We start from the raw sequence: 63,289 nt of genomic DNA, 5'->3' as shown, positions 1-63,289 counted from the left end.
TCTCCCTCTCCCTCTCCCCTCTCTTCTCTGTCACACACACATACACTTCTGAAACTTGACTTGTCCCTACCCTGTAGTATATCTGAGGATTGTTCGAAAGATTTGCTAAAAATAGATTATCAGTGAGTGCCCACCTTGAATTTGATTCTGTAGATTGCAATAGGGTCATACCACTCACTGACATAGCACATTTCTAGGTGGTGGTTACATCAATCTCCCAGGGAGGACCCTTTCAGTTACTGTTCTGTAGTCAGCAGACAGCAGCTCCACACACAGAAGAGCTCACACTGAACATGTGTGAATACTAAAAGCCAGCAATCATCTGTAGTAGCTGCTGGAGAAATGGCAGGAAAGAGTTTGTTTTGTGTCCCTCGGGTTTGCTGGCCAGGATGCTGCAGCAGACGTACCCTCCCACCCCCACCCCCGTGTCCAGATCCTAAGTACAGGGCGAGCACCTTAGGCACAGGGTAGGCAGCTGTGGTTCCAAGTGTGGGAATTCCAGTGGGCAGATGAAACTGGGAGATGCTAGACTGTATTTACCCTACGCTGCGATCAGGTACTGGACTGAGAGAAGCTCAGGGAGTAGGAAAAAGCAGCCTAAGATGTGGTAGGCTGAGGGTGGGATTCCCTGACTCCTGGATATCTAGTTGCTACTGGAAACCATGAAGAAGAGTCAGGAATAGAGGGTCGCACCTGTGATGAGGAGCCTGGGACCGGGGGTTCCCAAACTCGTGGATATCTAAATGCCATTGGGTCACAGAGAATTGAGAACAGAGTTGGGCCTGCAGGGCTGTGGTCTCTCAGACTCCTGGATCTCCAGATACTGCTGGACGTCTCAGAGGAGCAGAGAATAGATGATCCAGGAGCACAGAGGGGCCTTCTGGAGGAAACTTAGATAGCTACTCTGTAGACTAAGGCTTCCTCCACGCTCCCCAGGCCGATTCTTTTTTTTTTTTTTTTTTTTTGGTTTCTCGAGACAGGGCTTCTCTGTGTAGCCCTGGCTGTCCTAGAGCTCACTCTGTAGACCAGGCTGGCCTCAAACTCAGAAATCCACCTGCCTCTGCCTCCTAAGTGCTGGATTAAATGCATATGCCACCACTACCCGGCCCCCAGGCCGATTCTTGATGAAAGAGACAGACCTTGGTTCCAAACTGTTTATTGATTGTTCATCGTGGAAAATGGGTGCATACCTCCCTCAGGGTGGACCAGAGATTAAATATCTTTTCCAAGAAGGCATGTCCAAGAAGGGAAGCTTATTGGCTAAACCCTCGGGGGCCTCTAGATATCTTATAAACATAGAGAACTCTGTTCTGATCTACATTCCTATGTAGTGAGTGTGGTCATATGACAGGGTCCTGGAAGCAGGTGAAGCTCTTACCATCCTCTCAGAGGTTCCCAGGGTTTTAACCCCTTCAACCTTTCCAAGTTTCCTGACACAGTCCACTATCCCACAGGCAGCAGCCTCCAGACCAGCAGCTGTGGTGGAATACCTCTAGAGAGGGTGGACTTCGAAACACTCTAGAGAATGAACCTCTAGCAAATGTACCAGCATAACCTCTCATTCAGTGAGCTGTGCCATCTCCAAGGCCTGGTCAACCTTGGTGCAGAAGGAGGAAGGCAGAAAAGATGCCTTGGGTGCCTTCTTAGTCCTACAGAATGCAGCAGTCTATCTTGTGTCTTCTGTATAGTTCATTGTGCTTTTTACCAGCCCCAATCCTTTGTTTTTTATTTATACATAACAAATATCTACTTCTGTTTATGAAGTTATGTATATATCCTATTGTTTACATTTTATCTCCTTTAAACATAAAGGTACATTTCAAACATTTTGTGCATTTATGTATCGTATGTGCCGTTATATAATTATTGGATCTAAAAGTAATTATTCAATACTTCATATGTTATTTTCTAGGCTTCATTACTTGGCCTCCCTGCCAATTGGTTTCTGACTAACCCAACTATTGGGCACACTGTTCAACTGGTTATAGAAGATGGATTTGAGAAACTATGTGTCTTCTTTTCCTGTATGTTTCTTTTTTAAACTTGCCGGTTCTTTTTTTTTTAATTTATTTATTTTATATATATGAGTACACTGTAGCTGTCTTCAGACACACCAGGAGAGGGCATCGGATTCCATTACAGATGGTTGTGAGCCACCATGTGGTTCCTGGGAATTGAATTCAGGACCTCTGGAAGAGCAGTCAGTACTCTTAACCACTGAGCCATCTCCCCAGTCCAAACTTGCCAGTTCTTATTTCTGAGATAGCCATACACTGTTAGGATACATTGTGTGAAGGTGTGAATCCTACACTGGCAGAGAGTTAAATACTAGCCAGGTCTTGGTATTGTTATTTCTTTCTCTTTTTTTTAAGATTTATTTATTTTATGTATATGAGTACACTGTAGCTGTCTTCAGATACATCAGAAGAGGACATCAGATCCCATTACAGATGGTTGTGAGCCACCATGTGGTTGCTGGGATTTGAACTCAGGACCTCTGGAAGAGCAGTCAGTGCTCTTAACGGCTGAGCCATCTCTCCAGCCCGGTATTGTTATTTCTATGGCCCATCACTGGTCTCATATTTTGTAAATATTTGTTCCTCCTCACCTGCCTAAGACAGTCTAGAATTGTCTCTGATTGGCTTTAATAAGGATCTGACAGACAATACCTCAGCATACCTGAGCAGGAAGTGGAAGTGAAACTTCCCAGCAGAGACAGGGGACTCTGGGAGGAGAATTGAGACACAGGAGATTCATCGAGCAGACACAGAGGTGATGGTTAGGATCCTTATACTGGAAGCCAGTATTCTGCTAGCAGCCTTCAGATGAAGCCATAAAACTCTCAGCTCCATGCCTGTCTGGATGCTGCCATGCTCCCACGTTGATGATAATGAACTGAACCTCTGAACCTGTAAGCCAGCCCTAATTAAATGTTGTCCTTATAAGAATTGCCTTGGTCCTGGTGTCTGTTCACAGCAATAAAACCCTAAGACAGTGTCATTATTTATATTGCTAGGGGTCCAAGATAGTCCAGCTATAATATACCACTTACCCATAAAGAAAAAAAAATATGTTAGCTAATCAGAAATGCCCCAGTCAGAGCTGAGATGTAGATCACTGACAGAGAACTTACCTAGTTTACAGAGTCCTAGGCCTATTTATCAATAAACCAATCAGTCAATCAACATGCCATAAACTGCTGTCCTGGGATCGTGCACTTCCATACATTTTCACATCAGATGTCTGGTGAGTTTTCTCCTATATCTCAGATGCTCTCCATTTGACACTACAGCCTCTTAGGGAAAAGAGAGAGAGACCGGGTTTTTTGAGTCTAGTATTTCAGGTTACTTTTAAAATATGTCTTGCCTTTTAAACACAACCTACCATCCATTTGTTTGAAGATAATGTGGATTTTCTTAACACTTCAAAGTTACCATGAAAAAAATCATCTGCCAAGAAAGTCATTTCCAACAGTAATGCTGTCACTACATTTGTTAAAGATTCAAAGTCTGCTGAGAGTTTAGTTTATCACACAAGTATACAGACATCTACATTAAACCTGAAAATTTACAATAATACTCATTATTTGAGCATTTAACCATATCTACATGCAGTGTCAAATGCTAGTAGAAAAATATGCTGCCCAATGTGAAATCATACACATATTGGGGTGGATCAGGAGGATCAGGGGTTCAAGGACAGCCTCTCCTACATACTAAGTTTGAGATCAGCCTGGGATCAAACTCTCAAAAAGGAAAATTCAACAACAAAAAATAAAAACACACACAAGAGAATTCTGGTTTAACTGGTAGCAATGCTGGTAATCATGACATCCAGAAAACTCATGCAGGAGAATTGCCAGTTCTAGGCAAGCCTGGACTATGCGCTGATATCCTGCCTACCTCAAAAACACCACAAAAGGAAGAGTGGGAGGGAAGAAACATGCTCTAAAGCCTGGAAACAGGAAAGGCAGGTTTTTTCCTGCCCCTTCAGGGTTAGCTGACTCAGCCAAAGATTATCCAATTCTCTTTTGGCACCGGTTGACTTGGAACAGTTTAGATCTTGTAAGTGTGTCTGTTGACCCATGCAAACATCACCAGGTTTTCTCTCCTCAGTCCTGCTGGCATTTGAGGCTAGAGAAGTTCATCCATGTCTTCTACTGTACCCTAAGTTGTAACAACTAACGTGTTTCCCATTACCAAAGTCCTCTGGGGAGCAAAACCATTCCCCACTTGAAAACAGCTGGTAATGAAGCAAAATAAATTTGGGTGACAGAGACGCAAATCATTTTCTGGTAGAGACAATAACCCTTCGGTTTCTTGCTCTGTACAGGAACAGATTTCTATCAAAGCGATGTTATTCCAGTACTCTTCTTACAGACACCACAAATACTGTCTCCAGTTCTCTTTGAGACAGTCCTACAATCTTGCCAGTTTATTAATATCTTAGATGAATTTTTGGGATCTGTTTACTCTACATTCTATAAGTCATATTTTTAACTGTATGAAATGTAACGTATGTAACATATAATTATGAGACTGTGGATGGTACAATAAATATCCAAAGTCATGTTTCTGGCATGCATAGGAGATAGATTGGGAACCCAGCTTTTATGGTTCAAGTAGTGACACTTTTTTTTCCCTTCTTGAGACAGGATTTTTCTATGTAGTCCTGGATGTCCTGGAACTCAGATATCTGTCTGCCTCTGTCTTCCAAGTGTGGGGATTAAAGGTGTGCACCACTCCCACCTGATTAAGTAGTGACACTTGTAGCCACTGTCTTATGAGGTCAGGCCAATCCTTTGAGGTTTCAAAAGCCCACGCCAGGCCCAATCACTCCCTCCCTCCCTCCCTCCCTCCCTCCCTCCCTCCCTCCCTCCCTTTTTCCTTTCCTCCTTTCTTCTTTCTTCCTTTCTCCCCCCACCCCCTCTCTCCCTCTCTCTGCCTGAGGACCAAGATGTAGTTCTCAGCTACTGCTCCAGAGCTGTGCATACTGCCATGCTCTCTGCTATGATGATAATGGCCTAAGACTCTGAAACTGTAAATAAGGTCTCCAGTTAAATGCTTGCTTTCTTTCCTTGGCCATCAGGTCTCTTCACAGCAATAGAACAGTGACTAAGACACCTAGCTTCCTGAACCCATCTTTCAATTATACCAACACCATACTTAGCTGCCCGCTTTGTACAGTATTGAAAGCTCCGTAGTTAAAATCTAAGAAGAACTCCTAGAGACACTTGCAAATTTTTTTAGCTCATACAGTCTTTAAAAATATACATTTATTTAATTTATGTATATGAGTATACTATATATATACATATATACATCATATACATCATATACATATACATATACATATACATATACATATACATATACATATGTCCACAGACCAGAAGAGGGCATTGGATTCCATTACAGATGGTTGTGAGCCACCACGTGGTTGCTAGCAATTGAACTCAGGACCTCTGGAAGAGCAGCCAGTGCTCTTAAGCTCTGAGCCATCTCTCCGGCCCCCACCTTCATTTTTTTTTTTAATATTTCGTGCTCATCATCGTAATAAAACAGAAGTTACCTGAAAGAAAGTTAACATTTATATACGATCATCTCTGGTTATTATTAATGCACATGGTAAGTCAGAAGTCACTTGAAGAAGTCATGTTTATTTGGTGCAGTTGACAACCATGATTCACTTCATATTCAGATGGACTTGGAAGTTAGAAGAGTAACTAACCAACTGGAGCCATCAATAGAGATGCAGTGTACTACCTGAAAATGACCTTTTCCAATGAAATTCATAGAGGAAGTGAGAGAAATTGCATAGAACAGAGAAAGAAAGCCTGTGTTCTAATTTAACTTTGGGGCTTGGGCACACTCGTGCTGTTTATCTCTCCAAGCCTAAGGAAACTGAATTTCTCACGAAATTGAAATTATTCTGGCGTGCCTGATGCAATTGACTACGGGTTGATGTAAAGTATCCTCAGATGCCTGGCACCTGGTGAACACTCGCTATTATTAGACCCATCTTTCAATCCCAACCCTCCTGACTCCATCCTACAGACCTAAAACTGTTCCCAAGATCAAATAACATGTTATGAAATCATCTGGGAAGGTCTTAAGAGGCCCTGCAAATGCTAAAGCTGTTAAACCTTTATTAGATCTAAGCCTGTCATTGTGGCTAGAGGTGAGTCACTTAGGGTTTTTTTTTTTTTAAATTGGGGTTCTTTCCCCTTCAAAGTTTCTCTTGATACTCGTTTTAATCAGTTTCATTCTGTAAAAACTGAGTGGGTGTGGTGAGCAGTATGTTTTCTCTAGGATGTGAGATAATATGAGGCTAGTCCTAAGCCTTTGCAAGGGAGTCTCCAATCTGTGAGCTCTGTCCCTCCTACTACTCAAGGGAAGCTTAAAGCCAGTCATGCTATTCTCTCAAGCTGCCTCTGCCTTGTATTCTTAGACTGCTCACTCTGGAGAAAATAATTCAGTATATCCTGCACAAAGGGCTGTGTGGCAAAGTAGCAGGACCACCAGTGTATCAAGAGTCAGTGCCAGTCCATCACCTAGAAGACTGCACCATCTTGCCCATGGGCCTTCCAAACCTAGTCAAGCCTTCAAGCATCATCTGAAGCCAAGATTATATCTATATTTTAACATAAGGGATCCTGAAGTAGAATCAGAAACTTAGCTATTCCTAAAATCCTGGTCCCGCCCCAACTCTAAAGATGACTGTGTTTTGGTTGCTAAGCTTTGAGTAATTTACCATGCAGCAAAATAATACTACAACTTACTCTGGATTGCTGGCTAAAGCTGCTTTGAATTTCTGCCTCCCCCAGCCAAAGAAATTTTGAAGAACATCTGAATAATATTAAAATCATTTAGGATGGGTCTTGGACATCAATATAGTTGAAAAGCCGTCCTGGTGATAATGGTATGGGGCCAGTTGAAAACATCTACTTCAGTTGGGGTGGTAGATATTTACCATGTAATTATATACCACTGGCTTCAAATCAGTTAATAATCTTCCCACAATTCGTTATGAGGGGTATGGCCAGCTTACAGGGATAGACACCAAGGTAGACTTCCCCCACATTGAGAAAAACAGTGTGTTTCCCTTCCATCTCTCTGAGAAAGAGACAGCCAAGAAAGATTAATTTTCATTGCCTTACTGTTAGGTTTCATCTTGGCTTTATTGTCCTGGTTGCTTGGTATGGATGTTTCATTGGCCATGGAACAAGTACAACTACTCCCATCATGCTCTACTGCCCATCATCCTAACTGCTGATGCAGACATGCTAATCCTTTGAAGAAGCATTCAGCAGTATTTTTCAAGCGTTAGTGAAAGTTCCTTTTTGTGCTGAGGAAACAAAGATGATAGTGTCATGCTCTGCTTCTCTTTGACCCTCCTCAGTCCATATACATGGTCCAAAGATAGTGAATGCCCCAAACTGAAACTAGGCAATAAGTTGGCAGAAGGTAGAACAACTCTTTCTGCCTTTCTCTCTTGTCTGTTTCCCAAGCAGGCAAGCAGCTTTTTGTAGCAGTAACACTCTAGCAAACTATTACTGGTTTTAAATTTTATTATGAGGATCTTGACTGCCAATGAAGTCGATCTACCTAATATCCCAGGTTTCTCAGAAGCTTACACAAATCCTTTTATTTTTACCTTTGATGTCTATCATATTCCAGCTTTTATCCCCATCATTCAGTCTTTGTCCAGGTAACTATCATTTATCTCATCCCTTATCTAATCAATACCCACAGTCTCTTAACACATATTCTCCCATTGACAATCTTCTGCCAGATCAGTTCTAACTGCGAGATTTTTGCTAATATAAGTGTGTTGTGCTTCTTGCTTGATTAGAAGCCTGCCATTGCTGGCACCACGCTCTTTCCTGTACTGGCTGGAGAGGTTGTTGCTTCTGTAGTGCAGTTGGTGAAAATGGATACCTTCAGTCTAATAATGAGAAGACCTCAGATAAGCCCAAAGTACAGGCATTCCATGGAACAAACTAGTCCTCTTCTAGAGTATCATGTCCACGAAAGAAAAAGAAAGACCCAATAGTGTCCCTAAGTGGAGAACACTAAAGGGACAGGCTGACTATAGACGATGGCAGACCCGGGTTGGACTCTGGAACTGTGAAATATAATGGGAAGATAGCTTGACTGGATATAAGCTTTGTGGCTTAGGTTAGTTCTATAGTATTGGTTTCTTGTTTTGATCATTGTGCCATGATGATGCACTGTGTGTTAGCATTAGAGGGTACTGGATGAAAACTGCCACTGCATGTTGGAGGGATGTAATGTGTTTCTTCATTTTTATAAAAGATCACGGTTCAGAAATTGTTGCGTCTCAGAAGAGACTTTAGACTTTGAACTAGTGTTGGGGCTGTTAACAATTGTGGGGACGTTGGAAATTGGAATAATTCACTTTGCATCATGAGATAGTCAAGAGTTGATAGGGCTCAGGGGCAAAATGTTGTGATTTGAATGTTTAATGTTTTCTGTAAACTCGTGGATTAAAAACTTCATCCCCAGATGGTGGTGCTGTTTTGGAAGGAACCACACACAGGTGGAGCCCTGCTAGAGGAAGTAGATCACTGGAGGCGGGCCTTTACATTTTATAGCCTCGATTCCTATCTGTAAGCTAAGCCTCTGCTTACTGATCACTCAGACAATCCCATCATCTGCCTCCTTCTTCTGTTGCTGTGATGAACTGTACCTCCCTGGAGCCATAAGCCAGAACAACCCAAACATACACATTGTTAGCATTCTGTCTAAACTCTACCCACACAGTCACCTGGCAACAGCTAGGTGGCCTGACCCACTATAAAAGGGGCTGCTTGCCTCCTCCTCTCTCTTGCTCTTGCTCTTTTGATCCCTCTGTCCTCTCAGCCCTTCCCCCTCCCTTCCCCCTCTCTCCACATGTTCCTGGCTGGCCTCTACTCCTCTCCTCTCCCCTCCCCTCCCCTCCCCTGCCCTCCCCTCCCCTTCCTTCCCCTCTCTCCCTCCATCTCTCTCTGACTCTACTACCCTCTTAACTCCCCTCCCCATGCCCTGAATAAACTCTATTCTATATTATACCAGTGAGTGGCTGGTCTCTCAGGGGGAAGAGATGCCTCTACATGGGTCCACTGAGACATTCCCTTCCTCCATACCTCACCACACACCTCCACAGAACATATTCTTTCTTTCTCTTTATCTTTTTATAAACACATCACAAATGAGAGGAGGCACTGGGTGAAAAGTTAGGAAAATCCTATGCTACTTACTCTTCTCAAGTCTGGAATGATTTCAAAGTGTGGATGGAAAGAAAGTAGAGGAAATCCAGGCAGCGATGTCATGTGCCTTTAATCTCAGCACTTGGGAAGCAGAGTTGTGTGATCTCTGTGAGTTTGACCTAGTTTACAGAGTGAGTTCCAGGACAGCAAGGACTACAAAGAATGAGTGTCTCAAAAAAGAAGATAGAAAAGAAAACAATAATAACAACAAAAATTAAAAAAAAATAACAAAGGAAGGAAGGAAGGCGAAAACAAAAACAATTGCCTCAAATGCTAATTATGGGTGTTCACTTAGTGTCAAGGCAAAGGGAGAGAAGGGAGGAGAAAGAAACAGAATGAATGCCTGGCTGCTGCTGTGACAGATGAGACGTGGATTTATAATACTCCCATCAGCCCCCACTACACACATCACATCAGTATCTTGAAGCACTGAGGTCACGTTTGGCTCAGAAAACTTTCTGTTGCTCAGCCGGGAAAACAGTGATGTGTTCCATCCCGTAAGGAAACGGCTGATTTATTGCTGTCACATAAACAGCTTCATAATTTCCATCTGTGCCTCCTTCCGCAGCAGGATTCCTGATTTTCAGATGGGAACGTGGGCTCTCCTGTTCCCAAAAGTGAAGAAGAATCTGCCGCTCTAATACAGTAGCCACAGAAAGGAAATGAGAGGAAGACTCCGCCCAGTGGTACCCTGTCTGTATAGTGTATTCCTTGAGAGCAAGAGAATGACTCTGCCCGGGGCTACCCTCCCTATAGTGTATATCTCCCTGCCCATACATAATTGACACCCATATCCTATCATTCCAATTAGAAGATTAGGCATACTTGCTTTTGTTTGTTTCTTTGTTTTGAGATCACATCTCGTGGGTACATAAATGGAATATGGGTACTAGTTTCTTGTAAGACTTATAAAGACCTACTTAACTCCATATGACCATTTCCTATCCCCAGTCCCACAGTATACTCTTATTATAAGACCGAATTATGACATCTTCAGCCTAGAGCCCCCAACTAGAATGAAGAACTATTTGCAAAACCAGCTAGCTACAAGTCAAAGTGCACAGTGTTCAACCATAAGGCACATGTGAGGTGCCTGTTGCAGCTGTAGTCTTGCTCTTTGTCCTGCAGTCAGAACTAGTGGCAACTGTGTCTCTTTGTCATTCAAAAACAGAAATGCAAATACAGTATGTAACCATTTAAGGGTTTTTTTTTTTTTTGAGGGTTTGGGGACTTAATGGTAGACTGTTTGTCTAGTTAAGTACAGTGCTTGGGTTTGTCCTCAGCTCTGGTAAAAAGAGGTCGTTGTTGTTTTTCTGTTTTATCTTATTTATTTTTTGAGACACTATTTTGTTTTATGTGCCAGTTGGCCTTGAACTCACTGTCCTCTCATCTCTGCCTCCTGAAAAGCTGGGCAGTATGTACAACCATGCCTGGCTCATCAGGGTTCAGAGAGGAACAGACATCCTCTTGGGCATTGAGCTAAAGGCCATTTGTGCTATATTCTGGCAAAGGATCTGACCGAATTCCACAGGTCCTGAAAATCTGAGTGAGACAGAAGTAAAACAACAACCACAACAACAGGGTAGGCTGTCTGTCAGAGAAGATTTCAGCACAGAATAACATCTAGGGTGTAGTATGTTTACTGTAAACTGTCTTGAAAAAATAAAACACAACTCAGAATAGTTTTTTTGAGCTTTACCTGATATGTTTGCTTTCACCAGTTGGAGAATATGTGGCTTCTTGTGGTCCCTGGCTTTAGATGTGTTATGTACAGGTTTAAATACATACAGTGTGTTGACCTTGCAGATTCTTGTGTGCACATACATAGATACATATACATAGATGAACACCTGTCTATGCATATGAGTACTGGACAGTACGGTAAATGTGTGTTTGTTTTTATCAGAAACTACTAGAGCCTTTGCTGAACAGTTCTCCATATGGCCTTTTGACAGCCCTAGATCCCACCTCTCTCTCTCTTGTATTCCTTAAAACAAAACAAAACAAAACAAAACAAAACAAAACAAAACAAAACATGTGTATATATGTCAGAAGAGGGCATTGGACCCCCGGTATAACTGTGGTTACAGCCAGTTGTAAGCCACCATGTGAGTTCTGTTAACTAAACTCAAGTCTGCAGAAAGAGCAGAATGGTCTTACCTACCAAGCCATCTCTTCAGCCCTCGCCTTTGGTGTTTATGAATAATGGGACTGCTGGGAACTCACATCCTCAAGTAAACCTCTCTCTGTTCCTGTTCCCTAGAAAACAAAATAGTCTTCAATAGTTCAGCTCAGTGTGTGGCCTCAGGATATAAAACCTGGGGTGGTCTACTTCCCATGGCCCTCAGTTGTGATGAAGATGACACATACACAGATGAGATCACAGCCTCCCTGGGCAGCCTCCCTGAGCATTGGCAGGGTGTCATGAATTCCAGGCTTCCACTGACCCTCGCTGCCCATCTGTTCATAACGAATCTACTTCATGTAACTAATAGAGGCCAGTTTTCTGTCTCAGTAGATGCAGGATTTGGAACTTGTCCGTCCAACCTCTCTGCACTCCCCAGAGCAGGAGGCCTGTCACTTCACATTCTCATCATCAGCCCTTTAAATGCTTACTTAGCAGCTCTGTGGAATAACCGGAGAGACTAGGACTGTGCTTTGTGGTTATGCCTGGACATGACCTCCTGATGATAACATAGCATAACCCTTGGCCCCCATGGTTTCCTGTTTTGAGAAGATTCCCATAGGGGAAAAATATTGCAAAAAGGTTAGGTCAAGGAAGTCTTTTTTGTTGTTGTTGTTTTGTTTGTTTGTTTGTTTGTTTTTCGAGACAGGGTTTCTCTTTATAGCCCTGGCTGTCCTGGAACTCACTCTGTAGACTAGGCTGGCCTTGAACTCAGAAATCCAACTGCCTCTGCCTCCCAAGTGCTGGGATTAAAGGTGTGTGCCACGACTGCCTGGCAAAGTCAAGGAAGTCTTAAGGACAATATTTTTAAAGAATGTTTAAAAAGATATATTCTAAGAGGCTCTGAAAAGAGATGAGGAAACACGTTTACTGGGATCACAGGTCCAGCCTGTCCTACTCGATCTCATTCATTCATCCCAGTGACACTGTAAGAAAGATATTATGTCCATTCTACAAATAACTCAAGTCAAAGTAACAAGTTGTAGAATTATTGAGTGGCAACATGAAAAGGAGAACCCCTACTTTCAGTAGGCTTTTACCTCAGAAGTGTCAAAAAAAAAAAAAAAAAAACAGGAAACAATCAACACATTCACGAAAGAGGCAGAGAGAAAGGGACTAGAAGAATGTCACCCCTGTGGCTCATGTGTCCAGGGCAGGAAAATAGAGTCATCTGAATCTGTTTCTTTACTTGTTAAAGGAAATAAAGAATCGAGGCAGTAAAATAGGGGGAGACTATTTGAAAAAATGTAAATGGTAAGTGTTAGGTTACATGATAATCTACTATAAGCACAGAGTCCACAGGAGGACTGACGAATGTAGGCGTTCATCTTGGGTGGGTAGGACGGTGCTAGGAACTTGCTGTTAGGGCCCCATGCTAACCGTAGGTTTCCTTCTGTGCGAATAACTGCTGTGTTTACACTTGAACACCTTAACAACACAGATCCTTAAATGCTGTGTTGTTAACAGAGTGTAGCAATTCTTTCCATAATCTTAAAATGTTTGCTATATTCCCAAGGGTGTTAAAAACTGGGAAAGTGATTGTCGTTACCCACGACATTCTTAACTGTGTCAATCAGGCCATTCTGGCCTGGGTCATATTATGATAGTTGTATGCGTGCATATGTAGAACTAGTAATGGCTAAAATTATAAGAATTTACACATAATTTCCAAACATCGGTGTTTAAGAAAAATGGGAATATGATAGAAAATCTGGAAGAACAAATAAAGTGGGGTGGATTGTGTCTGGATATGAAGTATAGGTGGCTAGGAACAAGGATAAAGGAATTACATTTGTATTCCTTTGCTCTCTTCATTAGACGTTTGAACCACGTTAGTTTGTGAGTCTTAAATCACTGAGGGAAGGCTTTGGTGGTGGAAGTCTTTAATCCCAGCACTCAGGAGACAGAAGCAGGTGGATCTCTGAGTTTTTTGTTTGTTGTAGTTTGTTTTTTGTTTGGTTTTTCAAGACAGGATTTCTTTGTGTAGTCTTGGCTGTCCTGGAACTACCTCTGTAGACTATGCTGGCCTTGATCGTACAGAGATCTGCCTGCCTCTGCCTCCCGAGAATGCTAGAATGCTGGGATTAAAGGTGAGAGCCATTACTCTCCAGCGGGATCTCTTGAGTTTTTGGCCAGGCAGGACTACATACTGAGACTCTTCTCACAGGGCAGTGGTGGCGCATGCCTTTAATCCCAGCACTTGGGAGGCAGAGGCAGGTGGATTTCTGAGTTCGAGGCCAGGCTGGTCTACAGAGTGAGTTCCAGGACAGCCAGGGCTACACAGAGAAACCCTGTCTCGAAAAAACCAAAAAAAAAAAAAAAAAAAAAAGAGAGAGAGAGACTCTTCTACTTTCTCTTGCTGTTCCCTTCTAGCCTCAGAGCCCGCCCTACTCCAGTCAGTTCGTGGCCCCGCCCACTGACTCTCACTGGTGCCTGTTGCTCAAGTCCCTCCCCCAGTAAGGAGCTCCTCCTCTAGTTGGCCTTAGGCCACGCCCTCTAAGCGTATTTGGACGTCAGCGCGTCGTAGCGGAAGCCCGGCAGCGAATGAGCGCGGGCGGCCGCGGCCTTAGTCTCGTCGTCCGCGCGTGCGCGGGTCCCGAAACCCTGGCGGAGCGCAGCGCGAATGGAGGCCTGAGGGCGGCGGGGGCGGGGCGTGCCGCGAGCGGGGGCCTTGGCCGTGGCGGGCGCCGTCTAGAGGAGGCCCAGCCGTCCGCCACCACGCACTCGGGAGCCGTGAAGCGCAGGCGGGTCACGCCGTGGGCCGCGGCGGCGATGCAGCGACGACGGCGCGCTCCGCCCGCGTCTCAGCCGCCCCAGGACGGCGGGCGAGCCGAGGAGGTGGAGGTGCAGTTCTCCGCCGGGCGTTTGGGCTCGACCGCTCCTGCCGGGCCCCCCGCACGCGGCTCCGCCGAGGACGAGGAGCGGCTGGAGCGCGAGCACTTCTGGAAGGTCATCAACGCGTTCCGCTACTACGGGTAAGGCGCGCCCTCCGCCCGCCGCAGTCTCGGGGCCCGCCTCGTGGCTGGTTCGCGGAGCCCATGGTCACCTGCGCGCGGTCCTCTGGGACTGCTTCCCACCTCACCCAGAGCCGCCGGAACTTGCGTGCACTTTTGTAGAAAACTGAACGGTGCTGCTGAGTGCTTCTGACCGGATGGTGGAGGGTGGAAGTGATCCCGGAATTCCAAAATGTGCAGCTTGGTAAGGAAAAGAGAGCAGGCACCGGAGCCGGCTTAATGTTCTTGTAGTCTGCGAGTAAGTATGGAATTCCATTCGTGGGCTAGGCATGGTTGTAGGACCCTTCAGTATTGTCTCCATTCGTAATACAACTTCCTAACTTCAACATTTGGTCTAGATAGGTGTTCAGATAGCCTAGCTGATAGCGTCTTCCTGCACCTGGGGTTTTCGGCAAGGATAGAACATTTATTTCCGTAAGCGATACAGTCCACTATGTTCTGAACTTCTAGTTAGAACCAGAGAGACGAGCCTGACCCCTTGTGCGGATCAAACCAACCTAGATGGTACCCTGTGCTATTTGTAATACACAAATATGTATATGTGACTCTTTTGCCCAGGTCTGACCCCCATCAAGGGCAAGGAGGAGCCCTACTTTTATGGCACTGCATTTGGCAATGCTGTAAGCTCTATTTTTAAAATAAAACATAGTAGCAAAAAAGGACACTCCCATACAGGCCCATTTAGTTTTGGTCAGTGGTTATATTACTTTGTTACTGTTTTGAATTGAATAGTTATTTAGGATCTGATGGTTACTGAGAGGCAGGTATGGCAGGTGCGTGGAGCCCAAGGCCTCAACTTTCCTGGTTCTAGGCTCACACAGACTTCGATGAAATAATTTCCCAACTGAACTCAGAAGAAGAGGGTTATTTTTTGATAGTGTCACATTTTGCTATTGGAAAACATAGAATTCTGGGAAACACCTTGGCAGATAATAGGCTTAGTTAAATATGTAATTATATTAAGTTTTAATATGTTGGAGCCCAAGAGTCGATGTTTATTATTAGGTATTGGGTGGGCCACAGGCCTAGGGGAAAGGATCTTTTACCCGGTCTTGAGTGTTGCAGTATAGAAAAGACTGCTGTGTGCATTTTCTAGGTGTGACATGGTACCCAGTGCTCTCATCTCTCTCTCCCAGTTGAATGTGAGGTTGGGGCACTTTTCATTAAAACTTTTCTTTACTCATATAATGTCCACGAGAAACACTCCAAACCTCTGGATAAGTAGTGTAGCTTGTATGGCAAGCATTTTGTTGCTTTCCAGCATTTTTGATAGTCTGGCTTTGAAGTGTCTATACAGCAGTCACCACGTTTGGATAGGTTTAAACATAAATTAACTAAAAGTTAGAATTGAGCTGCACAGTTTTCACTGGCACATTTCAGGTGTTTCACCTGTTGCTAGTGTGCCATATTGAAGTGTGTGGACAGAAGTCCTTTCATCAAGCGAAAGTCTGGCAGTTCTGTTCTGGACTCCTAGCACATTTTAGAGGGCTTACTTTTACCACTACATGCTACAGTAAACAGAAGACTTAGATTAAAGGTCATAGGGAAAGAAATGTCTTTTGGCTCCTGAGAGTACCAAAGACATCCTTTAAAAGCAGGGTGCCGTCCAAGTCCCTTTCTTTTGCCAATGAATTCAGTCTTTACAGCTGTTCCCCTCCATACACATGAACTTAATATAAGCAAAGGGTCATGTTCTACAAGGAGGCCACAAATGACCGAACAGCTACTGGGCTGTAGCTTATAGTTGCTGTGATAGTAAGGTTGGTTCCAATTGTAAGAAACTATGCTTTCACCGGGTGGTGGTGGTGGTGCACGCCTTTAATCCCAGCACTTGGGAGGCAGAGGCAGGCGGATTTCTGAGTTCGAGAGTTCGAGGCTAGCCTGGTCTACAGAGTGAGTTCCAGGGCAGCCAGGACTACACAGAGAAACCCTCTCTCAAAAAACCAAAAAAAAAACAAAACAAAACAAAAAAAAAAAACCTATGCTTTCAGCTCTGGTAAAATGTCCCCCTGCCCCAACTTTTTGTTAGTTTGTTTTCTAACTTTGTGTGTGTGGTTCTGGAGTTTGCACTTAAGCATGTGCTGTACCACACTCTGCACAAACCCTTTAAGAATTTCCCAGTGTGTCTTGTTTCTGGCAGCTTTGAAGACCACTAGATCACTAACAAGTAAGGAATGTGCTTCCTTTCAGCCAGCTACCAGCCTACCATTTGTATCAGTAAATACAGCTTAACTAGCTCAACTCCCCTGCTGCCAGGATGGGACATGGCCTCTTTGAACAACAAAAGCAAAAGCATGCCTAGCATTGTTTTTTGTTCTTATTGAAGTGTGGAGATTTGAAAATGATAAAGAATGAAGTTGTACCCAGAAGAATTGCTAGTGGGGCAGGAGAGGGTCGGGAGACCTTAGGCGAAGGCAGCTTGCATCTACAGCCGTGTTCCTAGGAGGCACCTCTAGCACTTTTTAGCTATAATGGAGCTTGTGCACTGTGGGACTGAGAAAAGTCATTTGGGGATGATAACTGTCTGATGTGAGTGTCAGCTGTTTAGGAAGGGGGACACATGCTACAAAAAAATCTTAGGTACAGTGAGAAGATGATACAATAGCCATTGCCTAGGAATACTAGGGAGAAAGTTCTATAAGAAGACTGTTTGAGCTGCTCACAGGGAATTTTAAACTGTTGCCACTCTGCTGTTTACCTAACTTTACTAAGGAAACTTTAGAACTATATATAAATTGATTAAAACAAATCTTTCCAACAATAATTTTGTACTTATCCCTCCAAGCCCAATAATATTACTTTTGAAAATGTATGTCGCTTCCCCTTTTTTCTAAAATATTCCCTCAATCAGCTCTTGCCACAAATGAATCCCCCAAATTAAATCATTTATTTGTAAGGAATAAAGGCTATATTTGGTTGCTAGTGTTAAAGGGGGAAGTTCAAGGCTGTGGATCATGTTTGGTGAGGATCTTGATAATGGATAAAGTCCAGGGAGCCTTGAGGCAGTGTTGGATATCACATGGACTTGGGCCTCCTTTTGTTTTTTTTCCAAAGCCACAATCCCATCTGGTTAGGGTGCTGCCCTTCAGGTACCATTTAACTTTAATTATTTCCAGAAAGTTTTACCTTCAAATACCATGGTTGGCTTACCAGTTTATACCTCACAGTAAGGATTAAATTTTAATGTGCATTTTTGTGGCCACTTTCAAACCATAGCAAATACAGATTGTGAATGCAAAAAAGTACACTACCCAGTGCCCTGTAGTTAAATCTGGTTGCATAAAGTAGAATATTAACAATCATTTTATTCATTTTTTTGAGAGTATCCAATCTGACAAAAATTCTTCTGGTAAGGATACAGAATTATAAATGTTTCTCAGACTGGTAAATTGCACCTCAGTTGGACATAGGTGTGGCCTGGCATATATTGCTAACTATTTCCAAGAGTTCTGCTATTATGTACCACATGAGTAGCTGTTACATGAAAGCAACCCAGGCACAGAAAGACCTCATGTTGTTATGTGTGGCGTCTAAACAGTCATAAGAGCAGAATGGTAGTTAACCAACAGGTGGGAGTGGAGGGGTGAAGCCGTGTGGGTACATGCTGGTCAGAGGATCCACTGTTTGACTGAAGACGCTGACAAGTATGTGAAGTGATGAGTTAACTAACTTGCTTTGATTGTCCCTCTTTGTACACATAAAGTATCACTTTATGTCCCATAAATACATATAATCAGAATTTGTACATTCAATCATGAATGAATTTTTTTTTAAACTGCTACAAAATGGGTAATACAAAAGGTTAGAAGCAGTTCCTTCTAGAAGGGGGATTGTTATGGCTCTTCCTCTGCGTATTTTTACTTTTCTACATTTGTTTGTATTTTCACTGTGAATGTGTCAATATGTAAGAAGGAGGTATGCCTGCTGTATTTTGAATGCTATATTGGTCAGACTCTTTCCCTGTAGTAAAACCAATGTAAACAACTCAAGGGGAGGGCAAATGTATTTTGACTCACAGTTTCTTTTTTTTTTCTTCGAGACAGGGTTTCTCTGTATAGCCCGGGCTGTCCTGGAACTCACTCTGTAGACCAGGCTGGCCTCGAACTCAGAAATCCGCCTGTCTCTGCCTCCCAAGTGCTGGGATTAAAGGCGTGCGCCACCAACGCCCGGCGACTTACAGTTTCAAAGGCTTTAGTCTGCTGGGAGGAAAGATGATTGAGCAGAGTAGCTGATCTGGCAGCCAGCAAGCTGAAATAAGGCTCTGACAAGATGCCCAGAAGTGTGTGTCATCATCTGCCTACCCCCATACCCCATGACCACCTTCAGCTTCCTCCTAGAGTTTATAGAGCCTCCCTAGAAAGTACCACCAACTAGGAAACAACAACCTTTAGTACATGGAGTTTCTTTATTTTTCTTTTTTTTTAAGACAAAGAACGTCATATCTAAGCTGTATCAAGTACTGACTGTGTTTACTAAGTTTTCCATATCCAGTGAAGGTTGATGGGGAACAGAGGACTTGTGGGTCTTGTGGAGGTTTGTTCTAACCAGTCTCTGTATGTACATGCTTGGCATTTATTAAATTTTAACAAACGATATTTCCATGATCATTATATCATTACTTTTACCTTGTTTTATCAAGACACTTTGGGGTGTAAAAGGGATCACATAGTAGTAAGTAACAAGCTATGTTATAGTATTTCTGACTTGAGACTGGTCGGTCTTATTATCTCTAGTGTAAAACGACAGTGTCGGTGAAATCCCTGCCCAGGTGTCCTCTTACATCACGATCAAGGCCTCCCTCCCACAGGGCCACACATGCTTTTAGAAACAGGACTGTGGCATGTATCTATTGCAAGAGCTGCTGTACTTCATTACCCTTAAGAGAAAGTATTTACATTTTTACTTTAAAGAACTGTTTGTTTTATTTGTGTATTGTAGCGTGAAATACTAAAAAAGCAGTCCACACCACACCAACCCAACCACAGCGTATAGAGAATGTAAAGAATGATGCAGTGAATTCCTGTGAGCCCACCACCCAGTTTCCATAGTCTGTGTGCACATACCCTCATACACATATACTGACATACATGCATACTCAAATATACATACACACACTTACATGCTCACATACACATATGCACACATGTATACACACACACACACACACACACACACACACACACACACACACACACACACAGTCTCGTCCCTTTTCCCCAGAGAGGATATCCTTTCTTTGAATACTGGCTTGGTTCCTAGACAATGTGTTGTTTAATGTTATGAAGTTATATATCATGTATTCTTTATTGTGCTGTTTTTAACAAATATTTGTGTTCTTGATTTTTTTTTTTTTTTTTTGGTTTTTCGAGACAGGGTTTCTCTGTGTAGCCCTGGCTGTCCTGGAACTCACTCTGTAGACCAGGCTGGCCTCGAACTCAGAAATCCACCTGCCTCTGCCTCCCAAGTGCTGTGATTAAATGTGTGCGCCACCACTGCCCGGCGTGTTCTTGATTTTTATCTTTTAGAGTTGTAGCAGTGCTTGGTTTATTTCTCTGTATTCCCCAGTATAATTTCTTCACCATGACCACTGATGATGGATTTTCTGTTGTTTGTGGGTTTAATGTTTGTTATTTGACAGTGCTGTGGTGAAGGCAGCGTGTGTTTCTTGAGTATGTGTAGGAGTATAATTTCTAGATGATAGAACAGATAAACATTAAGCTTTACTGAAGATGAGTTATTTTGCAAAGTGTATTCATTTCTGGATTCACCATTAGTATGTAAATGTTCTAATTTTCCCATAATTCACCAACATTTGACCTAATTGGATTTATAGGTTTTTGCCAATTTGGTTTATATAAAATGACATTTGGCTTTTTAAAATGAGGTTCCTCTTTTTACTTCATAAATAAGCAATCTTCAAAGTAAGTATTCAAGTTAGAAAGCCTTTGTAATATAAATTGTAAATATTACATTTGAAACCCTATAGAACTTTTTCATTTGCTTAATATTTTTGTAGTATATAATTTATATTTTTCAAAATTCAACTTGGCTGGCTTTTAGTTCGTTTCAAAACATGCTCTATATTCTACATTTTTATTGTTTTGATTCTTGGAATTAAATCTAGGCCATTTTAACTTTTACAGCAGTATGTTACTACTTGATGATGAAGCTACACCATCGTCCAGTTTAATTTGAAAATTGAAGTTACTAAAAATAATTATAAATTAATGTTTTATGTTCTTTTATTAGTCCACAAGCCTGTTTTTATTATTATAAACCATGTTGTTGCCGATTACTCGATTACTGTGAGAAGTATTCCTCATAAAGCAAAAGCATAACCAGACTTTTTTTCTAAGATCAAAGGGTAGGAAATAAGGGGGGGGGAGTGTCCAGCATAACTACAGAATAAGTTATGTAAGCTGACAGCCTTAAAATGAGGTTGGCCTCTGGCAAGAGAATTCTTTTTGCCAATTAAAATAAAATACATTTTCTCTTTTAGCACCAGTATGCACGAACGAGTGAACAGAACAGAAAGACAGTTTCGATCACTTCCAGATAACCAGCAGAAACTGCTTCCTCAGTTTCCTCTTCACTTGGACAACATCCGGAAATGCATTGACCATAATCAGGAAATACTGCTGACCATTGTGAATGATTGCATACATATGTTTGAAAATAAAGAATATGGAGAAGATGTATGTGAAATTGGTTCTGTCTCTTTTCATTTTAGGCTTACAGTCTATATGTTCAGCTCTTGTACAGGTCATCCACTCTACTGAGAGGGTTGATGGCCTGTGAAGCTGGGAGAACACTGGTAGAGATTGTATTTATTTGTTCACTATTTTGTTTTTCCTTTTGTTTTCCTAGTTAGATAATTGTTGATACCTTCATATGGTGTTTTGGATGTACCATTATATAGAGGACTTAAATTTCTTAAAAGACTTTACTAGCTATAATAATTTCTCTGATTTCTTTCAGTATATTATATCTTTTACTTAAAAAATATTTTTTTCACTTAAATTTCTAGTGACTAGTAATAGTAGAAACTGAAAGCTCGTTGTATCCACATGGTAGTAGATTTTGACCAGTCCTAAGTGAGCCGTTCATGCTACCCGTCAATGAACTGGAAGGACTGTCTTACCGCTCTTGGAGGGTAGGGTATATGTCTCCATATACCCTAGTATATGGCTGGTCCTTAGTGCTGGTCCTTGCCCCAGTAAGGACAGCTTCACTTTGAGGCGGCTTCCTCTGTTGAGGGTAGAAGTGAACACCAAGCTTTCTTCATGTAGGACCCAAGCTGTACTTGAGTTTCTACTTAGGTGGGAGGCTAATAATTACCGTTGAACACCAATATCTTAGTATGCTCATTTTACCATGTTCAAAATTGACTCTAAGAAAATAATTCTTTTTTTCTCCTCTTTTAAACAGGCCAATGGAAAGATTATGCCAGCATCTACATTTGACATGGATAAGTTAAAATCTACACTGAAGCAGTTTGTAAGAGACTGGAGTGAAACTGGGAAAGCAGAAAGGGACGCCTGCTATAAGCCAATCATTAAAGAGATTATCAAAAATTTTCCAAAAGAGAGATGGTAAGTATGACTGCATTTTAAACTACTTTCTGTACGATATATAATCATTTAACTAGAGCATTTCACCTTGTGATTCATTTTCATGGTCGCCCTGTTGCTGTGTGTTTTTGTGTATGTGAGTGGTATATTTGTTACTGGATGCTTCAGATATGTGAGATTGGAGTTTTTATGTTCTGCCCTAGTAAATATGAGAAATTTGAAACTGTTAGAATAAGTGTTTATAGTCATCGATACTCACTGCATTATAAGTTGTTTTTAGAACAAAATGATAGTGATAGATTTTATTTTATCTCACTATGACATACTTGAAAGAAATGAGACATCCGTACCATAGAGAAGTAGCTAACTTTTGGAACACAATACCTCTGGGCGTTCTGAAGCTCATCCTCTGCTTTTCAGACTTAAGTTTGTAAATAAATAAAATGAAATGCCTAGGGCTAAAAAAAAAAACCCATTTATTTTGAAGTAAAGATACTGAAATCTTTAAAAGCAAATTTGTGGAGGGCTGAGTGATGTTTGTCGTAAGACATGAGGGCCTGTGTTTGGATCCCCAGCATCTGCTTAAAAAGCTAAGTTCTTTGTAGTCCCAGAGCCAGGGGACCCCTTTCTCTCTCAGAAAATAAGATGGGAAACCACTGAGTAAGACACTCAACACACAGATCAACAGAATAAGTAATTTATATTTTAATTAAAACAAATACTATGCTACTATATTACATACTTTTTTTAATACAATACATTGATTACATACAGCCTGGCAATAGGTATAAGTACTATCTTATGAAAATGCTGAATACTTTGTACGTTATTTTGATAAAAATGTGATTCCTATTGGGAATAAAGTCACAGATATTCCTAAACCTACTATTGCTCATTCTCTGCATGTTTGGAATTGCGGACAAATATTAATTAGATATTATTGCAGTTAGAATTCGTTTGGAATTGGAAAGATGGCTCAGTTGTCAGAATATGTCCTTACTGCTCTTGCAGAGGATCCAAGTTCAGTTTTCAGATGAACATTGTCATGAGACTCACAGTTACCTATAAAGTTCCAGTTCCAGGGGACCCGGTTCCCTCTCTGGACCCTGTGGGCATCTACACTCACACATGCACATTTCCACACACAGACACATAAAAAATAAGTCTATACTTATAATTTAAAGTAGACTTTTTTAAAATAATAAAATAAAATTGAATTTTTCCCCACGCTTATAAGCCCAGTGAATTTTGTCTTAAACCTTTGGGATCCATAGGTCTCCATGTGTTCAGAACTCCTGAGTTTGGGTGTATCTTTTGAGGAATGTCAGTACCTTTGTCTTTTTTTCTCTCTTTTGAACTTTTAATTTTGAAGTAACTTCAAAATTATGGTTCTTTATCAACATTCATCAAGTTTTGGCGTTTTGCAACATCACTATATATCATTCCCACCTTCTCTCTGCCTCCCTCTTCCAGCATGTGGATGTCTAAAAACCACACATTCAGAATTACTGTAAAGCCATTTGAGAGTCGTATAGTATTTGTCATGGTTTCTTACTGCTCAATACTTCACAGCTTTAGATTTCAGAGTCTCACTGTGTAGCCACCGGTGGCCTGGAACTCACTTTGAGGACCAGGCCGACGTGAGCACAGAGATCCATCTGCCTCTGCTTCCTGAGTCTGGATTTAAAGGTGTACCCCACCACACAGGCACAGAGTTTATTCTTTAGAATAAATCTGTTCACTTTCAGTTAGCAGACTCAGGAAATTGACCCTTAAACAGAGTTATGGAACCTGATAGTATATCAGTTTGTGCTGTGATGCCTGGGAGGTGGTAGTCTTTATAACCCTCACAGTTTGAAGGCTGCTTTCTTATAAAGGGGGCCCTTCTTCTGTCTCCTCCTATAGATTTATTTCAAGGACTTACAGTTACTATTTTATTCAGTAAATATAATCTTAAGTTACTATTGTTTTAATTTTGTTGTTTAAATTCTTCTATCCTTGGGAATTTCTTTTTTTGCTGAAAAACATAAGGTATTTAAGACCTGTGTTGTATAGTCCTTTGAGGCTTGGCTATTTCTCCACAGATTTGGTTGCTTGTAATATGGAATGCAACCTAGGACCCCAAATTAAGCATGAGGTCTGTTCATTGTTACTTTTGGGCATTTTCCTGCACACACACACACACACACACACACACACACACACACACACACACACGCGCGCGCGCGCGCACTCAGTGCTGGTTCCTGCCTTGTACACAGGACCTATCTATGCTGTAAGGTGTTGGTCATTATGGATTTCTGAGGCAAGGTCTCACTGTAGCTCATGAGCTCATGCTGGCCTTTAACTTAGAATCTTCCTGCCTAGGTCGACCTCTGAGTGCTAGGACCATAGGCATGTGCTGCCACATCTCAGCTCAGCACAGTTTTCAGTGAGTTTATTAAGTCCCTCCCCAATAATCCCGACATCTGTGTTGTTTCAGGTTGTTTTTTTTTTTAAATTCCTTTATTTTCTTGAGTTTTTGCATTTTAATAGTTTTGTTTTAGTTGAACATTTTATGCAAAAAAACCCAAATAGTGAAGATGAGAGTAAATAAATTAATCAAATATAAATTATATTTTGCTTTTTCTGTCAGAACACTAGTATAGAGGACAGAGTAAATCATTTGTTTTTCATTTCTTTTTTGTTGTTTTTTGTTTTTTTTGTTTTGTTTTTTTCGAGGCAGGGTTTCTCTGTGTAGCCCCGGCTGTCCTGGAACTCACTCTGTAGACCAGGCTAGCCTCGAACTCTCGAACTCAGAAATCTGCCTGCCTCTGCCTCCCAAGTGCTGGGATTAAAGGCGTGTGCCACCACCGCCTGGCCTGGTTTTCATTTCTGAAAGACTTAAAAAAGTATTTATTGCTTCAGAAAAATCTCTTAAGAAAGTTTTCTATAAACCTTGGATCAAGAAACATAATAATATGGGAATGTTGTCTCTTTCTACAATGTCTCATTTCTACAAAATGAAGTAGGTTATAAAGTTTTGTCTGCATTTTATCTTCTATTTCATATACTGTGACGTCAGTATGTTCCTGAGACAGAGTAGTAGGAAAAATTTTGCAACAGTGAACAGTAACTGGCCGCTTGCATAAAATAATTACGTCTTCAATAGTAAGTCAACTGCTATGGACACAGGACATAGCAAATACTTTATTGCCAAGTCAACCTTTTTTTTAATGATGACAAAAGTGTCTGTTTAGAATTAGCCATCTGGACTGAGTTTAGAGGATCCCAATCTTGTTGGCAATATCCAGAGCATCATAGTCAGGAGCCAAGTGGACATACTCCTCCTTCTCTCCGTCAGGCCTTATCAGGGCCTGACTTTGGCCACATTAGTCCCGTAGTTTCTTCATGGCCTGTTTGATCTGGTGCTTGTTGGCCTTGACAACCTCTGCAGTGAACACAAGCATGTTGTCCTCTGTCATCTTCATGGCTGATTCACTGCTGAGGGGGAATTTGACGATGGCATAGTGGTCAAGCTTGTTTCTCCTGGGTGTACTCATTGAAGGTATTTGGGCTGCCTCCAGAACTGCAAGGTCTTGGGCCCCCTGAAGGTGGGTGACTTGTGGGAATGTCTTTTGTGGCTGTGGACACCTTTCAGCATTAGCTTTCAAGGCCTTCACTTTGGCTTTGGTTTTGGGAGGGGCGAAGAGCTTCCTTTGTTTTTGGCTCCATCTTGGTGAAAAAGCAGAGTCAACTTTTTACATAAAATGTTTGACTAACTCACCGTGTGTGTGTATGTGTGTTAATTATATCTAAGCTGTCACATTTGTTTTTTTTTTTTTTTTTTCATCCAAAGTATCATGTGGTTGTTGGTTTTTCTTTTTTTTTTGTTTTTTGTTTTTTTGTTTTTTTTTGTTTTTTGTTTTTTTGGTTTTTCGAGACAGGGTTTCTCTGTGTAGCCCTGGCTGTCCTAGAACTCACTCTGTAGACCAGGCTGGCCTCGAACTCAGAAATCTGCCTCCCTCTACCTCCCAAGTGCTGGGATTAAAGGCGTGTGACATCACTGCCAGGCTCGTCTGTTCTTTTTATTTTTTTGAGTTAGCATACAACATGATGGGTTTCAGTACAGCATTTTCCTGGATATATGTCAAACTCGGCTCTTGTTTGTCCACTTCCCCAGTGTGTCATCGAGCTTATTTTCAGGAGAATAAATGCTGTAAAAGTCATGATGTATATGCTTATGACTTTTGGACATTTTGGACTGTACTTTCTGAATAGAATCTACCTTTCTTATAGATTATTTTGTTAGGGGGAGGATTTCTATATGTTAGATCATATCCTGCAGAAAGTTTTAATTTCTTCCTTTCCAACTTGAATGCCTTTATTTATTTTTATTCTGAGGGGAAAGCTTTCTCTTTTCACCTCTGAGTATAATGCTAACTGTGGGATTTTTCTTAATTCCCCTTTTCTTGTTGAATATTTTTCCATCTTTCTCTGAAGAGAGGTTGGATATTGTTAAATACTGTTTGATTCTATTGAGACAACCTTGTTGAGGTCTTACCTCGACCCTGTTTTATTAAAATCTCATTTTCTTGTGTTAAATCACCCTTGCCTTCTTGGGATAGATAACATTTGTTTATGGTAAAGAATTTTCTAAGCATATTGTTGGGTTAGATTTGCTAATATTTTATTTGGGATTTCTATGCTCATTCATTGTAAGGGATAGTGGCCTATGGTTTTCTTTTGGTAGGAGTAAGCCTTGTCTTCTCCCCATGATACATTGAGAGGATGACAAATTGTTTTTTATTCTTCTCTGGAAGAATAAACATTAGGAATCATTTTGAAGACTTTGAATCAGAATAGTACAAATTGCTGTTCTTAAAGGCTGCTTATGTTGAGCCAGCAGTGCTACTACAAGTTATCTGTATACTTGTTACACACAGGCCTGACCATTGAGCTACACTCCTGGTTCTAAGATTCTTTTTTTTTTTTTTTTTTTTTGGTTTTTCAAGATAGGGTTTCTCTATGTAGCCCTGGCTGTCCTGGAACTCACCCTGTAGACCAGGCTGGTCTCAAACTCAGTAATCCACCTGCCTCTGCCTCCCAAGTGCTGGGATTAAAGGTGTGTGCCACCACTTCCCGGCTGCTTCTAAGATTCTTAACAGTGGCATGGCAGTTCATGAAGGATTCCTTAGCTATTAGTATAATGAGCTAATTTCTTGTATTAACTTTTTATAGTTTTTATAATTGCTTTAAGTTTTATGAACCTTTATGAACATCATTACTTCTATGGGATATTGTTTTTGAGTTTCTAGTTTTTAGTCTCTGAAAGTCATCAATGCTTTGCTCGATAAAGTGCTGGATAATGGCTTCTTTAAGGTCTAAGTATTCCTGAAAATTCATAGGATCTTCCTTTCTGAAAGTAGCTTGTGAAGTCAGGCTCTTTATGCTTTGAGTGTACCAAAGTTTAAATGAATTTTCAGATGCTTTCAACATAACTTCTGATGTTTATCATTTTATTTATACTTAAAATTACTGAATAATATATGCAATTGTGTATAATCAACCTTTTAATACTAGCTGTCTAATTAAAATCTATGTCATTGTTAAAGGTACTTAGGAAGCTTGTACACTCTCTGTTTTACAGTTCACTTTTCAGCTGTTACAGTGTAACAACTGGTAAACAGATGAATTAGCTTTAGGTGGTTCTAGTAAATTATTTTAAAAGAAAAAGAATAATTAAAGACATTTTCAGTAGGTAAAAATGTCAGAGTTTAGGATTAAGAAGGACACGAGTTGTCTGTCACTGCTATCTACCCCTTTCCATCCCTGAAACAGCAAGTATTACAGCTGTAACACTGATATATGTCCACATACTCATTCATAGACTTTAAATGAAAGGTACTGAGGAAAATGTTTATTTTCCCAATCTTGTACCTCATGGGAAAATTACATATTTTCTTCTATATCATTTTGGTTTGTTTTACTTAGCTTAGTTTCTTTGTATTAGATAAGAAAGGTAAATGTTGCTGGGCGGTGGTGGTGCACGCCTTTAATCCCAGCACTTGGGAGGCAGAGGCAGGCGGATTTCTGAGTTCGAGGCCAGCCTGGTCTACAGAGTGAGCTCCAGGACAGCCTAGGGCTATACAGAGAAACCCTGTCTCGAAAAATCAAAAAAAGAAAAGTAAATGTTAAAGTAACATAATGTCATAGCTTTCCCATAAGACATAAATCCTCAGAACCAGGTATAGATGTGGTGTCTCCTGTACCTATGCTACATGGCTGAGGCAGGATGATTGTGAATTTGAGGTCAGCCTGCATTGCACAGCACAACCCTGTCTCAGAGAAAGAAAAGGGCCTGGATGAGGCACGTTAATTATAGCCCCTCAGATCCAAGTTAATTCTGGATAAAGCGTTGTCATTTGGGTCTCAGATCTTACCACAGCAGGCATAAAAACTTGATGTCCTTACATATACTTGAGCTGAACTTGACTTAATTTCAACTTCCTTTCCTTACTGAGATTTGAGTGAATGGCCATCCTGAGATGTCTATGAAAGATAGCATATTTAATGAATATGCATAGAACTACTTGCTTATTATAAAAAGTTTTATGTAAGCACATTTATTTTATCTGTTTGTCCATGTCTGGGAATAATGAGATTGAGCTTTTAAGTACAACCAATTTTGAAGGTACAGGTTGGCCTCTGCATTGTTGATAAGGAAATGATTTCTACAGTTTACCCAATGCTAGATCATTGGTGTATGCTTTGGTTTTACATAAAGGTGTTTTCTATGTTGCTCTTGTGAACAGTTGAACAATGAAGTTAGCAAACAATGCTCTTTTGTTTTTGTTTTACTTTCACTTAAAATTAAAAGTTAGCTGAATGTGGTGGCTCTTATATCAGCAATCCTAGCATTCAGGAAGAAGAGGTAGGAGGAGTGACACAAGCTCAAGACCAGTGTGGTTTAGTTTATTTTAGGCTAGTCGGGGCTAACTAAGTATTTAGACCTTGTTTCAAGCAAAAATATATGTGAGCTCAAGGTCTAAATGGCTTTTGCAAATATGAACACAAGAATAGTGTAATGCTAAAACATTTGCTAGAATAGTATATATCAGATTTTCACCCAGACAAAAAATAAAGAAAAACAACAAAGAGATGTTCAATTTCCCCAGTGTCTGCTGGTTCAGTGCTGTAAAGTACAGCACTGTAAAGGAAAGAAACATTTGAGCCAGCCTTAAAGGCTTGGAGTTTTTTAATCGTAAAAACTATTAACTGGTTTGTTATTTTTGTTTTGACATGTTAATTCATTAGCCTATTTGAAGATCATTTGGGGTAATGTTTTGTTTATGAGTATGTCAGTATTCAGTGTACTCCAAGAAGACATTGACTGACTTGCTGAAAATTTATCTTTCACATAATTTTTAGGAAAAAAAAACTCTGAGTTTAAAAAAACATGTTTTTGATATATATTAAAATAAAAGTATTAACTATATTTATAAAGGGATTTGTTAGCTTAAAGGAATCTATTTTAAAAGAGAAAATAGTGAAATTTTAGAATGCCATATGCAATTCTATAGAGTGAAGAATATTTTATCTCATTCTGAAATCTTTCTTGAAAAAGTATGTTTTAAGCTTCTTTCAAATAAGAATTTTAAATGTTTGTAATTCTAGGATAATACCTCAGTGATAAAACTAAGATTAATAATTCAAAAGAAAATGGCATAAATTGACATAAATTTGGCATAAAAGGAATATAAGATAGTCTCACAAGAAAATTCAAATGTAAAAACTATGTTATGCCATTTTTACATAATGGTTTGCAAAAAATGAAAATTAGGAAACTGAAGCTGTGGAGAAACATCTCTTGTGAACAAAAAAATAGGAAAAATTTTTATAAAGAATAGTTTGGTGGTAGAGTTCAATATTGTTGCATCTAATTTATTGGTATACTTCTGTGTATAGATATTATTCTAATATTACAGTGCCAAAATATATTATAAGTAATGTAGATGTCTATAATTGGGTTGTTTTTTTTTTTTTTTTTAAACACAGGATCTCACTTGGGAGGCAGAGGCAGGCGGATTTCTGAGTTTGAGGCCAGCCTGGTCTATAGAGTGAGTTCCAGGACAGCCAGGGCTACATAGAGAAACCCTGTCTCAAAAAACCAAAAAAAAAAAAAAAAAAAAAAGGGACAGGTTCTCATAAAGCCCAGGCTGGCTTTAACTTTGCTGTGTTGCTAACAATGACCTTGAACTCCTTGGTCTTCTCTGTTCTACACCCTGAATATCGGGATTTTCGAATATACTACTATTCCTTTTTTTTTTTTTGTAGTGCTGGGATTAAGCTCCAGGGCTTCCTATATGCTAGAGAAGCACTGTACTGATAGTGCTGCATCTCTGTCCTAGTATAATATTTTAATGATTTATTTAGTAACTTATGGTTAGAGGAATGGATATCCAAGAGGATATCCTGTTCAGAATTTATTGACATATGAAGGCTATAAATATAATGTCCTCATGTAATTTAAATGCTTTGATAGCTACACAGAAAAGTAAAATAGTAGGATTAAGTTAGTAAACTAGAATTTCAACTTCTATCAATATGAAAGATTACTGATTTTTTTCATTCATATTATGTCAAGTTTTGAGGTCTAATTAATTTTACACTTAGAACATATATCACTTTATATACTCTAAATAATAATGAATTTTGTGCTGTCTGCTATATTGGTCAGAATAGCTATGATCCAGAGAACTACTTTTGCTGCCTTTAAGCAACTTTTAAGTTGCAGGTGATCAGATAGGTAAGGGTGCTTGCTGCACAGCCTGATGACCCAAGTGTATGTATTCCTAAGACTGACACTGTAGAAAGAGAGAACCAATTCCTGCAAGTTGACCTTTGATCTCTATATCATGCATGCTGTGGTACATGAGAGAACACAGAGGGGCATGGTGGGGGGAGCTACTGGGGCTTAGTTGCATATAATCCTACCACTAGAGGTCAGCTAAGTATCACCATGCTGATACCACAAAACAAAGTATATTATATTGGAACTTGCTAATTTGTGAAACAAAGATATAGTTAATTAAGCCTGGCAAGAACATTTATTGTTGGTAAATGGCCTAGTCTGGTTTAAAGTTTTAAAATCACCACATTTATTTTTAAAGTTTGTCTCTCTTCTTCATTTAAACAAGAAATGCTTAAGACTTTTAAAAGATTCTAGCAGCGTATATATCTTTGGGGGGAAATCTAGTTAAAATTACACATTTAGGAAAGTGTTCTTGCTATCCCACCCATTCCTTGTTTGTTGTTTTTTTGTTTTGTTTTTTTGGTTTTCAAGACAGCCTTGTTTGATTTTTGATCAATCATTTTATTCTAAACATAGTCTTTGTTTTAAGACCTAGTGGAAACCCCCTTTTGTCATAATACAGATAGTTTGTTGATCTGCAGTAGTCTGCTCACTTATGAGGGAGGGATTTGTGGTCTGTGTTTTGTGTCTTGGTGCCTTTTAATAGTCTTCACACTTCAGATGCTAGTGTACCTCTTGGCACAACGCGGAGGCAGAAGGTTCAAGTATCTGCTTAGGGAAATTTTGATGAAAGAAATCATAAGGCTAATCTTCTATAAGTTACTAAGTTGTTCTTGTTGATTTTGTGACGTTAAAGACATCATTCTCACTCTGTAGCCTTGACTGGCCTGGAACTCATTATGTAGATAAGGATGCCCTTGAATTCATAAACAATCTGCTTGCCTCTGTCTCCCGAGTGCTGGGATTAAAGGTGTGTGTTCATTCCTGGCAGGTGTATTATTCAAACATATGTTCCATAAATGATGTAAAAAAACCACTTTACTGAGTGAGCCATTTCCCTGGCCCCAATTTCTTTCTTTCTTTTTTTAAAGTGGAATATGCAAAGATTATCCTGCAGAATATAATGCTAGTAAAAATGTCTTGTTCTCTGAGAGTGAAGGTCTGGGGAATAGGTAGTTTGTGAGATTTGAATAGTTTGAAATTGAATTGGAGTTGTGAGCCAAATTTTGAAAATGTTAAATTTCCTCATTATAGACATGATACTAAATGATTGCACACATTTTCTTTTTGGTTCCTCTACAAATATCATTTTCCCGTTATTTTTTAAAATAAAGTAACTTTTAGTTACGTGTGTACGCATGTTTGTACCAATACATGCATGTAGGGGTACATTTGAAGGCCTGAGAACAGCTTGAAAATGTAGGTTCTGTTCCACTATGTGGGCCTCAGGGATTGAGCTCAGCTCATCAGCCTTAGTCAGAGCTGCCTTTACCTGCTGAACCATTTTGCTGACCCTGTAACTTGATTTACCAGCGTTCCTGAGAAAAGGTCCCTGCCTCCTATCTTTTTTCCCCCTTAAAGCTTATTGCAGTTCTATTGAAAGAATGGCAGAGCTCAGACAGAAGGAAACATGTAATGGCAATGTGATGAGGTAATGGAACCTCTGGTTTGGCACAGTCTATTTGTCTTAAATGCTTCCAGAAGTATTTGCAAGGGGAGCTGTGGCAGCAAGGTCACGAGTTTGAGTCCAGTCAGGCTACTTAATGACACCCTTCAGAAAAGAAGGCAGTTGTTCATTTTTCTCCAAGAGAATATCCATCCTTCTAACTTTTCCTCTTTTCCTTTTGGAAGAGAGGTAGGGGCAGTGGAGACAGAGTCCTATTTTGTCTCCTAAGCTACTCTGGGATTTACTATGTAGACCAAGCTAGTCTCAAACTCATGGCAGTCCTGTTAGTCTCCCAATTCTGGAATAACAGGTATAAGCTACTGTGCCCAGTACCCCTGCCCTTTTCTTTTTGTAACTGAGAGCTATAATTTTAAAGACGTACTTTATACATTAACATCTAAATGGAATTAATTCATTTGGTTCTATAAATCATGTTGTGTGAACTTGGAAGTAAGGTTTTGTTCTCTGCCTCATGGTGAAATAATTGTTCAAAAGTTCCACATGTAATAAGGGATCACTTGGGATAATTTATCTTCCCAGAAATAAGAATGACTATATATCTTTAGATACAATGTTATTCTTTTTTTTTTTTTTTTTCTTGAAAAGTATTTTTGGGGAAATAAAACCCTTACTTGATAACATTACAATTCCATCTATCTTTTATTTTTATTGACATTTAGTAATAATTCAGTTTTAAGAAGTCAAAAATAAGCTTATTTTATTGAATAATTGAATAAATTTTTAGTTGTTAATATGGATTTTGTCTTTTTTTTTTCTTTCTTTTTTCCTCTTTGAGGGGCTGGATATAATTACCTTGTTTCATTTCAGGGATCCTTCTAAAGTAAATATTCTGGTACCTGGTGCTGGACTAGGAAGATTGGCCTGGGAAATAGCTATGCTAGGTTATGCTTGTCAAGGAAATGAATGGAGTTTTTTTATGCTCTTTTCTTCCAACTTTGTACTCAACAGGTATTTAATTTACTTTTTGATGGAAATAGTAATTTCTAAAAATCAAAATTGCTTTGCCTACTTTTGAACAATTCTGAGTTAAAAGAAGAATATATAGTACTTAAGTGATGTAGATCATATTTAAATTAAATTCACAATGCTTATACTGATGGCTACTGTAGCCAGTGTTAATTAGCTAACAGTGTTGACACAGGACAAGGAAACAACTTTTTAGAAAGTAATTGGGCATTCCATGAAACTAAAATTTCTCTGAGCTTTTTCACTTTTTTTTTTTTTTTTTTTTTTTTTGGTGAGGTAAGAGTTTACTTTAACAAGTGTAACTATTTTCCCTGGCTGACTTCCAATAAGTGGCCATACATGTCCACATGACTGAGTGGATTGAGGATCCCAGAACTTCTGTGTCCTCTGTGTAGTAGAAAAGAGTTCCTGTTTTTAAGTCAGAAGATATAGTGTATTTGAGACAAAGAACTAGCTCTCTGTTTCAATAGCATGTTACTGGCCACTTATTCAGTCAGTGCAATGCTGTGTTATTGGTGGCAGTATGCGGTTTAGGTTTCTGGTGAGCTGGGGAAAGAGGATTATTATGCAAAATAGTAGAAATGGATAGAATAACAAGACCAGTGTGCTTATTTTATTCAACTCTGAGGTTCAGGAATACATTTTTGCTGGATGCGGTGGCACAGGCCTCTAATCTCAGCTCTTGTTAGAGGAAAACAGGAGGATCAAGAATTCAGTGTCATCCTCAGTTACACAGTGAGTTGAAGGCCAGCCTGGCTACATAAGACCCTGTCTGAGAAAACAACATTTTACTAATTTTTTAAAAATTGGAATGAATAGTACACGTGGATCTCTGAACTTCTTTTAATCCATAGTTGGTCATCTACCTGTATACACAGCTTCAGATAACTGAGCACAGTGTAGTGTTGACACTCTTCAAGTCTAATAAATTATGTGTGAAAACCTCAAGCAATAGATGATATTTTAGTGCTTAAAGTAGATTTTTTTTTTTTAAGGTAAAATGTGTAGTTAACATTGAACCTTATGCTCATATTTTACAGATGTTCTGAAATTAACAAGTATAAACTTTATCCCTGGATCCATCAGTTTAGCAATAATCGGAGATCAGCTGATCAGATTCGACCCATTTTTTTCCCTGATGTTGACCCCCACAGTCTTCCTCCTGGTTCTAACTTTTCGATGACAGCAGGAGACTTTCAGGAGATTTACTCAGAATGCAGTAAGTTCAAAGCAAGTATTTAAAAGCTCTTACACATTATTCTAAAAATGATCAGTGTTATAACCATTTATTTTGATGGCAGAATATAAGGTGTGCAATGTCAAGTGACAATGTAGATTATTTTCAGAGTTGTGCAAAAGACAATGACAGGAAGTGTAAAGAAATTTATGTACATTCAAGAGATGTTGATTGTTAACAAAAGACAACTTAGGAACCCAAATGTATGCTGAGTGTACTAAAGATGGAAATAAGCTAGTGTGGACCTGGAGCTGTCTGTAAAGAGGCTGTGACTTGTCGAACAGAGATGAATAGTACTTGAGGTACTAGTCACAAAAGAATAAGGTCATGGGGACTGCAGCAGGGCTAGTCTGACAAGGAAAGAAACTTTATGGGAAGCATGTCTTAAGAGTTAGGTTAGCTTCAGTTGTAGAAGACTTGTATTGGGTTGGAAGGTCTATTTTAGCCTGGCAGATTATTGAAGACCATTGTTTTGGGGCAGGAATGGGAAGAGTGAATTGGCAGTAACAGGAAAATGAAAACAGAATTCTGAGTGGCAGGAAGAGCATTTTTTTTTCAACACATATCTGTTTGTTACCTGTTAATGCCAAGTGTATTCAAAGCACGACAGATAGCAAGACAAAGTCCCTAGCCACAGGGAAATTAACAAGTCTACAAGGGACAGAGAGGCCATAACATACAATATTGTTTGGAATACAATAATGTAGAGAACTAAGTGTAGGAATAGAAACTAAGAAGGAATTTGCCCATTACATGTTTAGAGGGATAGCAGGGGTTAGGGGAGAGCACTTGGCTGTGCTCAGCAGGGCTGTGGTGAAGTGAGTAATGGAGAGGAGGGAGATTAAGAGGGTTTGTTAAGACAGCTCAAAGCAAGTAGCTTGAATTGTATGAGAGCCACAGGAAGCCATGGGAAGGATGGCATAGAGCAGGGAGTAGCAACATAGAAAGATTTTATACATCTAGTTTCCTAAAATACATTTTTATTTCCCCTAAATTCTGAGATCAGATCAAACTGCATTCTGAAGTTAAAAAGGAACAACTGGGGGAAGTTAAACTTTTGGGTATATGTTAAGGGATAAGATCTTAAAATAGGAGTGAAATTGATGAAAAGCTTCACAATGCAACTGAGAATCACATTCCTCTCCTGGGACTGGAAGAGGATTGTCGTAGTTAGGGTTTTACTGCTGTGAACAGACACCATGGCCAAGGCAACTCTTAGACAAGATTTAATTGGGGCTGGTGTACAGGTTCAGAGATTCAGTCCATTGTTCTTACGGCGAGAGCATGGTGGTGTCCAGGCAAACATGGGAAGAGCTGAGAGTCCCACCTTTTATTCCGAAGGCAGCTAGAGCAGACTGGCTTCTAGGCAGCTAGGATGAGAGTATTAAAGTCCACACCCACAGTAACACACCTATTCCAGTAAGGCCACACCTCTTAATAGTGCCATTCCCTGGGCCAAGCATATACAAACCATCACAAAGGTACAGGTGATTTCTGTTGGGCCAGGCATTTTTACTACATCACAGTTGGAATATACACTACATCTTGAATCTGCTCCCTATGTCTGCCTAGCAATAGCTTCCAAGAGCTAAACAGTGTTCTTGTTGGGGACCCACCTCAGCCTATGACTTCCCCCAGACAACTTCCCCCTGATGATTATCAAGTCATGGTAAATATTTGGGTATTTTGATGTCATTTATTTCTCAAATTGGCACAAAAAGCTTACTTCTAAAACCTGCCAGAATTAGTGGTTAACTCTGTTTAAATCAGAACTCAAAAACTTAGGATGACAATTATTTTGTTTTATCAGATTCTTTTTTTTTTTTTGGTTTTTTGAGACCGGGTTTCTCTGTGTAGCCTTGGCTGTCCTGGAATTCACTCTGTAGACCAGGCTAGCCTCGAACTCTCAAACTCAGAAATCCGTCTGCCTTTGCCTCCCAAGTGCTGGGATTAAAGGCGTGTGCCACCACCGCCCAGCCGTTTTGCCAGATTCTAAATGAGAGCTAGGGTAGCCTAGTCACAGTGCACTTTCCTAGCTCAAGATCCTGAGGTTCAGTCACAAGCATCACAAAAGTAAACTCAGTAAAACTAAAGGCCAGCAGTTGAGTTGACAATGAACAATACTTTTAACAGTGTCATTTGGTAATATATGGTAATGTGTCAATAACAAATGATTATCAAATTGATTACTATATCTACTTTGCTACAATCATCTTGAGTATATAGTGTTAATCATGTCTGTATCCCTTCAGTTAAATGAAATAGTAATATGCTGTGAGAGTTGATTGGCAAGCTTAAAAGGTAAAAGACAAAAAAACAAAAAACAAAAAAAACCAAAATAACAGATGCAGTGGTCTGATTTCTGTTGACTAGATACCTGGGACTGTATTGCTACCTGTTTCTTCATAGACACAGCTCACAATGTAATTGATTATATTGATACGATATGGAGAATACTCAAGCCAGGTGGAATTTGGATAAATCTTGGTAAGTGCTTGTATATTCATTAACATTTTATATTTCAGTCTGAGTATTTAGAGCTGCCTTTCCATTTGTAGTGGCACAATAACAGATACTTGAAAACATTGTAATTATGTTGTATTATCTGTTAGACCACATCCTAGTGGGTGTTACCTTCTGAAAGTACTGGGAGTCCAAGCATTAGGGTGATCCTCATATGTCAATCTCATGGGTCTTAACTTCAGAGTATATAGTCCTTTGTCTTCCCTTCCTCCACTCCATGTAGGCATCGGTAGTTGATTGTGTTAGGAAGAAAGTGTTTTCAGAGACTGAAATGACAAGCATGGGGCCTCTGTGGATCTGCACTAGGTCCTCTGCATACATGTTTTGGCTGTCAGCTTGGTATCCTTGGGAGATCCTATCAGTGGGAGCAGGTGTATCTCTGAATCTTTTGCCTGCTCTTGAGATCTTTTCCTTTTATTGGGTTGCCTTGTTCAGCATTGATAATGAGAGCTTTTGCCTCGTCTTACTGTATCTTATTTTTATCCTGTCTGGCTATCATCTTGGAGACATGTTCTATTTTGAAGAGGAAATTCGGGGAGAGGGAGAGTGGGGGGGGGTGAAGCTAGGAGGAATAGAGAAAGGAGAAAGTGTTGTTGGGATGTATTGTATGAGAGAAGACTCTGTTTTCAATTTTTAAAAAGTTCACAAGAAAATGAAACACAAAACAAAGAAGAGAATGTTTTTGTTCTTTTTAATCCTTGGAGGAAGGAAAGGATTTTACCTCGATCATGGAATTTTCTTCTCCAGTAGATGAGATAGATAGTTTTTCTAACGACCATGACTTTAAGAAACAATAGAAATATAATTTCATATGCAAAAGATGTTGTACTTTGAGCCTACTGCTTGATACTAGAAATGAAATTATGACTGTGACTTGTTTCTTCATCAGTCTAAAGGGAATTGCCTGTTTTTTCCTATAAAAGGTAAAAGAAGTACGGTAAGATGTGCATTTAATATGCACATAACATAAATATGCATTTAAATGTCCATATCTTCCGTAAGTGTGATATGTGCCCTATGTTCAGAAAGTTAACCAAGTTAGAATATAAGACTTTTCATGGTGAGTGTCTTAGGGTTTTACTGCTGTGAGCAGATACCATGACCAAGGCAGCTCTTATAAGAACAATATTTACTTGCTGCTGGCTTACAGGTTTAGTCCATTATCTTCAAGGTGGAGCATGGCACCATCCAGGCAGGTATGGTGCAAGAGGAGCCAAGAGTTCCTACCTACATCTTTATCTGAAGGCTGCTAAGAGAAGACTGGCTTACAGGCTGTTAGGATGAGGGTTTTAAAGCCCAAACCCAGAGTGGCACACCTACTCCAACAAGGCCACACCTGACTCCAACAAGGCCACAACTTCAAATAGTGCCACTCCCTGGGCTAGGCATATTCAAACCACCACAGAAAAGGACAAATAGATAAAATACCTACTTTATTGCTGAGGTTCTGTCAACTATACTGTGTACTGATTTTATTTTTACTAGAACTTTTTTTTTATCAGGACCAAGACTAGGAATAGTAAGTCTTCCACTTCAGAATTCTGTAGGACTAGATGAAGAATAGCTGTAAAATGCAGTCATCGTTAGATTCAAATATCTTAAACCTTAGATCTTTAAAAGTAAATGCCTTGGGAAACTTGGCCCAAGGAATGATTGAAGGATACTACTGAGAATCTATTTGTTTCCTGTGAGTGAAGTACCTTTATAAATATTTTAAATTCATAACAACCCTATCTTGTGTTCTGTTTTGTGGTTTTAAAGGTCAGAGTAGGGCCTCATGCACCTAGACAAGTACTCTTATCACTAAGTACATCCTCAGCCTCTCAAAGCAGCCCTAATGGAAAGGCAGTATTTAAATAGTCTTGGTTTAAATAATTAGCAGAATGATCTTGTAGCTTACTTATGGTAGGAGGCAGGCTCACAGGCTGAAACTGTCAGGCTATGACATTGTGCTTAGCATTAATATGACCCTATATTTACATAATTCAAGGTTTGGATCCTAGTTACTGAGTTATGATAAGGTTTGCTGTCTTTCTAAGGTATTTGATTCAGCTCATATAAAAGCTGAACACTAAAGTTGTATAATAAATGCCTGAAACAATGTTGGCCCCCTTACTAAGTAGGAGAGTTGCTAGCTAAAAGTAGAATGTATCCTAAGCAACAGAAGTCATGGAACAGGTTTCTTACAAGAGGACAGTTAGACCTAGTCATCTAGCCACAGGTTTCAAAATAATTTGAGGAATTAGAATAATGGAAAAACCCACATTAGTTAATACTTCACAAATAGAACCTTTCATATATATGAGTTAAAGAATATTAAAAGTCATAATCAGGGCTGGAAAAATGGCTCAGGGGTTCAGCTATTCTTTTTTTTTTTTTAATTTCTTTTTTTTTTTTTTTTGAACATGAAATGCTTTTTTTTATAGCATGTTTTACAAGGGGAGGGGGTAAGAGGGTCCAGGTGGTGGAAAAGTACAAAATCTTCTTGGCCTGTGCCTTGAAACATGTCATGGTCTATATGGTACACTGCCTTGAATTATGATCTACCTGCAGTTCTTCAGAAGATATGGTACACTGCTTGAGTTATGGTCTCCCTGCTATTCTTAAGAAGACATGGTACTCTGCTTTGAGTCTATCTGCAGTTGCTAAGCAGGATCTTGCAGTTGCCAAGCTTCAGAGGACATTGTGCAGATGGGGAAAGGTAGGGGGTAAGGGTAAGGGCAAGGGTCCTGGCTTCTGGCATCTCCCCCTTCTCTGTTTAGTTAGAGAAGGCGTCTTATGTTCAATCCCAACTATGTGAGTTTTGAATTTGGATGTCTAATTATGGGGGGTCTTAGACAAGTTCACAACCCCAAAACACTGATGTGAGACGAGTCACATCGATGGTCGAAGGCTTTAGGCTGTCGACGATGGGCAACGTCAAGGGACTCTGATGTGGGTGAAAGGAGGGTGAGAGCCCTGTCTTAGGCCATGTAGGCTGCACCCACTCCCAGCACCACGCACTCCTTTTCGGCTGCATTGGGCGGGCCCCTGGGAAGTGGACCTACAATAATCCCGTCATTGGACTAACTCACAGCCATCCTAGTCTCTTGTAAATGTTCAAGTTACCAACCATTTGTCAGTTTGGGGTGTAATATTGTCATAAAGGAAGGCTTCCCAATGTTAGCGGCCATATCAAGGGTGGCCTTGGTTTAGGAAAAAGCCAATTTTTGTTGTGGTGATCAAGAGGCCAAGCTCTCTAGCGAGAGAAATGAGGGCAAAGCCAGGCATACCAGGAACCCTTCTGGAGGGCGTGGAAGTCTAGGGGTCGACCGTAGGGGGAGGCAGGGGAGCTGACAGCTGTGTCAGTCTCCTGCGGAGTCACTTCTGGATCCTCTGCAATTTTCAGCTGATGGTAATGAACTTCAACTGCCTTCTTGATGGCAGCATCAACCTGGTTCCGTGGACGACAGGTCACGGGCGATGATCTCTGTCTTGCTCAATCTTGATGTCGTGCGCACATCCTCTCAATGAGGGTCCGTCCGGATGGGTCCGTGCCTCGAGCCCCACGTCTGGGTGCCACTTGACCCGACCGGCGGGTCCTGGTTATTCGTGGGGGCGAGGAGGACTGCAACCTGCTATTCTTCAGAAGATATGGTACACTGCTTGAGTTATGGTCTCCCTGCTATTCTTCAGATGATATGGTACACTGCTTTGAGTCTATCTGCAGTTGCCAAGCAGGATCTTCCAGTTGCCCAGCTTCAGGGGACCTTGTGCAGGTGGGAAAAGGTAGGGGGTGAGGGTAAGGGCGAGGCTCCTGGCTTCTGGTCCATCTGGGTTAGAACTTCTAATAGCAGGCATCACGGGTGATTCAATTTTACCTGGGATGCTGCGTGAGTTCAAGCTCCTGGGAGTCCCTGTTTTTCTTGGTTTTCTGCGGTTGGGTATGGAGCTGCTGCCTGCGACCTGCTCTAGGCTCGGTCCCAAACCGGAAGTCCGGGTTCAGCTATTCTTGCAGAGGACTGGAGTTCATTTCCCAGCACCCACATCAGGTAACTCGTAACAACCTGTAAGCCAGGTCCAGGTACCTCTAGCCTGCACAGATGCCAGCACACATGTGCCCGTACTCATACATATACGCATACTTAGAAAAAAAACTTTAAAAATAAAAGAATCTAGTTTTCCTTAAATATTACTGTATTCTGGATACCACCAGTGTTCTTTATTTTCTGTACCATGTGCTGGTTCTTTACTCTGTTCCTTCTATCCAGTTGCATGGTTTCCCCTACTGCTTTTAATTCTCCATCTGTATGTCTGAACTAAGTACTCTTGTGTTCCAAGCCAGTTTTAAAAAACAACAACAAAGAAGTCTCAATATGAGTCTGCTGCCTCTCTGAGACCTTTCTATTCTGTGATCTCCTCAAACTATCTCAACTAATACTAGGATACCATCTTTGTTCTGTTGTTAATTAAGCTGGGCTACTAAAACAAAGCCTAACAGATCTGATAAAATACAGAAATTTGTTCTGTCATAGTTGTAGAGATGGGAAGGATAAGGTGCTAGCTGAATTGACCATGGAGAAGGCTCTCTTTTGTTGTAGTCATAGGTTGCACATTTTAAATGCAGCTGAACTCATTGCTAAGGCTGTCACATACCAGCTGGAAAGGGGAGGCATGGGGTCCAGACATTCAGTCCATATTATCCTTTCTCTTCTTCACCATCTGCAGAGTTGATCTGAAAACTCAGTCTTTTAAAGTTTTTTAGTACCTTCTAACTTTTCTATCCCAGAGTTTCTCAGCTGTGGCCCTACTGTCATTTGGGGCAGGGTTATTGTTCGGGGCTCTTTTAGACATCACTAAGGTTGGTAATGATATCCTTAGCTTTTGCCTACCAGATTCAGTAGTATCTCCCCAGCATGCTAAGCAAAAATTATTCCTTAGCAAGGCAGAATTGTTCCCAGTTGAGAACCATTGCTATAACTTTCAAGTGCTTTCCTGTAGTAAGATTGATTCAGTTGTTCTTTGGGGTGTCTAACTCTCCATGTCCCTTTCATTTTCCTTTCTCCCTCCAAAATAGGGTTGGTTACCTTTTGAACATGTAGATCTCTGTTTATCAGTGTCCTTACATAACATAATTCTCTTGATAATTGCTCTCCAGGATTATGTCTAGAGACTTTAGTGATCTTGTTTCTTACGGCTCTGCATTCTCCTGTTTCTACACCCTCCTCCCACCCTTTCCCTTTTCTTCATTTCTGAGTTTTATGACAATAAGACTCTAATGCCTCCTAGTCACTTAGTATGGATCCTGGCAAGTAGGGGGCTTTACTCACTATGTTTGTGGATGAATGTATTCAAGATTTGAAAGGAAGAACAAAGTGACATTCAGGTATCAGACAGGGAGATTGACTGCCTAGAGACATGGTAAATTGGGATTTATACTGGTAAATATGTTTCCATGGTTTTGATATCAGCCATGTAGATCTAGAGGCTTTGTACACTGAGAGAGGTTATCAGTCCCTTTAGAATATATGATTTTCTAAGGGTTTTTTAACTATATGATCATAGAGACTAGAATCAGTATTTTCATATGTAGGAATTGCAACTACCAGCAGTCTTCCATTTCTGACATTGAAGCAGAAATAGTGACTTCCTCCCTAGATTGCATCAAGTCAGAAGTGAAAAGATACTTAACTTATAGAATCCTTAAAGGAAAAGTTGACATTTTCTTCAACCTTCCTCAGGTTAGGGGAAGCCAGTGAGCTGTTACTGTAACTGTTATGTCTGTGGTAAATGTAGCCTTTATTCAGTTTTGCTGGCCCTATCAGCTGTCAATGCTTTGTACTTTCTTAAAGCATAAGAGAAGAAAATACACAAGTGATAACAGAGTATATGTGGCCCATAAAGCCTAAAATACTTGTTAATAATTATACATTTGTTAAATTATATTGTCTGCCAGGAAAATAATTAGATAAGGGCTAATACTAAAAGTCAATTAATGAACAGGTATGCCCAACAAATGTTAGACTGCACCTAACGTCAGGAAATGGATAAGTACTTTTAAGACATCCACAGTAAACATTCCTTAGAAGTAACGAATAAAGCATAAGATGCTAAACCACATATGTAGTACTTCATACTATGCATTAGGGTAAGCCTGCAAGAAGATACAGTATATTTTCTAGTGAAAATCAGTGAATGAATTAGAAATGGCTTTATTTTCTTTTTATGCTGTTTCCTGTTGCCTTAACTTTCTATTATGAGCTTGCTCTGTATTTTATGGTCAAGGAAAAATAAATCTTTGTTATTTCTCTTACTATGAAGAAAGATGATAATTGGAAAAAGAAAATTACTGGCAGCTGCTGTTTAGGTTTCTGTTAATCCAGTTTTTCCCTTTCCAGACTGTCATATAAATAGAACCATAGTGTGGCATATCATGTCTCTGGCTTTCATGGTCTAGCATGATGCTTTTGAGACTCACTTAGGTTGCTACAGAAATCAGTGTGTTGTTCCCTTTTTTTGCTGAGTGATACTTCACTGGACGGGTGACATTTTCTCAGTTCTCTATGCATGGACATTTTTGCCAGACTATGCTTTGCTATCAACACTTGGCACAAAAATCTTAGTATAGCTACAAGATTTTATTTCTTTGGGTAGCACCTGGTAAAGATTATATGTGATTGATTATATGTGATGAGCACATAGCATATTCTGCCAGAAACTGCTAACCTGCTTTCCAGAGTAACAGTACTATTGCTTCCTGCCTCTGCTAAGGCATTGGGACAGTATTCATGTGCTTGTGAGTGAAAGTTTATACAGATCTTTCCTAACATGAAAGTGTACATTGCTCAAAAATCTAAAACAACATGCCAAGTGGCAAACTACATACATGATCTCATCTGACAGATATAGGCAGCATGTACATGTACTTAAAATACTGTGCAAAATTAGTTTTAGGTATAGATTTATAACTTATTACTAGAGCCTTTCTATAAACAAAGCCCTGGGTTGCCCAGTACTATCCAACAAACTCTCAGGCTATGCAAATAAGTATATATGAAACAAGTTAATTTTGTGGTTGGACTTGGTCCCCTCCTCTAACTACCTCATTTTGTATATGTAAATATTCTAAAACCAAAAACACCTGTGCTGTCAAGTATTTTAGATAAAAGACCTTCCATCTATATTGTAACTCTTGTGGCAGTTTGAACTAAGTCAGTTTGTTGTCTTTGACCCTCAAGAAATGTCTTTGTGTAAGGGAAAGTATTTGTCAAATCACAATTTATCTAAAGGACTAGAGAACATACTTACACCACAGTTATTGTCCTTGGCTGGTAATATTATAGATACTTAAGTTGTATAATCAGTACATGCTAATCATTTTAGTAGACTTAGAAGAAACTTAAAAACATCATTTGGGCAGTGAGATGGTTATATGGATAGGAGTGCCTGTTAAGAAAGAATAAGGAGCTACATTTGATTCCTAGCACATATAAAGCCTAAGAGCACTTGCTACTCTTTCAGAGGACTGGAGTTTGCTTCCCAGACCCATGATGTATGGTTCACAACAGCCTGTAACTTGAGCACTGTGTGAATCTGATCCTTCTTCAGGCCTCTGCAGGCAATTATACACATGTGGCATATACACAACACAGACACATACCTGTAATATAAATAAAGTAAAAATAAATGATATAAAAGGGAAAGCCAGATGTTGGCACATACATGCCTATATTCCTAATTCTGTTGGGGACAGAGATAAGAGGATCACTGGATCTTGCTGGCTACCACCATGTATGTCCCCAGGTTTGGTGAGACACCTTGTCTCAAAGTAATAACGTGGAGTGTGATAGAGAAGGACATCCAGTGTCATCCTCTGATCTTTGTGTGCACACATGTGCACTTATAACACACACTGTTACAAGTAGAAACAACAGAGGAATTCTGCCTCCTGGATTGCTTTTTCTGACTTGCTTGGCTACTTTTCTTAAAAAGCTTAGGCCCACCTGTCTAAGCATCGCTTTGTCACAATAGACTGGGCTCTTTTATATCATTTAGCAAACAGAAAGTGCCTGTCTTACATGCCTACAGGTCAGTCTTAATGGAGGCAATCCTCAATTAAAAGATACATTTCTTCCCAGGTAAATCAAGTTGACAAACAAGATTAGCCATTACAAGAATGAACAATCAGGCTGAAGACTTAGATGGATTTCAGCAAAGTTTTGAAGTATAGCTAAAGTTTGAGTTTGAGGGATAGGGCTTTATAGGCTTTTGAGATCAAACAAAGGAGGAAAGAAAATACAAGTGGCTTATTGGAGGGGGTGTATACCTACAAACTGTATTTTCGGTTGCTCTTAAAGCAATAGACCAAGGGTTTGTAGAGATGACTCAGTGGTTAAAACATCTTACCACTCTTGCAGAGGACCAGGTTTAGTCCCAGTACCCACATGGTGGCAGCTCACAGCCTTGGTTAACTAGAGTTCCAGGAAGTTCTGATGCCTTCTTCTGGCCTCCGTGTGGGTGCTGGGAAGACTGTTGGGAGGCTCTGCACTCTGTACAAAGGCTGTTATATAGTGTAGGACTGAACAGATGGTCAGATATTGTCTCAGAAAGGGTAGGTTTTTAAAGAACAACTTTCATTTTGAAGTGTATGCTAACTTATAAATTATATTCATGGTCATTTATTCTAGTGGTTTAGGTAGGGTAAAAATAGATGGGGGCCAGCATGACTAGATCTCTAGCATTTGAGAGGCTGAGACAGAAGAATCTGATGTTCAAGATCTTCTGGACTATATTGAAAAATCCTACCTAAAAAGTAAAGAAGAAAATGTTTACATATAGGATGGAAAGGCCTCTTAGGAGCAGAAACAGTCTCACTTGTTCCTTGCTCTCTCCTTTCTTTTCTTTTCCTTCCTTCCTTCCTTCCTTCCTTCCTTCCTTTCTTTCTTTCTTTCTTTCTTTCTTTCTTTCTTTCTCTCAGTATATTGTCTGAAGGCTGTAAGTGGAGCAAGTTGGATGTAGGATTTATTTTTAACTCATTTAGGGTAATCTGAAGATACAGTTGTGGCATGAGGATGTTTTCTTAGCTGAAACTGATTGGTTTTTGTTTCAGAGGTTTGAACAATTGTCCTCAGTAAAGGTAGTGGTTCTTTTCATTTTTACACTATTTCCTACTCAAACTAGTTCATCTGAAATCTAGTTCATCTGAAAGCTATTAATGCATGCTTAAGTTCATGTAACTCATTCATAATATCTTCAAACCATAGGTCCTCTGCTATACCATTTTGAAAACCTGGCAAATGAACTGTCTATAGAATTGAGCTATGAAGATATTAAAAATGTTGTTCTTCAGTATGGATTCCAACTAGAGGTAAGAATGGAAAGACACAGGGCTAAAATGGAAAGCCTTTAAACAAGAATATAGGCATTATAGCAGTTACTGACGTGGCTTCTTCACTTCTCTTTTTCTCCTCCAGATAGAGAGAGATTAATATTCAATAGTTAATTGTAAAGATTAGGGACAATGTGTATGTAAAGAGGATGCTATAATTAATTCCTGTTGAAATAGACTTTCAATAATGGTAGCTGACAATGGCCTGAGTAATCACTTACTGATAGATACCAAGCAGACTAGGCTCTGGAGGAGGTAGACAGAGGGAAGGCAGGTATCAAAGAAATGGTTGTCTGTATATTTCATCTCCCCTATACCATATTTGTAATTAGAGGTACGATACTGAACTTACATGGCCTATGGTGCCACTAGTCTAATATGGGGATCTGCTTAAATATTCTTATGATAGTGTCTACAACTACTAACTTCTTGGTATTTGTTATTAGTGTTGCCATCATGAACTTATTATGATTTTTGTTTGTATTACAGGTGGAAAAGGAATCTGTATTGTCAACATATACTGTGAATGATCTGTCTATGATGAAATACTACTATGAATGTGTTTTGTTTGTGGTCCGGAAGCCACAATAATGGTCTTAAGTGGTATTACCCAGAAAAACATTTAATAAGGGTAAATGCTGAAATAAACAACTCACAGTAAACTATCAGTGACAACAGGACACAACCTCAAATCAGTGGTGCCTTCTTATTCCTAACAAAATTTAGAAAATAGTGTCTATTTTCTTAATGATGTCTATTGCTTTTTCCAGAAATATACTATACCATGCCAATTTATACCACACAAGTAAAATGAAGAAAACATCCCATGTAGATATCTAATGGAGGAACTATCTTCAAGTACTTTTTTCTTTGAGGCCCAGAATTATCTTTCTTTAAGAAAATAAACATTAAAAAAAAAAAAGAATAAACATTAACTCCAGTTTTCATGAAGCTATTGCAAATCTGCCATATTAATTAATCACTGATAGTACTAAAGTCCATAATGATCTCATTTTTTGTGTTTAGCATTGCCTGTGTTACTTTTAAAAGGATCTTCTGTCATATTTAGCATCTGGAACTAGAATTGTTCTCATTGGACCTAAGTAAAGTATACTTAGAGAATTTGAAACTATTCTTTCATCATTCAAATTAGTTTTTTTTTTTTTTAGCTCAGCTGCATTTAGAGAACATCAAACATGTCATGTATGAAATGGTAAATCAGTTGTATCACAGGCAAAAATTCATGAACTACAGTAACAGAGAAAGTCTTTGTCCACATTAAACTAAATCTTATATTAATTCCTGGATCCCTTTGAAATGTATAAATATAAATATTCAGAGGCCCAAAAGCTTCTTTTTTAAAGCAGTGTTAAGAAACTGGAAAAATAAGAATAAAATCTGCCCATCTGAAATAATTTTGAATTAGAAATTAATTACAAAGTTTGTCAGTGTGATGTTTACAATGATGTCTTTAAAGTATGTGGCTTATGAAAGCAAGCACTTTTTTAGTTAACATGTATTCTAGTGAAATTATCATAATAGAATTAATGTGAAAAGTTCTGAGTATGAAATTTAGGGATAAATTAATGCCTGTGGTCTGTGTCGTCAGTACCCTAGGCAGCAGCCATTCATGGAAGTTCAGAATAATACTAATTTTGTCCCCTGATAGAGTTGAAGTTGAAACAGTGCATACTGCTTTAATTTTCTACCTCTAGGGAGGCCTGTTCAGAGGGAGTTTGCCTTGTTAGTTTTAATGTTTGTTAATTCTGTTTCCATTAGCTAGAAAAGCTAATGGTTGGTGTTTTAACTTTTACAAGAAAAGAAAGTTCTTGGTGAGTGTTTCACAAATGTGTGACCTCTGTGACATCTGGATTAGTGGATTTAATATGTACTAATGACATAACTGCCTTGTTTCCATGCTTTAATAGGAAGCCTTACTTTAAGACTTTGAGCCTTTATGTTGCTTAGGTTTGAGAGTCTACAGGATCTGGTATCTTTATAGTTGGGAGAGTTCTACACAATATGGAAATTTTTGTCACTTGTCCTTCCATTATGTAGTACATGGCTCCACAGAGCAAATTTTACTTCTTAGTCTCTGTAAATCCATAGATTTTAAAATCATTTCTTGTTCTTCCATTGCTTACTACTTTACAAATATTCATTTGGTGGAAGTTCTTATCTCTATGTACAAGGGGAAATATCTCTCAGAATTATTTTTTTAAGGGGAAAAAAATAACCTAAAAGAAATGTATTTTAAAAGACATATCCAGTGAACAGCAAGGAATGCATGCTTTTTAAATTGTTATTTAGGAATGCTTTTATTCATTGAGTGTTTTTTTTTAAAAAAACAAAGGTAAGAACAGACTGACACTAGAGGGCTTGTTACCTAAGGACTTTTTTCTTTTATGTTTTATTCTTTAATATTATTACTTACATTTCTAAATTATGTATTTTACTTAACTCTGAAATCAATTATTTCATTTATTTTTGTCTTCATATCATGAATATTTAAAAAATATTCCTTATAAATTTGCATTGCTTTTTCTCTTGTGGCTTTTGCAGTTAATATATTCTAAACTTGAAAATATAGTATAAATCAATAATAGAAGTGTCACTGGAAGAGTTTAATTTTGTACTTTTTATATTTAGGTCTAGCTATTGAAGTGTGTAAGCCTTGAAATTTAAATTTTTTTTCTTAAATTAGCGCTCGCTATACACAAATGTTCTCATTTTCATAAGGTGATCATGTGCTTACCATTTTTAAATTTACATTTTCTGAGGTGAAGATTTAGGTTCTGATCAATGAACAAGATAGGGCATATAAAATATAGGGAGACTATCAGACTCACAGTATGAAATGATCACGTCTGGGAACTGTAATGTGTATGGGATTTATGTGAAATTCACCTTCTAAATGTCGCCAGAAAGGTTGAATTGGAAGCTTCATGTCTGCGTGAAATTTCCTATATTTTTAATGTGTATATGGACTTAATTTTTCTTTAAATATTAAAGTCTACCAATTGCTATAACAGTTCTTGATTGTTTCCCTCAATGTAATGATGGCCATAACGGGAATATTATTTGAGCTCATTTCTCAACTCTTGATTAGCCTTTTTTTTGTATGCTTCTAGAAACTCAATGAGTATTTGAGGTTTGAGTTTGCCAAGGTATATAGTATTTATTTTCACTTTGTTTCATTGATGTCCAGTATAATGTACTTGGAATCTTCCAAGGAAAAAGATTAGTCTTGATCCTCAATTTTGTTAAATCAGAGAATAAACTACAAAGGCTAACAGCAGAAAAAAAAAATTTCAAGAAGAGCGAGCGTTTCTATCATCTGGAGACATTTCTCTGAACTCTTACTTATCAACTGGGTGGGTGGTGTCTCTGAAGACTTCTGCCAGATGACTCCACAGTGCCTCAGCAGAAGTCTACTGTGTGAGGACTTAACTCTTCATTCTGACTTGGTATTTTCTCCGCCCCTTGTCCTTTCTGTATTGTCAATTTTCTATTTCTGTGACAACATACCTTTAAAGTAAAAGGATAATGGGTTTATTATTTTGTCTCACAGCTTCACTCCTTGCTCACTTGCCTGGGGTGGTGGTGGAGGGGTAAAGAACATGGAGTGAGGTGAAGCTGGTGACTTCATGGCAACTGGGAAGCAGAGGGAGCTGGAGGTGAGAAGGACCAGGAACAGAAATAGTCCCAGGAGCATCTAGAGTTAGGTTAACCTCATAGATTTCACCTACCAATAGTCAGTCCATCAAGTATGGAGCCATCAAAGGAATAATCCATGCATAAAGTCAGCCTTCACCACTAAACGATCACTGGGGATCAAACCTTTAACATATCCACCACTGAGAGACTTTTTTAGACTCTATCCCTGCTGCATTCACCCATCTACAAGAAGTCTTCCAGGGTTCCCTGAGTGGTGAAGACCTATCTATTAATGCACCTGACCTTGGCACACTATCACGGGAGGGTGGGAAAGGGAGATAGCATGGATTACTTCTTTACCAAGAAAACAGGAGAGTTTATTAAAAACCAACTTCTATCATTACTGACAGAAATGTGGACAACAGGAATCTGCTGCATCTTATTTTTGTTCCATCTGTTTATTGTATGTGTGTAGCTTCACCAGCCACAGCATGAAGGTGAATGTCAGAGGATTACTTCTCAGTTGGTTTTCTCCTACCTATTATACAGGGCCTGAACTCAGGTTATTAGGATCGGCAGCATGCATTTTATACCAAACTATGGGACAGTCAGAATTGGTAGAAGACACTATTTGGTCAGTATGATTGTAGTAGCAAGGAGGTTATGGTTTACATAAGCAATACAAAGTTTAAACACTCTGAAAAGCAGTTGAAAATGCACATTATCTTTAGAGGAACTATCAAATATTAATACAAAGAAGTACAGCTAAAGTGCCAAGGCGTTAAATTAAGATGAAATGTAAAATATTCAGGTTATTTAATACAAGTGAAAAAATTCAAATGTATTTCAAACCTCAAGAGCAATAAAAGCAACATACCAGAAATTGCAGACTGTAGCTAAGGCAAGAACACTGGGAGAATTGCAGCTTGCATGTCAGTATTGGAAAAGAAGACAGCTGGTCCTGCTGTGTGCCCACAATCCTAGCACCTGTTTTAGCAATACAGTGAATTGAGGTGACCTTGGGCTAACAATTAGAAAGGCTACAGTCAATTTTAGGCTCCATGAGAACAAACTAGAGAAGAAAAATTGAACAGAAATCAGCAAAATGCAAAATAGAGAACAATGAATAAAGCACACTAGGTGAGGTGGACACATTTCCTTGTCTAAGTAGATTGGTCCACTGAGGACAAAGTGACTACAAGTGCTACTTTCAAGATCTTGTAAAGACGTGGGCAAAAAGATATGCAAAGATACAAGTTAAACCTGGTCAAAAGGTAGAAGCTATCATGAAAACTAAGATTCTAACGAAGGACATTTAAAAATCTAACTAGAGCTGTTGAATAAGGAGTGGACTTGATACTGTAAAGATGAAAATTCTCCCCAAACCCATCTGTAATTCCACTGTAATTCAAAAGACCCAAGGAAAATGCTACAAATGGTTGCACATGGAAGAGCCAGAGGCCAAGGCTAGTGCAGACAATACTGAAAAAAGTCAAGGATTGCACTACAGCTGTCAAAACTTCTTAAGATGTACATGTGCAAATATAATAAATGTAATGAATGCCACGTAAAAATAAAAGTTGAGGCCTGGAGAGATGGCATAGTGGTTTAAAGCACAGACTGCTCTTCCAGAGGTCCTGAGTTCAATTCCCAGGAGTCACATGGTGGCTCACAACCATCTGTAATGGGATCCCATGCCCAGTTCTGTGTCTGAAGACAGCTACAGTGTACTCATATACATAAAAGAAAGAAAGTTAAGACTGGCTCTGGTATTTCACACCTTTAATCCCAGTTCTTAGGAGGCAGAGGCAGGTGGATCTATGTGAGAGCCTGGTCTAGAGAGCTCCAGGCAAGCCAGGGATACATACTAAGACATTGTCTCAAAAACAAAATAGAATAATTCACCATACAATGAAAATAAAAGACACAGATTAGTAGAAGTCTGATACCAACAATTACCATAGAAAATGCTTTTTAGGGTACTAAATAAAAAGGTCCTCACAAGCCAGAGAAAAAAGACATGTGGTCTAGTTTTTAAAGAGGGCTAAAGATACAACATATCTTTAGCTGACATCTAGCCATCCACTCTGGGCCACACAGGCATTAGAGTTCAAACGGCAGGTTTTGAGGCACAGATTGTAGTGTAAGGATCAATCTCTTACATCAGACCAAACCCAAAGAAAAATAGGACTGATCAATTGACCCATATAGTAAGTGTAGAATTTGTTTAGCAAAGAACACCAGTAACTATAACAAAGATTCCTGTACCAAAACCAAAAATCTATAAATACAAAAAACATGTCCAGCTTCATTGGGTGAGGTGCAAATTGAAGCCACAATGAGATACCATTTCACATTGGCCATATTGTTTGCTGATGAGGATGTAAAATAATGATAGTAATAATGATAACCTCTCGTGCTATAAAAAGGATTAAATTGAGAAAAACTTCGTAATACAATAAAACACATTTTTGAACAATGCTTTTAGCATTTATAGATTTTGTTTTTAGAGGCAGGGTCTCTCTGTGTAGCCCTGACTGTCCTGGAACTAGATCTGTAGACCAGACTGGCCTCGAATTCAAACTGCCTCTGCCTCCCGAGTGCTAAGACTAAAGGTGTGTAACACCACCGCTAAGATAAAGCTTTTTAAGGTGATGCACTATCATGTGTTTTCACAGGCATATCTGCGTGGCAAAATTCCACGTTTGAAATATCAGCAGCTTATTGTATGCCAGTTAGACCTTAGTATATCTTAAAATATTATCAAAACCAAAAGCGTCTTAGAAATACAAATAGCAAAAAGAAAGAAAAAAATATTTTAAAAGACCTGTTACTCTTTTACTCTCTTGCCTCTAGCTTCTCTCTGTCCCCTCACCCTTCCCTCCTTCCCTTACCCCTCTCTCCACGTGGTCATGGCCAGCCTCCACTTCTCTCCTTTCTCTCATCTTTCTCTACATCTTCTCCTGTTTCTCTCCCCACCTTTGCCCTCTGCCCTGAATAACTTCCCTCCCCTTTGGAAAAAAAATAAGAAATACAAATAGGTGAGTGGATAGAGGGAGAAATTACAAAGAAGTTATAAATAACTCAAAGTCCAAAACAAGCCAATTTGGCACAGGAAAGAGAAACAGGTGACAATGAGGTGGCACACAGATCTTCCCTTCTGAAACTGAAACTGGGCAGTGACACTTGCATGTTATTACGGTCATTTTTTTTTTTTTTAAGATTTATTTAATGTATGAGTGCTCTATCTGCATATATACCTGTGTGCCAGAAGAGGGCATCAGATCCCATTTCAGATGTTTGTGAGCCACCATGTGGTTACGGCGAATTGAACTCAGGACCTCTAAAGAGCAGCTAGTGCTCTTAACCATTGAGCCATCTCTCCAGCCCAAAGCATATGCTTTATACTACCTTGTGTACATATGCTAAGTTTCATAAGGAATTGGGGATGGGGGCGGCAAGATTCTGAGAGAACAGAAGGAATGAATCTGCCCATGCTGTATTCTATCGTTTTGGAACAATGTTTCCGCACAATAAATCATCTGTAGGACTAAATTCTTTCATGTCTGATGTGTGTGACTAGTTTGAAAGTGGCAATGGTGAATTTTTCATTTGTTCCAGGTGGAGGAATTACCAACTGCAAACAGGAAATGGAGAGAACAGAAAAGCTATGGTACACGTCCGATAACGCTGTCTTTGCACACTGATACTTGCTCAGTCCTCCCATAACCTACTGGAGTACACATCTAGACACAGATGTTTAAGCATGCGTATGGTGCATACTCATAAGTACACTCATACACATAAGTCTTTTTTTGTTTGTTTGTTTTGAAGATTCTCAGTACCTATGAAAAGGATTTCACGCGCGCAGCTTGGACAGATCACAGGAGAGTAGGTGGAGAGGAGAGGAGGAGGAGAGAGGAGAGAGGAGAGAGGAGAGAGGAGAGAGGAGAGAGAGAAGTGGAGGCCGGCCATGACCACGTGGAGAGAGAGGGGAGGGGATGTCGAGGGGTCAAGAGAGAGAGGAGGGGGCCAAGCAGCCCCTTTTATAGTGGGCAGGCCTACCTGGCTATTGCCAGGTAACTGTGGGGCGGAGCATACCTGGGTGTTGCCAAGTGACTGTGGAGGTGGAGTTTAGTTAGATTACTAACAGCTATCAGCTAAAACAGAACTTCCATGCCCTAGAAAGATTGTTTCTTCGGAGTGCTGGTGGCCTTATTTTCTTTCTTAGTTTTGTTTAGTTACTGCTTTTTCTCCTTTTCCTCACAGCACTGGGGATAGAACCTACAGCCTTGGGCATGGTAGGCAACCGCTATCCTTAAGTTACTTTTTGCTTTTACCAAAAGACTTAAAAGTACGGGCTGAAGCAAACCCATAGCAGTTTGCATTTCTCTTTGCCAGACACCACCCAGTGGAAAGAAGGTCTTGGAAACTACAGGCCGTTGAGGACTAAGCAAACACCATCGCCGCACGAGGTTCGCAGCACAGAGGAAAGGGCCCAGTCCACTTCCCGCCTGGACTTCGGAGACCGCGGGGTCTTCTGCCCGTGTCCTCGCCTGTTCCGCTTAGGGACAGAGAAGCACACATACAAATCCGAGCAACCGTGCAAGTAAAAATAAAGCCGCTAGGGTGTAGCAGCCTCCTACAAGCCACATCCCATGCCCCGCCCCCTCAGAGCGCGCACTTCCGGCCGCAAGGGCGCTCGGGAACGCGAGCAGCGAGCCTCCACCAACCAGCGGCAGCGCTGGATGGGCGTAGGTGCGCGCGCATCACGGCGCAGGTTCGAAACTCCGGCGCTGCGCTGCGGCTCCCCAACCTCCGGTCCGCCCTCGGGACAGCCCAGCTCCCAGCTCCGTGCAGCCCTCCGCTGCCGCCCGCGCGACCCCCCCATCCCTGGCCCATGGCCAAGCGGCGTGCAGCTGAGCCGCTCACGTTCCGCGTGCCTTGGAAGCGGCTCCTGCTCAGCGACTTCCCCGAGGAACCGCCGCTCTGGGTCCCGTCGTCTGGGGTGGCTCGGCCCCTCAAGCGCCAGGGGGACGCGGGGACCATGGCGGAGCCTGCGTCTGCGCCCCGCAAGCGACGCGGCGGTGGGGACGACAGACAGGAGCTGCAGAGCTGTAGCCTGGAGCCCGGAGAGCCACCTCCTGGCGAGCAGGAGGAACCCCGGGTTAGCCGGGCCGCGGGCGGCGGCGACAGGGTTGAGAGCGCGGACAGCCAGCAGGGAGCCGACGGTGTGCACAGCCAGGTAAGTCCGATAGCGACTCACTAGCCCGGAGCCCTGTCCGGGCGGCGAAGTAGGATTCTCGAGTGACCCAGACGGGCTGGACCCCAGAGGGTCAGCTCAGTGACAAACCGGAGAGAAGCGTTTGATTTGATGACAAATATTGTAGAACTTCTGGCAAACTTTCCAGTAGCAATTATCAGAGGACCCGTTAACTCATAATGTTCAGTGCTATGAGAATGGTTTGTTGGACTCACTTTCCTCTCAGCTCCTTTGTTTTGTATAGCCGTTAGCCATGTGATTCAGAATACACTAGAATTATAACTTAACCAAACTTATGTGTTGTAAGTGTAAAAGAGCAGGAATTCAAAATATGGTTATGATAAAAGATCAAGGTCTGAGCTGTCTTACAAACGAAGTAACTTGTCACATATTGGGTGTGCTGTTAATTTTATTTTAGACATGTGACTAGAAAAGTGAGTTTATAGCCTACATTGTATACAGCTTTGGCCTGACTTCGGGACTCAAGAGCAGTTCTTGCATAAGTTGGTGGAGCATGGGATGAAAAAGCAAGCATAATTCTTAGAGCTTGCCCCACTCAACCACCTTGGAATGCGTCTGCCCAATGTTTTTTTTTCTAGTTATTTTATATTATAACAAAATTGATAAGATAACGGAAATTTTCTCTTTGTGTAGCCCTGACTGTCCTGGACCGGGCTGGCCTCCAACCATGAGAGCCACATAACCTCTTGCCTTCCGAGTGCTGAGATTAAAGGCATTTAGAGAGACTATCTTTCAATACTACAGTCACTGTTTTTAGGTGACGTTACTGGTTTCTTAGAACAGAATCGTAGTCTTCCAGAAGTATTGGATGTAACTGCAGCCAGTCTAGGTATATGTGCATATTTGATGAGAGAGAGTGACATACTGGCGAAAGGAAGCTTTCAGTAAGCGGACATCACACCAGCTTCTCCTTGCTAGACACAGTTGGCTAGACCTGACATCTCTTACCTTGTGTTAGTAGCAGCCAGCAGAAGCCATGCTTCTAATGCGGTATTCAAGCTTTACCCATTTTTCTACAGTTTTCTCCCAACCTCCCTCCCTCCCTCCCTCCCTCCCCCAATATTAAATTCCCAAAAGACTAATTCTTTCTGCCTTAAAGCAGGAAAAGGCTGATGGCAGGGTTGCTGCATGCAACATGACTGTCTTGTGGCCCCTGAGGGTGACATGTAGCCACTTTTGAATAGTGCTAGAAATGTAAAATACACTCTTCATTCTCAAAAGGATACATCATACCATTAAGTGTTGAAATGTTGAAACAGTATTTTGTCTGTATTGGGACAAGTAAGATTGAAGTTAATTTCACTTGGCTTTGTTTCTTTTTTATCGCTAGAGCAGTATGTCCACATGACTGTCGTTTCTGGTGAACACTGTTATGGTGGCAAATGTAAACTTACCGGCAGTGTAGGAAGGCTTTGACCTGAGCAGAGTGCTCAGGTTGAGCATTAGCACCCATCAGCCTGTGTGGGGCTCCAGGGCAGTTCTCTTTGTATGGAGTATTTTGAGGATGTTGTGCCAATTTTAACATCACTACTTAAAGTAATTTTGTAATCATTTAAGGTAAACTGCTTAATGTTTGGTAGACCAGTTTGTCAGTCCTACCAATTATCAATTCATTGTTTTTCACTGTATCATGTTTACGTTCCTAAACTTTACTGAAGATCATGAAATATTTTGACTTCTATGTTAATCTCAGTCCTAAACATCAGTGAAAAAATAGGTTATAAAGGTGTATATATGTTTTGAATCTCATACTTCTCATTGAAACACTGGCTGCTTTTCCAGGGGGACCAGGGTGCAGTTCCCAAACCCACATGATGGCTAAAGAGCAGTCTGTTAGAAACTCCAGACTCAGGGGATCTGATGCCCTCTTCTGGATTCCTCAGGCACTGCATGCACATAGTACAAGCAAAACACCCAGACACATTAAAAAACAAATACATTTTTTAAAAGATATTATTGCAGGAAATTCTTTTAAAATTAGATTGTTAGTAAATACAAGTCTACAGATTTGTTTAGGCATGTAAAGTGCATTCTCCAAAGTCAAAACTATTTGTTGAAAAATGAAAGACTGTAAATTTTATTTGAGTTTATTTTCCAAACAAGGAGTTTAAAAAGTAGTTATTGCACTGGCAAGAAAGGACTTTGCTGCCAAGCCTGAGGACTTGAGGTCAGTCCCCAGAACTCACATAGTAGAAGGAATACTTCTCAAAGTTGTCCTCTGATTTCTGTCATGGTATGTGCCACCCCTAAGTAAATCACTGTAACTGCGAAAATGTGTAGTTATCCATTTGTTTTTGAGACAGAGTAGCTCAGCCTGACTTTAAACTTCCAACTCCTCCACTCAGCCTTCTGAGTACTCTGACTAGGTATGTTAGCCTGCTGCATTGAAACAAAGCAGTTTCCGTGTGTGTGTGTTGAGGGAGTGTTGTTTTCTAAGCCAGTGATACTTTTCTCTTCTTCCCTAAAGCAGAATGAAGACTTTTGGCAGTATAATACATTCCAGTATTGGAGGAACCCTTTACCCCCTGTTGATCTGGCAGCTCTTGAAGATGTAAGCGCAAACAGCCTGACAGAAACACTGGAGGACAAGAGTGAAGGAGTTGAAATTGACATGGAATCTTGACAGAAGGATCTGAAGAAGTGAGATTTACTGAATTTGAGGAGACCTAAAGGAAAAGTTCTTTTCCGTACTTGACATAATACTTTTTTCAAACCTGAAAAATGAGGAAGAGTTTTGGGATAAATAACTTATTGCTACTGAATCTCCTAATGGAGAGTTGTCAAGGATGTGGTACAGCTGCAGACAAAATACTTTGTGTCTGCATTTTTAATGAAAAAAGTTTTGTTCATGCTCTTGACTTTGAAGACGCTTATCTTGGAAAAGGAAGTTTTGACAGTTTTAGAGGAAGCACTCAGGTCTTCCGAACTTGCTCTGTCAAATGTTCCTTTGCACCACAAACTTATTTGTGGTGCATGGAATGGATACATTTATACAGCTGATGCTAATAAATACTTTCTTGTACATCTTGTTGGCTCCCCTTGGTTGAACAAATAGACTTGAGTATCTATGCAAAATGAAAATGTGAGATTGTTTCTGAAAGCTAACCTTGTTTTAAAAGAGTGTAATTTAAACTAGTGAGGATTTCTGTTTGGGTAGCTTGTTTTAACGTTCACTATTTGCTGTTTATTAAAACAGTATAGGCAATGAATATAGCCAAACAATGGATAGATAAAGAACAGTAGGAAACAGATACCTGCCCCTCTTCCCTTTTTCTGAGACAAAAGAAATGATCTGGTCAGCTTACTGATTTTGTTTTGAGGACATTTTTTATAGTATTGATTACTTTAGACCTGTAGTTCTCAACACTGATAGCACTTTAACCATCTCTGCTGGAGCCCTGGTCCTAGAGAGAGCTCATTCAATTATTTGAAGGTGGCTTTACACATAGGGTTTTTTGTTTTTTGTTTTGTTTTGTTTTGTTTTTTGTTTTTTTTTTTTGTACCGATTCTGTATTCCTGTATTTTGCAGATGGGGCCAGAACCACTAGACTAGCAGCTTTTCCTGTTGAAAGGAGATCACTAGTGCAAGCTGCAACAATCCCTCTTCATTAATTTTGTCTGTATCTTGTTATTTGATGTGTCATTACTAAGTTATTGTGTTACAGTTTTGTTTTTAATAAAGCACACTGTTTATGTTTGAGCTATGTATCAGTGACTACTTTTTGTATTGGATTCAGAATACTAGCTTTGTTACTGAATAATTTTGTCTACGTTTCTGTATTTTTGACATTAAATCCCATCCAAAATTCAGAAAAGATAGTTGATGTCCACGAGAGGAAAACCAAGAAATGATAAATAGTATCTACCTCAGAGTGACAACTTTTTAAGATTTTTTTTTTTTTTTTTTTTTTTTTTTTGGTTTTTTGAGACAGGGTTTCTCTGTGTAGCCCTGGCTGTCCTGGAACTCACTCTGTAGACCAGGCTGGCCTCGAACTCAGAAATCCACCTGCCTCTGCCTCCCAAGTGCTGGGATTAAAGGCGTGCGCCACCACCGCCCGGCTAGATTTTTATGTTTAGTTAGCATACTTCGGTTGATCCCCACCGATATCTGCCTGCCCAGGCTTTCCTGATGCTTTTCTGTCCACAGACTACATGCATATCGCTTTCTTTCAGCCTCTTCACCTCCCTTACACCTTTTCTGCCTCTTGAGACCTTGTCTTAGTTTATTTTCCTGCTGTGATGAAATACTGTGACAAAAGCAGCTTAGGTCAGGAAAGGTCTACTGAGCCCACTGTTGAGGCTGTAGTCCACCATGTGGAAGTCAGAGCAGCAAGGGCTTGAGGGAGCTGGTCGCCTGCACCCCTGTCAAGCAGGAAGCAAGGATGCTTGTGTACTCTCAGCTAACCTTTTAGAACCGAACCTTTATTTGTGTATGTTTGTAAACACCTTTGTGTCACTATGTGATGGTCAGTGAACAACTTAAAGGGTTGGCCCCCTCTTCACTGTATGGTTTCTGGGGATCAAACTCAGATCAACAGGTTTGGAAGCAAGTACCTATACCTGATAAGCCAGCTTGCTAGCTCTCACCTTTTTATGTAGTCCAGGATTCCAGCCCAAGGAATGGTTCCACCCACGGTGGCAAGACCTCCAACCCCTCAATGAGGATCAAAATAATCCCTCACAGATGTGCCCAGAAGCCCATCTCCCAAGTGACTATAGATGTTTTCAAGTAGACAACACCATCACAGACCCCTGTCTAGTTCATGACACATGTCTATGCCTCACCCCTAATAAACATATATATATATATGTTAGAAGCATATCTTTGCCAGGCAGTGGTGGTGCATGCCTTTAATCCCAGCATTTGGGAGACAGAGGCAGGCGGATTTCTGAGTTCGAGGCCAGCCTGCTCTACAGAGTGAGTTCCAGGACAGCCAGGGCTATAAAGAGAAACCCTGTCTCGAAAAAACAAACAAACAAACAAACAAACAAAAAAGGCATATCTTTTAAGAGAGAAAGTTTGATGTTTTTCTGAACTTGAGTTACTTTACACTGTTTTCCTACAACTTCATTTTTCTTTTTGATGGAATAAAATTTGATGTTTATATACTACAATTTCTTTATCTGTTGACAGACATTGAGGCAAGCAGGAGTAAACATGGATGTCCACGTATCTCTAATAGGATATAGAGTCTTCTGGACACATGCCCACAAATGGTATAGCTGGCTCATATGGTAGATCTATTTTTGCTTTAGGGGGTTTTGTTTTTGAGAACTTTACACTGACATATTAGTGGCTGTGACTACAGGAGTGTACACTCCCATGAATAATCTATTTCCCATGTTTTTCTCCAGCATTGGTTGGCATCTGGTTGTTTTTTGTTTTTTTGAGATGGTCTCAGTGTAGCCCTAGAACTCTTTGTAGACCATGCTGAACTTGAACTCAAGGACATTTGGGCTTTCCATGTGCTGGGATTAAAGGTGTGTTCCACCTTTATCTTGGCATCTGTTATTTTGATAGCCATTTTGGCTGGGATGAGACTTAATCACCAAGTAGTTTTGATTTGCATTTTTCTGCTGGCCAAAGATGTGAAACTCCTAAAAACACTTTTTGGCAGTGCTTCTTTTAAAAACTGTTCAATTCATTAGCACGTTTATTGGTTGTCCAATGTGTGTGTGTGTGTGTGTGTGTGTGTGTGTGTGTAGTTTCACAGTTCTTTATATATTAGCTCCTTGTCTGTCAAAAGTCGTCCATTGTGTAGGGCATCTCCTCACCCTACTGAAGCTTCTTTTGCTTTGAAGGAACTTTTAAATTTCACACAATGCTCTATGTTAGTTCTTGCGGCTGCTTTCTGTTGGAATCTATTCAGAACATGTCTGTACCTACATTTCCAAATGTCATCCCTATGCTTTTTTTTCTAGCCGTCTGAACATTTCATGTTTTAAATTAAGGTCGTTGGTCCACCTTGAATTTGTTGTGTTCAAATTGAGATATATTGCTCTAACTTGATTCTTCTGTAGATGAGTGCACAGTTTTGCCAGCACCATTTGTTAAACAGGTTTCCCCTGTCCCCGTGTACACTCGACAAAAAACTAGGCGGCCATAGCTGTTAAGTTTGTTTGACTTCTCATTCTACTCCATTGATCTGTATATCTGTTTTGGGGCCAGTATTCTGCTGTGTTTGACACTGTGGCTCTCGAATATAATTTGAGGCCATACAATACCTCTGGCAGTCTTAGGACTGCTATGGCTATCCATCACTTTGCATCCATATAAACTTTAGAATTTTTTTTTCTAGATTCATAAAGAGGATCAATTGGCCGGGCGGTGGTGGCGCACGCCTTTAATCCCAGCACTTGGGAGGCAGAGGCAGGCGGATTTCTGAGTTCAAGGCCAGCCTGGTCTACAGAGTGAGTTCCAGGACAGCCAGGACTACACAGAGAAACCCTGTTTCCAAAAAAAAACAAAAAACAAAAAAAAGAGGGTCAATTGAAATTTTGGGGAGGAGTGCATTGAATTTACAGGTTACTTTTGGTAGTATAGCTTTGCTCATAATATTACTTACTGTTCAATGAGCATGTAAAGTCATCATTGCAGGCATGCCCAAACTGCAGCCTGTGAACCACATGGACCAAAGAAGAACTATGGTCCAACTCGGAATCACGAACTTACATAAATACAAAATGATTTTGCAGTTTGTTTTTGTCACTCAGTTGTCTGGTACTGAAGTGAACACTTCAATGATGTATTAACAAGTTGAACATGCTTGGGGGTATCTTCCTCAATTTTATTATTTTAAAGCTTTTGTTGAAGGGGGTTTTCCAGCTCCTTGGTTTGTTTTTTGTTTTGTCTTTGTTGTTTGAAGCTTTGGAAATGGGGATCTATTTTTTCTAAATTTCTTTTTCAGTGAGTTCATTATATAAAAAGGTTACTGCGGTTTTGGGCAGTTTGGTTTTTGGTTTTGTTGTTTTTATTTTTATGGGTTTTTTTTGTTTTGTTTTTATATGTCTGTCAGAGACAGGTTATTCATTCGGGGTGTAGATACCTGTGGAAGCCAAAGATCATCAGGTTCTCTAGAGCTGTGCCAGGTGTGAGTGCTGGAAACCCAACTTGGGTCCTCTGCAAGAGCAGTGTGCGTTCTTACCTCTGAGCCCTCTTCAGCCCCAACTGTGAGTTTCAGTTGAGTTTTCTGTTCTGCAGCTTTATTGAAAGAGTTACCAGATCTGCTTCCTGGTTGAGTACATAAATGTTAAGTACAGTCTTTTAAACAGTAAAAAAAAAATTTCATTTCAAAATGAATTTTCATAAATTATATATAGAAACAAAGAAAGTAAATATGTACTTTCCATTTGAAAACAAACTATGAAAACAAGGGCGAACATCAACAAATTAGATCATCTAATTAAAAGAATAGGAGAAAGAAAAGTAGCAAAGGATTTAGGAGAGAAGGGTTGGGAATGCTTTTATCACATTTCAACTGGTTTGAGATCTAGTCACATCTGCAAGATCTGAGTAGCACCTAACAGTTCTTGATTAAATAATTAGATATATCACTAAGCTGGGAATGGTGGGGGTAGGAGATCATAAAATCTTACAAGCACAAAGTCATGTCAAAAGATACAGTAATCAACCTGTGTAAGTTGGAAGAATGTTATTATTTGGTTTGTACACTCAAGAAAATCCCACAGCTGCTGGGTCTCTCTCTCCCTCTCCCTCTCCCTCTCCCTCTCCC

General features: G+C 40.0%; 2 protein-coding genes across 4 annotated transcripts; both read left to right on the top strand.

Annotated features, from left to right (window-relative positions):
• The first annotated feature begins 14,212 nt into the window (after positions 1–14,212).
• Positions 14,213–50,173, top strand: Carnmt1 (carnosine N-methyltransferase 1). Of its 2 annotated transcripts, none has more exons than XM_028770150.1 (8): positions 14,213–14,431; positions 20,970–21,165; positions 21,899–22,062; positions 33,330–33,470; positions 34,529–34,707; positions 37,099–37,212; positions 46,491–46,594; positions 47,105–50,173. In XM_028770150.1, the coding sequence occupies exons 1-8, from the start codon at positions 14,229–14,231 to the stop codon at positions 47,204–47,206; spliced, it is 1,203 nt and encodes a 400-aa protein (XP_028625983.1). In that variant the 5' UTR covers positions 14,213–14,228; the 3' UTR covers positions 47,207–50,173. The 2 variants fall into 2 exon arrangements, with proteins under 2 accessions (XP_028625983.1, XP_028625984.1); XM_028770151.1 differs by lacking the exon at positions 14,213–14,431 and adding an exon at positions 14,618–14,708.
• Positions 50,174–55,074: 4,901 nt separating this feature from the next.
• On the top strand, positions 55,075–59,256 carry CUNH9orf40 (chromosome unknown C9orf40 homolog). Of its 2 annotated transcripts, none has more exons than XM_028770134.1 (2): positions 55,075–55,517; positions 58,024–59,256. In XM_028770134.1, the coding sequence occupies exons 1-2, from the start codon at positions 55,173–55,175 to the stop codon at positions 58,177–58,179; spliced, it is 501 nt and encodes a 166-aa protein (XP_028625967.1). In that variant the 5' UTR covers positions 55,075–55,172; the 3' UTR covers positions 58,180–59,256. The 2 variants fall into 2 exon arrangements, with proteins under 2 accessions (XP_028625967.1, XP_028625968.1); XM_028770135.1 differs by having other exon boundaries at positions 55,091–55,517; positions 58,027–59,256.
• The last annotated feature ends 4,033 nt before the right edge of the window (positions 59,257–63,289 follow it).

The sequence above is a fragment of the Grammomys surdaster genome, unplaced genomic scaffold (genome assembly GCF_004785775.1).
Source record: "Grammomys surdaster isolate TR1022 unplaced genomic scaffold, NIH_TR_1.0 198, whole genome shotgun sequence".
Lineage (NCBI taxonomy): Eukaryota > Metazoa > Chordata > Mammalia > Rodentia > Muridae > Grammomys > Grammomys surdaster.
This window is presented reverse-complemented; position numbering and strand designations above follow the sequence as displayed.

Excerpts from the sequence above, each read along its gene's own strand:
- Carnmt1 (XM_028770150.1), top strand. The coding sequence starts at position 14,229 with ATGCAGCGACGACGGCGCGCTCCGCCCGCGTCTCAGCCGCCCCAGGAC. Across the intron at positions 22,063-33,329 it reads AATTTTCCAAAAGAGAGATG|GGATCCTTCTAAAGTAAATA; the intron begins GTAAGTATGACT and ends GTTTCATTTCAG. Across the intron at positions 33,471-34,528 it reads TCCAACTTTGTACTCAACAG|ATGTTCTGAAATTAACAAGT; the intron begins GTATTTAATTTA and ends CATATTTTACAG.
- CUNH9orf40 (XM_028770134.1), top strand. The coding sequence starts at position 55,173 with ATGGCCAAGCGGCGTGCAGCTGAGCCGCTCACGTTCCGCGTGCCTTGG. Across the intron at positions 55,518-58,023 it reads CCGACGGTGTGCACAGCCAG|CAGAATGAAGACTTTTGGCA; the intron begins GTAAGTCCGATA and ends TCTTCCCTAAAG.